General features: G+C 42.2%; 2 protein-coding genes across 2 annotated transcripts; one reads left to right on the plus strand and one right to left on the minus strand.

The window, feature by feature from the left end:
• Positions 1-2,599: 2,599 nt before the first annotated feature.
• On the plus strand, positions 2,600-6,403 carry LOC142212587 (forkhead box protein A4-like). The gene is made up of 2 exons (XM_075280550.1): positions 2,600-2,668; positions 5,270-6,403. The coding sequence occupies exons 1-2, from the start codon at positions 2,600-2,602 to the stop codon at positions 6,401-6,403; spliced, it is 1,203 nt and encodes a 400-aa protein (XP_075136651.1).
• A 20,778-nt stretch (positions 6,404-27,181) lies between these two features.
• On the minus strand, positions 27,182-57,656 carry LOC142214444 (uncharacterized). Its single transcript, XM_075283391.1, has 10 exons — positions 57,523-57,656; positions 47,754-47,982; positions 46,053-46,448; positions 43,836-45,405; positions 43,101-43,132; positions 42,009-42,066; positions 36,762-36,818; positions 35,919-36,035; positions 35,789-35,829; positions 27,182-27,339 (listed from the first exon to the last, which is right to left on the minus strand). Exons 1-10 carry the CDS (start codon positions 57,622-57,624, stop codon positions 27,248-27,250), a joined length of 2,694 nt encoding a protein of 897 aa, XP_075139492.1. The 5' UTR covers positions 57,625-57,656; the 3' UTR covers positions 27,182-27,247.
• Positions 57,657-65,678: the final 8,022 nt, after the last annotated feature.

Genomic DNA, 65,678 nt, shown 5'->3' on the forward strand with positions numbered 1-65,678 from the left:
GTCTTAGCTGCCGGGGCCTGCAGTATTGTCACGCTCCTGCCGCTGAAGAAAACCAGCGGTGGCAGTAGCGCGGCCATGCTGTAAATCCGCTCCTCCTCCCACATTCAGACTATAAGACGCACCCTCATTTTCCTCCGAAATTTGGGGGAAAAAAAGTGCGTCTTATAGTCCGAAAAATACGGTGTGTGTGTGTGTGTGTGTGTGTGTGTGTATATATATATATATATATATATATATATATATATATATATATATATATATAATAATTTTTTTAATTTTTATTACAACTTGTATAATTTATTAATCCTACTTGGGAACTTCAATATCAGATCACTTGTAGAATATACTGGAATATTTCTAAATTCATTCAGATTGACCATAAAAGTCAAGTCAATGGCCAACTTTACAACTGGATGAATATTTGCCTCCATGTAGTGGATGAGTTCAGATGCCCTTACACAGTCTTTTTTTGATCATGGTTTTGTTCTGGTTTTAGCTTCAAAACTGGATCACAAAAAAGCAAAGTATGCTGTGCCCATTAGACTTTCAGTGCCAGGATCTACTCCTGTTTTGTGCATTATAAATACATTAGAAAGCCAAAAAAAACCTGATCAAAAACAGGTTATGTAGAAACACACTTAGTACATCAGAGGATTTGCATCAACTATAGTAAAACTGTCCCACAACGGATGTTTTTGACCAAGGGGAAAAAAATAGATTTTCTGTCAAACTCCGTTTTAACTGGTGTCTGAACAGTTACGAGGTAGACCGTACAATAGACTTTTTCCCACTATAATGTCAATATTGAAACTGTAGGCTATGGTAGACAACTATCTAAATCTCCAGTTTTTGTATGTTAAAGGGGTGTTCCCACGTCGCATACTCACCAGTCTTCACTGCTGTAAAATCTTCTTTATAATGTCTATAGAAATAAAATGTATTATTATTATTTCTTCCTGTTTTCTTGTGTCATTTGGTCGGTTTCACATGCAACCTGCTGTTTAGCTCCGCCCCAAATTAGCATGTAGCTCCGCCTATGGGGCGGCTGAAGGGCCTGTGATGTCATCAAAGATCCTCAAACAACACTATATGCAAACTATTGGACTATGAAGTACAGGCAGGAGCAACTCCATTCTGTTACATACAAAGACTGCCTGTCTCTGCCATAATGAACACAATTGAATTAACTAGCCTGATAACTGGGAGAACAGAAGCTAGGTCATGTGGTGTAGACACAGGAATAGCTAGAAACACAGGCTGGCTCCCGTGCACTTAGCCCCTCCCCCCTGAGCAGGCAGATACATCACTTGACTTTTGAGCAGCTAAGTCAAGGGCTGTGTCAACAATGAATTGAATAAAGTAAGATAGTGGACAAACAAAGCAGTTTTGCTGAAGCAATGTATTTAGGAAAAGTCTTACATCCACATTAACAAGCAGTATGGATAGGATCCTTTTGATGGGACAACCCCTTTAACATACTTTAATAAATGGAACTGATAATTCAGTGTGGAAATAACTGAAAAATTTGGGAAACTGTTATATACAATGTGGTCACTCCTGTAAAGTGTGTGGTTTTTGAATTTACAGCTGAAATGTGTTAAACATTTTACTATTTTTTTATTTAAAATTACCAAAATCTGCACAAAATTTATAAGCAATTTTTACTGCACCATATGAATGCCCTCCACCCTATACATCCTATGCAACACATATTAAAATTGATCTTTTATCATTACCCACCACCATCAGTAGTAAATGCACCATTCTGATGGAGCTCTCCTCCACTTGTCTCCAACTTGATGCAGTAGGCCTACACCAAACCACCGAAATCACTTTGGTGGAGCAGGAAGCTAGAGGCGGCCATCTTCCCATTGGCTCCCTAGTTACGAATCACTGGTCTATAAATTTAAAGTAATGCACAAATGTTACTCAGTAGTGGAGGGATAATACTTTATACAGTATATCTGCAATGTTAGTTTGGTACAGTCAGATACCTCTCTTACGAATGCAACAAAATTCTACAAGGAGTTGACTGAGCCTCTATTGGAAGAAGGCATGTAGGACAGGGAGTTCCACTTCATTTTCACTTCATGGTGGTCAGGTGAAGTTTCTGTTAAATGAGAATTCCCACAATATAGATCTCCTGAAATTGAGACAGGAAGAGCTTTTTTGACAATGCATTTCTAGAAAGAAAATGCCACCCTGACCCTACAACTTTAAGGATGGAGAACTCCTTGATCCTATTAGCATTTTGATGAAACAGACTAGTGATTGAAAACGAGCTGGGTAGGAGGCGTGTGTGAATGAAAGGAGTCAGGGGGGTTCTTACGAACTTCCTTTGTCTTTAAGTGATTTAGCACTGCAGGTAGTCGGTGTAGAGGTCATAGGGAAATTGAGGAAAGAGGGAGGAGACTTCTAGTGGGAAAGGCCTATTTAAATGACCAGTTGGGCTTTTAGTTAAATTTCTCAAGGGATTGTTTTGCAGGGGCAAACATTTGGAGTCAAGACTAGAAGAAACTTCTCTAGCAATACCCTGGGTTTGGGGGAACACCAAACGTTTTCTAGAGAGGATACAAGTCAACAGGGCTGAAGTCAAACCATGCTGAATAGAGTCAAACTGGAGTTGAAGGATCCAATGGACTGGAACGCTGTTTACTCGGAGAATGAGGTAAGATGCTTCCTCTACGTCTTCAGAATTGGTGCAAATTGAAGTCTTAGCAACTATGGTTATCTATTGAGATCGTCTGTTCTGATGGCGTTAAATATTCATATAGGTTCATGAGTCACTGGATTTTCTTAAATTTTTTTAATCAGATAAAAGGTAGTGTGTGTGTGTGTGTGTGTGTGTGTGTGTGTGTATATATGTGTGTATAATATATATATATTTAAGTACACAACTATTCGAGGGGTCTTATACAATGGCTTGATACGTCAAATAAGTAGATTCCTAATACTGTCACTAAGTGAATTAAAAATACATATATAAGGCAACTTCAAGGAAGGCACTACTCGGCAAAGACCGAAGACTGTTCTAGTTGTATGCAGTTTCTCATTGCATTGACTTATAAGTTTGTAAATGATGTTTATGGCAAATTCACATAGCTCTCCAGCAGTGTATAAGGATAACTCTGCTCTGATACGAGTAATTCCATGAATAAAATATATTAGGGAACTGTTGTGTATACAGCTCCATAGACCTCAATGTAATGAATCTACAAACTAGACTCTTCTGGCATGGATACTTTATATAAGTCTTACATTGGTACTTCCTTTTCTGCTGTGAGGTTTCCTACATGGATACTACATTGCATTTGATAGACTGTCCATTTGCTCTAGGAAATTGTGTTAAGACAGCCTATAATAAGGAATACACAAGACGTGGCCTTTTATGTCTGTCTTGTGAAGGTAAAACATGGCATTTAGAAAGCAATTAAACCTTATTGTTATTCCAATACCTTTAGAAACTACAAGTTCACTTGGTAGGCCATTGAAAGAAAGAAGGAAGTGTGAAACTGCGGGGAGGGTAATCCTTTTATGCATATTAACCAGAAAAGCTCTAGCTACCATGGAAAATACCATTTATCTACAGTGACCCATCACCCAAGTTCAACATAAATGAAGACCTTTTCATAATTTGAAAATTGAAAACCTTGTATGACAAATTTTTATTTATATCCAGTTTAGGATAATCTAGGGCTATTGCTCCACAGTGATATAGTTACATTTGTAGAAATTTCCATTTAAATTACAAAATACCCCAAAGTTGTAAACTTTTATTTACTTTTCCAGAATTTTCATATTTTCTCTAACCATATTTGTGGCCATGGGAGGAATATGCAAATCTGTCTCCCAAGATGTAAACTGAGACAGTGCCTCTGTTATGCTGCCCTCTGTAGGAAGCACCCTGAACATCATGCCCGACTTTCCCAGAAGCCTTTACTGCATAATGTGGGGTTTTTACCAAGTTAGTTTCTCAGCTACGGACGGCACCGTTTCTGTCTGGTTGGACTTCATCAGCGCAGCCTAGAGAGGACTAAATTGGTAGAAGTGAGAGACCAGATTATGGGGATAACGTCACTCCTTAGGGAGAGACCACCTATTCATGTGTGTGGAGACTTATACAGCCATAGTCGCTCCACTGCAAGGGAGCATGGGAGGAATATGCAAATCTGTCTCCCAAGATGTAAACAGGCTGCGCTGATGAAGTCCAATCAGACAGAAACGGTGCCGTCCGTAGCTGAGAAACTAACTTGGTGAAAACCCCACATTATGCAGTAAAGGCTTCTGGGAAAGTCGGGCATGATGTTCAGGGTGCTTCTATGGCTGTATAAGTCTCCACACACCTGAATAGGTGGTCTCTCCCTAAGGATAGATGTTATCCCCCATATTTGTGGCATCAGACTTTTGTCTTCATCTGCTGCCAATGGCTATGACTGTCAATGCAGGGATTTTCTATAGCTTGACACGAGAAATGGGCAAACTGCTTCGTTCCAAGCCAGATTTGAACCAAATATTCCAAATTGTTTGTGTTTTAATGAAATGGAACAAATGGAGTTTCATCTCAGACAAACCAAAATGGCTACTGCGACATGCATTCAAGTAAATAATTATACTCTGGGATATCTGGAGACCCTCTGCTCTTCTTCCCTCATCTCTTTCGAGCCTCCTCGCAGTGTCTGGCTCTCTCCTGATGTCTTGTACCCTGGAGTCCTTGCTGAGGTCTATGATTGGGTCACCCCAGGGCGAATTAGGTCATTGGGTAGGCCGAGAGCGCGCCAGATGCCACAAAGATACTCAAAGAAGTGAGTGAAAGGGTGTATAAATGTGTTCCAGCATTCATGGTTGTAGCCATTGGTAATTGATAGAGATGAGTGAGTACTGTTCGGATCAGCCGATCCGAACAGCACGCTCACATAGAAATGAATGGACGTAGCCGGCACGCGGGGGGGGTTAAGTGGCCGGCCGCCGTCAAAGCGGAAGTACCAGGTGCATCCATTAATTTCTATGGAGCGTGCTGTTCGGATCGGCTGATCCAAACAGTACTCGCTCATCTCTAGTAATTAATCAAGACAAAAGACTCTTACTACTATATAGTTATAGAAAATTTGATAAAGCTCTGCAAAAGTTTGAACTTCTAATAATATACACATTTCAATTTGGTTCTGTTCCTAGCAGAAGCCCTTTAAATATATTTTTAGAATTTTCATCTCACATGAAATGACTTAAACAGAACTTCTCAGCTTACATGCGGTTGTCTTACTTCTTTTAGGTATACTCTGGATTACACCACACGAATACTGGCCTTCAACCCAACTCCTTTATGTCTAGCGATGTCTCCACAGTACCACAATCCATATCATACATGAACAATACTATGGCAAGGCCAGTCAATAACCTCCAAAACAACCTAAGTTCTCATAACTCTTTGGCACATAATATGGGAGGTCCAATGACCTCTCCAACAGCATCGCCTGCTTACCCGCTCAACTATTGCCAAGGAGAGGCTGAATACCAGAGAGATCCTCGAACCTACAGAAGGAATTACTCTCATGCCAAACCTCCTTACTCGTATATATCACTTATAACAATGGCTATTCAACAATCCCCAAATAAAATGATGACACTGAATGAGATTTACCAATGGATCATTGACCTCTTCCCTTATTATAGGCAGAACCAGCAACGTTGGCAGAACTCTATCCGTCACTCGTTGTCATTCAATGACTGCTTTGTGAAGGTTCCTCGCTCTCCAGAAAAACCAGGGAAAGGTTCTTACTGGACTCTTCACCCAGAGTCTGGAAATATGTTTGAAAATGGATGCTACTTGAGAAGACAAAAGAGGTTCAAGTGCGAAAGATCCAGAGCTGCGTCTTCGGACGTAGAAAAAAAAACTGATCAAGGTGCAGATGAAGTGGCTGTGGGTTTGAAGGAGTCTCCTGCTAACTATGATGAGAGCTCTTCATCCAGGTCCCCAAAAGCTGTGGCAAACAGTGGTGAGAGAGACTCTTTGTTTGCAAACCTTCCACAACCAACTGGAGCTTCTCCGGCATGCATAAGCCCTGATTCAGAGCAAGGAGGGTCAGCATCACAGGGCTTGTATCCCCTAAATTTACCTAATGATGGTTACCTTGGAATGATAGAAGATCCACAGCTGAAGCATGACCCTTTTCCTGGTAGACACCCATTTTCTATTAATCAACTGATGTCTCCTGAACAGGCCCAGGCCTACGCTGGCAAAATGGATATGTGTTCAACCGCTAATCCTCTTGTTCACTATCCTAACTATACTCCTGACTATCACAACATGACTCCAAAAAGTGGAGTGGACATGCCTACAACCACCAATGAAACCACCAATTATTATGCAAATATGTATTCCAGGCCTTTACTTAGCTCACTGTAATATAGAATTATTTTAATTTATGGCCTGTTTCACAGTTTTAACATTTTCTAGAAGCGAATCGGATAACTGGACATTGTATCTGCTCTTTTTATAAAGTTTTTATATTTAAGTGATAATTTTATGTAACTTGATAATATTATACATTAAAAAGGATGTTTCACTTGGTATAAGCTGTGACCAGTTTTTATTTTTTATTTTGATACATTTGTATTGTTGGAACCAGAGTGTGGAACTATTATATTTATAAACCGTCTGAAATTCTTTTTTTTAAATTTTTTTAATTTTTTTTTTTTATCGTTGTCCCTAAAATGTCTTCACTGTCCAAATGACAAAAATACTATTGCACTGAATGTTGATAGGCGTAAACTAGACTCAAGATCTTTTGGATCTCTGCAATACATTATCTTTTTTTATTTTTAATGTATATAAAATGTGATGTCTCGTCTGTGTGGATTTTTTTTTTTTTTTTTTTTTTTTTTTTGTATTTAACGTTGTAAAACACTTGTTTTCTAGGAGTATCTGACAATTTACATGCATCCTGTTTTCCAAATTGGTGTTTTTTAATATTAATATATTTAATTAAACTTATTGTGTATGTTCTTTAAATGAAGAATTCAGAAAAATATTTTAACTTGTTGATTAAGGAGTATATTCATCCCTCTTCACTTTCTACATTGTCTTCTAGGGGAGTTACAGAAAGTGTTGAGCTCTGCTTGCTAGAGATGAGCGAGTAGTACTTGATCGAGTAGGTATTCGATCAAATACTACGGTATTCGAAATACTCGTACTCGATCGAGTACCACTCGCTATTCAAATGTAAAAGTTCGATGCAGAACCAGCATTGATTGGCCGAATGCTATACAGTCGGCCAATCAACGCTGGTTCTTCTCCTACCTTTAGAAGTCTTCTCCGTGCAGCTTCCCTGCGGCGTCTTCCGGCTCTTCATTCACTCTGCCAGGCATTGGGCCGGGGCAGAGCCGACTGCGCATGTCCGCTTGTAGTGCGGGCATGCGCAGTCGGCTCTGCCCAGGCCCGATGCCTGGCAGAGTGAATTCAGAGCCAGAAGATGCCGCGAGGATGCTGCAAGGAGAAGACTTATCGGAGGATCCAGCCCGACCCTCACTCGTGGACTTGGTAAGTATAATTTGATCGCATGTTGCCTACCCCTGAAATGAGCATTTTCCCCCCCATAGACTATAATAGGGTTCGATATTCGATTAGAGTAGTCGAATATTGAGGGGCTACTCGAAACGAATATCGAACCTCGAACATTTTACTGTTCGCTCATCTCTACTGCTTGCATGGTTCTCTCCATTGACTTCAATAGAGAGAGCCAGACACAAGCACAGCCACCTCTTCATGTATTGATATATATTACGGTTATATATAGTTAGTTTCAGTAGGTGGGTAGGATGAAGAGTTTATATTTGCACTATATGGTCTTGTGTAGGCTGTATATGCAGTATTAAAGAGATTCTATCATTAGAATCCTCCTTTTTTCTTTAACGAAATACACAACTTTTTCTGATCCGCACAGCTGTTTCTGAAAAATGTATATCTTCCATATGTAAATGAGTTTTCATACTGCACAGGGGGCGTCCCCTGTGCTGTCTGAAAACTCTCCAGCAGTGCCTCCGTCTTCTACTAGCTGCCTCTTCACCGTGTCTTCAGTTGCATTTTCATCCAAAAGTGCCGACTGCACATGTCCGTCGGCCATTTTCCAGTGGCTGAACGAGAGCTCGTGTATGAGGCTACAGGAAAACTGCCAACGGACATGCGCAGTCAGCGCTTTTGGATGAAGACTTGACTGTGTGGTAGTCTGCCAACCACTCTCTGTGTCAGAGGCATCACTGGAGAATTTTCAGACAGCACAGGGGACGACCCCTATGCTGTTTGAAAACTCATTTACATATGGAAGAAATAAGAAACTTCTCAGGAACGGCAGCGTGCATCAGAAAAAGAAAGGTAAGTGGCATAGCCTTAAAGGCTATTCTTCTATGTGTACTTTGTTAAAGGGATTCTAATTAGAGATGAGCGCGTACTGTTCGGATCAGCCGATCCGAACAGCACGCACCATAGAAATGAATGGATGCACCTGGTACTTCCGCTTTGACGCCGGCCGCTTAACCCCCCGCGTGTCGGCTACGTCCATTCATTTCTATGTGAGCGTGCTGTTCGTATCGGCTGATCCGAACAGTACGCGCTCATCTCTAATTCTAATGATAGGTCCCTTTAAAGGGCTTCTATCTTTCAAACACTTTTTTTTTTTTTTCCAAAAAATGGCAGAATAGCCTTAAAGGCTAATCTTCTCCAACAACCGATCACCTAAAATCACGTTTTTTTGTCGGTACGCAAATGAGTTATCTCGCAGCACTGGGGGCATCCCCAATGCTGTGAGAGATCTTTATCCAGCCCCGCTTTAATCTTCATTAGCAACATCCTCTTCACCAATCTTCTTCCGGTGCAGATTTCAGACTTCTAGGCTTCGGTCCTCAGCAGAGCAGACTGCGCATGCCCACAGGCCACGAGAAAATGGCTGCTTACAATACTGTGTAAGCGGCCATTTTCTTGTGGCTGTGGGCATGCACAGTCTGCTCTGCCCGAGGCCTAGAAGTCTGAAACCTGCGCCAGAAGAAGAGGATGAAGAGGACGTTGCTGACGAAGATGGAGGCGGCGCTGGAGAGGGTTCTCTCGCAGCATTGGGGACGCCACCAGTGCTGCGAGAACTCATTTACATACCGAGAAAAAACCTGATTTTTAGGTGAACGGCGGGGAGTAGAACACAATGAAAGGTAGGAAAAGAATAGCCTTTCTTAAGGTTATTCCGACGCGTTAGTCAGGAAAAAAAAGTGTTTGAAAGATCCCTTTAAGGAGCCATGGTCTCAAAATATTTTCAAGACTTTCCTTAGCAGTAACAACTAGAAGCACAGATCCTCATCACACAAGAATTCAGTAAAACTTTACATTTAATCAGTGGTGTAACTAGGAATGGCGGGGCCCCGTGGCGAACTTTTGACATGGCCCTTTTCAGACCCCAGAGTATAATAATCGGAGACCCGGGGGAATAAAAACATAAAAAATTACTGTTTCTTACCTGTCCCCCAGCTCCTACGCTGTCTTCTCCGCTGCCATCCTTCTGAAATGACGCCAGACGTCACATGACCCAGGTTCATGTGATGTCAGGAAGGAGGCCTGGCAGGATCATGGAGAGGTAAGTAACAGTGTTTGTTACGTTCCCTTACCTCTCTTGGGCCTCCGATCATTATACTCGGGGGGTCTGCAAAGACCCCCGAGTATAATGATAGTATTTGTGAGGCCCGCGGTGTCACTTACTGATCCCGGCCCAGCCAGGATCGGCAACTGAATAGGGCCCGTAACAGCCTATTAAAAAAACGGAAAAAAAAACAACGCAGCAATAGCGGCGGTCACCGGGCCCCCTCTAATGGCCCGGGCCCTGTGGCAGCTGCCTCTACGGTAGTTATGCCCCTGCATTTAATCAAACAGTTAAAATATTGATCTAGTCCTAAAAACTATCATGAAAAATGTTGGAATAAATACGTTATTTGCCAGTTTACCAACGATTGTGAGACCATATAACTCTGGGATATAGAGGAAATAATGGGTTATAATAATTACCGTATTTTTCGGACTATAAGACGCACCTAGGTTTTAGAGGAGGAAAATAGGGGAAAAAAAATTCTGAAGCAAAAAATGGTAAAATATTTAATATATGGGAGTTGTAGTTTTGCAACAGCTGCAAGGCCACATTGACAGGTGACCCTGCAGCTGTACGGGGATGCATAGAGGTTTTTTTTTGCGGGGCCAGAAGTACTTTTTAGTTATACCATTTTGGGGAATATCTATTGCTTAGATCACCTTGTATTGAAAAAAAACCCGACGGTTTATGACATATGATTTTCTACTTTTATATATATATATTCTAGGGACAGGAGGTGATTTAGAACTTTGTCATATTTTTATTATATATTTTTAAAGCTCTTTTTTTTTTTTTTTTTTTACTATTTTATTCCCCCCCGGGGGCTTGAACCTGCGGTCACTTGATTGCAAGTCCCATAGACGGCAATACAACTGTATTGCCGTCTATGGGACATTCTGTCTATTAGTATTACGGCTGGTCATAGACCCAGCCGCAATACTAATATAGCCGTGACAGGCCTGGGAGCCTCATTAGGCTCCCGGCTGTCACCCGAACAGGTCGGCTCCTGCGATATCGCCGCGCAGGAGCCGGCCTGCAACTTCGCAGGTACGGGGCCAGTGGGGACCGGCCCCGGGGGAGAAGGGGCCACCGATACTGACCCGGCATCCGCTGTACTAGAGAGGCGGATGCCGGCAAGGGATAGACGCCAGCACAGGTGCCGGGGCCTGAGACATCGCTGCGCTCCTCTGCCCTGCATGAAGCCAGTGGTGGGGGGACGGAGGAGCGGAATAGCATCGCCCCTGCCGCTGCTGGCTTCATGCAGGGCAGAGGAGCGCAGCGATGTCTCAGGCCCCGGCGTCTATCCCTTGCCGGCTTCCGCCCCTCTATTACGGCGGGTGCCAGGCGCCACATTCAGACTATAAGACGCACCCTTCTTTTCCCCCCAAATTTTGGGGAAAAAAAGTGCGTCTTATAGTCCGAAAAAATTCCTAACACCCCAATGAAAAACTGCTCCCATTGCTAACTCTACAAATGCCCTAAATACATCTCCTTATGATGTGTTTTGCAGTCCTATTGCAGGCGCTCCTCAGTGGATAGTATGGAGATGGGGTTATAGTCTTTTGGACTCAATGGTTCCTGTATCAAGAGACTACAACTCCATCTCCATCACTATCCTCTGAGGAGCACCCGCAAAACGGCTGTGAAACACATCGGAAGGAGATGCATTTGGGGCAATTGTTGGGTTAGCAGTGGCACCACCCTTGTTAGGGCGGGAGTCTTTTTTTCTTTAGGGTGTTAGGGACCATTTACGGCCTTTTATGTGTGTTTTTTTTTTTTTTTTTCTAGATCAATATTTTACCAGTTTGAATAAAATATTTTACTGAATACATGTAGGATGAGGATCTATGCTTCTAGTCATTTCTGATTTGGAGATCCACGAGGAATTGCATTGGTCCCCTATTATTGTGCTTATAATAAGAATTCTTTGGCAGGATTAGGAACTTAAAGGAGTTTTACAGGACTTTTAAACTGATGACCTATCCTTAGGAGTGTTCATCAATTGAAGGTTCTCTAGGGTCTGACACCTGTGATCCACATGGATCAGCTGTTTAAAGCAGCTTTATTGGTCATGTGAAGTAAGGTTCATTGGTCATATGGCCTGATCGCAGCTCAATCCCCTTCTCGTGAATAGGTTGCAGTGTTTGTAGAGGTTGCAGCATTCAGGTGAGCACTGTAGCCTCTTCAGTATTTGGGTGTCAATCCCCTTCCAATCTTTAATTGATAACCGAAGTCCTTGAAAACCCCTAGTATAGTTTTTTTTCGGGGGGCATTACATGACAGAATTTTCTGATCAATTTTGGCAGTGTTATGTGGGCACTATATACAGGGGTGCACCTCTGAGGCAAAGTGAGACTGCTGCTCCAGGTGGCACTATCTGCCACAGCCAGGAGGAGAGGCATGGAGGGGTGCTGATCTGCATGCGTCCTGTCAGGTCACATGTCCCTTGTGCTTCAATGTCCTCCTACTGTCCAGTTCTGCTGTTCCGGTGTTTATTTCTATCAGGGACGTTACAGTGCTGTGGGGACTTCTGCTGGAAGAAGCCACTGGAGCAGCAGGACTGGGAAGTGCTGGAAAAAACCAGAACGCCTTTTCTGGCCTCATTAAAAAAGTGGTAATTCTGGACAACCCTTTTAAGGGGGCAATGGGGCTTTACAGAGATCAGTAGGCCCCCTCCCCGATCAGCAGTTTGAAGGGGCCATGGTGCCTGTTTATATCACCTGCTGTCTTTCTATAGTGACCGTGGGAGGTAATTACAGTCTTGTCAGATAGATGTGTATAAGACGAAGCTGTAGTTACATTACATTATTGGTATAAAGAGGCACTTGGGGGTATTATTCATTATGGGGGGGGGGGGGGGTCATATCATATATTTCATAATTGGGATAGCAACAGGATGGGGCTTTGTGTAGGTGAGGACAATGTATGTAAACTGTGCAACACAGACATATTTGGCTACTCATTTTTCAGAGACAAGTCACAGCTGGAAGAAGTGGTCGTGACGGTCCAAAAGGAAGACCTGGGAAATGTGAGTGATTAGTCAGAGACGTCACCTGTAAGTCACAAAATGGTACTGTACTGTATTCATCTAAATGATAGAGGATGCATACCTGATTGATGGGGGGTCTGTCTGCTGAGACCCCCAACTGGGCCTGAAAATTGTTCCTAACCACCCCTCCCCCCTTCCTTCCCTGGGAATTCAGGTTGACCACAGCCAGGCTGAATATAAGCGTGACGCTTAGTGGATGGACAATCCATGCTCTCATTTACTTCAATGGGCGTGCCAAAGATAGCCAAAGTCCAGTACTCAGCTATCTGCGGTGTTTATCCATCCACCGAGCAGAAGATGTGAAGTTATTCTCCTAGTTGGTTAGTTTTGGTAATGTTAGTGTGTTGATTTCTGATACCGAAGTAATACAGTAATAAGAATTCTTAAAACCTGTGTTATAACTATTGTGTGACAATGGCAGCGTGTCAAGTCTGCCTCAGGTAGCAAAGAGCCAATAGGCCGGTATTATATCTGTTACCTTCAAACCACCAATAGATACAGTTAGGGCTGAAAGGGAGGAAGTTGTATCTGGATCTTCATGTTTGATAGGTCCCCAGATTTTTATTTTACTAATTTTTGTTGAATATTTTTGTAAATTTTACAAATAAAACAAAAAGGAACCAAACAAGTACAAGTCAAAGTATGAGTCAATTGACAAGCAATATCGACTAAAAGGTGTGTGTGTGCGTGCGTGTGTGTGTGTGTGTGTGTGGCATTGGGAGGGAATATTAGGGTTGAGGAAATGGAGCAGTGTGGGGGTATGGTACCAGTGCACAAGTAGTTTTATACTGTGTCACACAAAACGTAACAAGTAGAGTACTTAATAAATAATTTGCTACTGTCTGGGTGAGATCTGCCTCGTACTTATGGGAGATAGGAGGGTACCCCTCAAGAGAGGAGAGAAGTCCATAAATAGTTATCAACCCAACCATAGAGGTACCCGCCCGACACCTTCTCGAAGGCAGTAGGTGGCAATACCCTCAAGGAGCTAAATTAAGACACCAAGTGGACAATCTGCTGGCCGTAGAACCACTCTGAGGAGGGCAAGCATAGCTTCGAGGTAAAGTAGTCAAAGGACCTGAGCTCCAAGGTCAGCGGGTCCACCAAATCAGCAACATGAAAGAGGCCCAGCTGACTCCAAGGTCGTATCATCGCTGCCATGAGACCCCCAGGGAAAAGAGGATTAAACCAAAAAAAGAAATCATGGAAGAACACGGGGATGCTAAAGGGAAGAGTTTAGAACAAGTGAGCCAGATAGCTCGCGTGAAGTGAATGGGTCCCAGGAGGGGTGCTGGGGGAAGGGGAACGGGACCACAGAAACACATTGGGGTGGATCGGAGCCAACCAAAGCTTCTCTATCTCGACCCACTTCGTATAGGCCTGCAAGGTAGCCCAGAATGGGATGCAGCGTAGGTGGGTGAAAACCTAAATCTCTTAAGAGTAGCAGTCATAAACAACCAGTTAAGGTGGTCAAAACCTTTTTCTGCATCTAGGCCCAAGAGGAGAGTAGGAATAGCAGAACGATTGGCCACATCTATCAAGTCCATATCTATCAAGTTCTAGTGTTCTCTCCTACCCGACGACAAGGAACAAAACCCACTTGGTCCTTGTGAACTAGAGATGAGAGCCACATGTTAAGCCTGTTAGCCAGAATCTTAGTAAAAAGCTTCAAGTCAGTGTTGAGGAGAGAGATGGGGTGGTAATTAGCGAACTCTTGGTGGTCCTTGTGAGGTTTCGGAACTAGCATAATGTGGGAGTGAAGCATAGATGGCGGAATAGGAGCGCTCTGAAGGAAAGAGTTAAATAGGTGACTCAGATGGGGAAGGAGATTAGGACAGAATGTTTTATAATAAAGATACGTAAACCCATAAGGGCCTGGGGCCCTTACCATTTGGCAAACTTTTGAGGGTGGTGGTAAGCTCGTCCTCTGTAATAGGGGCATTTAAAGATGAGACTGCAGAGGACGAGAGTTTAGGGATGGGTCCCCAGATATTATTTTAAAAGTGGCACATGGGTAGATGGTTCTGTAACAGATTTTGCACTGGGGTCTGGGAGATTCTAGTTGTACCTCTGATGTGTATGAACCTGATGAAGGGCTAGTTTAGCCTTAAAATATATTATATAGAACACAATAACATGGTCCATTAAATCATTACCTGATGTCTTACAAACACTACTTCCTGCATTTTCACCAATATTTTATATCACCTCTCTTTGTCAACTCAATTCTTATGGCAGCTGCCCCTATGCTACCAAATATTCACATTCGAAACCTGTTGTGCTGTTACTATACCTTTTAGTAATAGTTCAAGGATACATAAAGTGACGGAAAGCACATAATGTCCTCATTTGTTTTAAACCCCTTTACAAGGGACAAGGGGGATTCCTCTGTCATAATATTGGTGTCAGCCTTCACTAAATTGCCATGGCAGTCTGGGGGTCTGCCATCAGCTTTCACCTATACGGCCGTCACTCTGGTATTGCTCACTTACTTCTATTGGAGCATTTTAATAGGAGTTACTGAAATATTGTAACTACTATATAAATGAAATGTATTAATTATTATTACTACTATGCAGTAATATGTATGTACCATTTACTTCTATAGTTATGAAAAGCATAGCACAGCCTCAAGTGTTTGCGTAATTTAACCCACATCTGGCTGTGGCATACAGATGGGTATTCTCATCTTGGCTATAAATGGCTGAGTCGGGAATACCCCTGTAAGGTGTTAAAACGAAACCTTATTTACCCAGTTCACAGCTGCTTATACACTGAGGCTCTGTAGTGCAAATTTCCAAGTTCAAGTGACTGCAGTAGAGTAAAAGTCACATATAACTAAAGCCCCATCTATGGTTTTATTTTTTTGCAGATCCTTTTAAAGGATACTAACAGATTTTTATTTGATTTTTTTTTTTTATATATTGTCCTCTATGTAACAGATCCATTTAGTGTGCATTTTTTTCTTTTCTTTACATTGATCTCTATGTAAATAGTTGGTGATCCGTTAAACAGATGTGATTAAAACATGACCCCATAATTTGCAGGGCATATTCATTACTATGCAATAAGAATTAGAAAGTAACCATTTTTTTTGTCCTCCTATATGATTACATACTATGTTCTCACACTGAATTCAACACACTTTCTCTTGTCAGTGCTATTACTTTTGGCTATCCATATCATTGTGCTGTTGGGAAATGGTCTTTATAGCCCAGCATCATTGGCGTAGAATATGCTCCTGACAGTACACTTGTAATGTCTTGTAGTGTGAAAGGGAATTCTCCACCAGCGCCACTTTAACCATAGGGCCAATGGTGCACTTCCATCGGGCCCAAGGGTAGTGGGGGGCCCCCTTTGGACAGTGGGGCAGTCCTAAATTTGTGCTCCAGGCAGTGGCGTAGCTAGGAATGGCGAGGCCCCTGTGGCGAATTTTTGACATGCTGCCCGCCCCCCTCCCCCCAGACGGTTGCCGAAGACCCTGAACGACCCCCTCATTCCTGCACGGTCTATTACTCCCCATAGTAGCCCCTATACACAGTATTTTGCCCAATTGTGAATAGCCATGAACAATTATTATACTCTGGGTCTTTTCATGCCCCAGAGTATAATAATCGGAGACTGGTGGTGGGGTGGGAACCAACATTAAAAAAACACTGTCACTTATCTCTAGCTCCGCTGCACTCCTCAGTGGTGTTGGCCATCTTCAATGACGTCCGGGATCTCACATGACCTGGGATGCAGGTTCCAGTCATAGACGTCACACAACTAGGCCCGAAGCCTGCCCGTAGAGGTAAGTGACAGGTTTTTTTTTTAATGTTCTTTTACCTCTCCCAGGCCTCCAATCATTATATTTGGGGGGAAAAGACCCTCACAGTATAATAATAGTGTTTGTGGGGCACGCGCTGTCACTTACTGATCCCGGCCCCTGCCAGGATCGGTAAGTAAATAGGACCCGTTACCGGCTGGAGTAACTCCAGTCAATAACAGCCTATTAAAAAAAAAACAAAAAAAAACGCAGAGGCTGTCGCCTAGCCCCTAATGTCCTGGGCCCTGCGGCAGCCGCTAGCCCTGCTACCCCGGTAGTTACACAGAATTCAGCTTGAAAACATTTTAACAGTATAGAAATACCACTGTATTAAAGGAAATAAACTTCTCTTCAGCAAAATACCCAGTTTATTATCGGCTCCCCAGTTTTTGTATATATAATGTTAGATGCTGAGTCAGGACCGACCAGTATTCTTCCCTCCTACGTCCGGCCTTCTCGACACTGCTGGGGCCACAATTTATAATCCTCTATACTGCCGTCTGAGACCTGCAGCTACAGTATATCAGCCCTATCCAGGGCTCACTAACAGGGCGCCCAATACAGAAACTGCCCAAAGATAAGATGAGGTAGCAAGCTACTATTAAGAAAAAAAAAAGTATGCTGTTGCCATTTATAGGAATTTGCACGTGTCAGCAGACTATTGTACCGATACATACAAATATTTCCTAAAATTAATTTTAATACTGCTAGTGTAAACCTAGTCTCCTGGTCTCTGTGATACTTGATATAGTAGTCACAGTTCTGTTTTGGGTAGAGGTTGTGTTGGCCTCTTAAAGGATACCCAACTCTGGCCATTGTTTGCTCCATGTCTTACTGTTTCACTTGATATTTACTATTCAAGAAGCGAGACCTTAGCAACTTCTCTCCTGATGCCTTGTACTACACAAGCTGGCTCTGCGCTGTCACCCTCATGTTAGATTTTATACAGGGGGACAATCATCCTTAGCAAACAAATCGTTTAAACAGGTGCCTCTATGTGTACAGGGGGCGGCGGACCTTAAAGGACAAGACTTTGGAGGCTATATACAAAATAGCTATAAATTTAAAGCCCTTTTTTTGTCACAGGAAGCCATTTGTAGTTTGGCGTTTTTTTAAAAAAAGAAAAAAAAAATATTATTTGCAGATTAAGAGTAAAGCACCGACGATATATTTAAGCTCTTGGAATGATATAATGATGATTTTATTTCTATTGAAAACTGCAGAAGGTTTTAATCATGAAAGTTGTCAAAAAAAGGGGACACAAGTGTTGCCCTTATATAAAGTACAACACCTAGGAGCAACTACAGCTCTGCCTTACACAATGCACATACCGGAAAAAGACAGGAGCTGACACCTTGACTGATGAGATGGTATACAGTATAATACAGTCATGTAAATGCAGTGAGATGAGCATAATACCAAATGGACACCTTAAAATACCGCTATGGATTGCTTGCTTAGGCTAAGTTCACAAATACGCCAGAGACTCTGACACAGCGACTGCCAGAAACCGACAGAAGGAAAGGCTCTCCATCTCTCGGCCAGTTTCGGTATAAAAATGGTGGACCTCATAATAGTCTATGGGGGCTGGCTCTCCCCCGACATACCTGAACCAGGGCTGCTTTAACCATAGCTGCATCAGTGTATCCACACCAGGGCCTAGTTTTGCGGGGGCCCCCTGAGCTGTCCCTGATTGAGCGGGACGGTCCCATATTTTTGGTGATGTCCTGCCCTTCCAGGCGGCAGGCAGTGATTTCACCTCTGTCCTTAAACACAGATAGAGGTTGAATATTACAGTGGAACATGGAGCTATTAGCCTTTGGGTGATGATGTCTGCAGCAGAGAAGCGCAATGAAGGCCGTGCCACAGACCAATTTAACATTGATGGTAGAGAGAGGCAGGAGAAATGTTACAGGGGGGATTGGGGGGTCCCCCAATACATTAAAACGGCACTGACCCCGATGGATCTGTGCCCAGATAAAAACGTAGCCTTACCCCACTTGGGCAGAAACACTTCAGCAGCGCCACCTACAGTCACAACTTAAAGTTTTCCAGCCTAAGAAGGTTAACCTTCAACTCTATACCATTATAGAGCACACAACTCAGTGTTTCACATTGGCCAGATGACTAGATAAATAGAGATTTACATAGCATGATCACTGGAAACTTCTGCTTCTAAAAATCATGTGAATCCACTTAGTACTGGTGAGTGCCTTACAAAGATCATTAGGTGACTACAGGGGGTGAACAAAGTGTTAATATGGCCAGCAAAGTATCGTGTGTACTCACCATGAGGAAACCATTAATGGCTATAATGGCATGGGATATAATATAAAATATCTATGGTTGGTTGGCTTCATTTTTTGGTATTGACTACTTTTTGCGATTTATAAAAATGGAGGACCCAATTCAGTCTTCACTCCCCCTTCACGTGGAGGGGCTTTTAGATGAAACTTAAATTTACCCCAACCCCCTGTACTACCGCCAGCTTGTCACAGGCTTTCACTTTCAGCAGATCTCTATTTGAGAACCAAAACAATGCAATGGTACTTATCCTAACAACAAAGGCAGCACTTGTAGAAAAAGCGAGACCTTTATCATCGCCATTCCGAGTGATTTGCTCAGTATAATTCAACAACATGGTGAATAGACTCACATAAGGGAGAGAAAAACAGTCCAAACTGCCCCCAATTACCCCCCTCCCCAATCTTAGTCCCCTATCTATAGCATGACCAAGCAATCGATAAGGATTTTTTTGCTTTTTCCCCACAATTATGGTGTGTTTGGCTTTTTTGTGCCTTTTTTTTAATTGTTGCAAGAAATTTATTAAGTGCGTGTGTAAATCTTTTTAATGATTTGAAACTAATGTGCCTTTTTTCAAAAGTGGGGATGGTTCAGACAGTGCATAGTCGTACACCTATTATATGCCACTTTTTAAAAAGTTGCAAAATTTTTGTGCCAGCACATTAACTTTGATTTAAACAGACAACAATGACCTTTAGCGAATTCTAGTGCCTTTCACATAGAGACCTGCAACAAATTTATGAACCAGCATGAGATATTTTGATAAATGTAATCACAAAAAAACCCCACTCAGTAAAAAAAAAAAAATTAAAATAAGCAAAGTCATAAATGTGGTGTAAAAAATCCCCTTGTTATAAATTGGCCTCAATATGTTTCAAACGGCGTAGTAGGGTCATGACCAGTCTTAGCTATTTGCGACATATGCACTCAATAGGATGCAAAAGAGGCGGCCAACACATCTTACCCAACGCTCCTCCCCCACCCTCAAAGTGTTAGGGGCATTTTAGGTGACTCTCTCACAAATAATACAATTAATCAAATATATAATACAAAGTTTATTTTTGTAAAAAAAATAAATTAGGATTATGATGCACTACTTTTCTACCCAAGTCACAATGAGAACAACCTGGAGCAACTCCTCATATCTCCAAAGTGCTCATTTGCATATTGATAAAAGCAGCAATATCTCAGTGATGCTAGATTCACACCTGCAATCGGGTTTCCATTCGTGGGGTCCACTTGGGGACTCCATGAACGGAAACCTAATCTGCTTAAAAACAAACAAACAAGAGGTTACCTGTGGACCGCATAGACAGTGGTGTAACTAGGAAAGGCACGGACCCAAGGCGAACATTTGACATGGGGCCCCCATTGATTGTCCCAACCCCTGCAAGTGCACATGCACAAACCGCAATTTCTGCACACACTATTTTGCCCCATAGTGGTCCCTGCACACAGTATTATACATGATAGTGGCCCCTTCACACAGTATTATGCCCCATTGTGGAGCACCCGTGAACAATTACTATACTCTGGGGTCTTTTCAGTGATGGACCAGAGCCGGGCCTGTGTTGCGATGCATTATGACGCAGGCTGGGATGTCATCAAATAGGCCTGAAGCCTTCCAGAGCCCAGGAGAGGTAAGTAACTGTTTTTTTTTTTTTTTTTTTTTTTTTTAATGTTCCTTCACCTCTCCTAGCTCTCCAATCATTATAATCTGGGGTCTGATGATAGTGGTGCTTGTGGGCCTTCCGGGCCCGCAGTCTCAGTTACTGATCCCAGCTCCTGATCACAGCCTTCTCCGCGTAATGGGAAGCACAGGTGGCTGTGAGCAGGAGCGGGGATCGGTAAGTAAATAGGGTCCATCATCTGCTGGAGTAACTCCAGCAGGTAGTGGCCTATTAAAAAAATAAATAAAAAAACAGGGGCCTGCTGGGCCCCCTAATGTCCTGGGCCCTGTGGCAGCTGCTACCACTGCCACCGTGTTAGTTATGCCTGTTCTCATAGACTATAATGGGGTCTGCCAGCTTTCCACCCTAAAAATGCTGAGCGAGAAGTCCTGCATTGCGTTTTTAAAGCGTAATCCCTGAATGGAGATCAGGAACTGATTCACAAGGGAAAAACACAGTGTTGACTCAGGTGACCCTACGTTATCTATCTATGGGGTGGGATTGATATGCTGGGTTCTTCACCAAAGATGCACCACATTGTTCTGCATCTCACTCATCACTTCTTCTAGCAGTGGTTGGAGCGGAGTGGAACAGCAGACCAGTCTTAATAAATTCCCCCCAAAGTGTTCACATATGTGTTTAGCTATTCTATCCGACATTTATGATGAAAGTTACTAACAGATCCTCCAATGCAGATGTGAACACAACCTCAAGTGACATTGGTGGGAACTGAATTTTTTAGAATAGTAGTTTGTCACGGTGGGGGGGAATTACATGTGCCTTTCTTTCTAAAAGGTCAGTAAAACAGAAATCCACAATAATAACAATTAGCCATTGATACAGATAGAGGGAAATGTCTTGCTGCTAAAGGATTCATCACAATAGATAGGCAGGGAAAGAGGGAGGAGGTTAGAAGGCCTACAGATCTGCTTACAATAGCTGCGGCTAATCTTTCCTTTTGTAAGGTAATTAGCTCAGCTCATTCTCAGAAATAATCACAGTGTAAATGTCTATTGTAACTCATTATCCTGTCTGATTTATAAGGTCACAATAGGGCAGGGAAGCCAGGATGGCAGAAGTACCAGACACCCCAAAAAATAAGTTAGAACACTTATCCTGGTAAAGAGTCTATAGAAAAAAATGAATACTTTCCCTCCCAACTTGTAGAAATATTTGCTAATAATTTCCTTTGCACTTTCTAATTCGACTGCTTCAAAAACATTTGTAATATCTTTTCCTATCTTATTACGACTCATTTACTCTATCTATCTATCTATCTATCTATCTATCTATCTATCTATCTATCTATATATATTATAGAAAAACAATTGCAGCAGCACCAGCAAATCTGGGGATCATCCCACAAATTGCACGGCAGAAACTCCTCTCCAGGCAAAAGGGTTTGCAATAGAAAAAACAATCCGGTCTGACAGCAACTTTTTGCGAAAGGTCCCAGTGTGGACCGATACGTGGTGTACTGCTTTTTCCAATAAAATGACAGTTTCCATCTATACAAGTTATTGACAGGCTGGATCGTTTTTTCTATAATATATATATTAGCTTTTACCCGCGACTTCGTCCACTGACCTCTGACCCCATGCGGGACCCACCTGGAGCGGTGTGCAGGCTTGTTCCTTTGCCTTGTGTCTGCAGCGGGCCCTTCCTACACCTGTGGGTCCATGGATCCTTGGGGCCCACCCTGCGGCCCGTTAGAACAGTTTACCTCCTCTCCCTCCTGGCGCCCGCCAGCCCCTTTTCTCCCTACCCGCTTCCCCATGTGGTCACTCCTTCCTCCTACCCCGTGCCCCTTTGCCACCCAAGAACGTGCCCCCTTCCCCCCCTAACCCCATGCCCCCTTCTCCCGTGTTACCTATTCCGTGCCCCCTTTTTCCCCCTACCCCATGCCCCCTTCCCCCGTCTTACCTACCCCGTGCCCCCCCCCCACCCTGCAGCCAGCTGGAACTCTTTAACTGGTCTCTCTCCTGGCGCCCGCCACCCCCCTTTGTCCCTACCTGCTTCCCCATGTGGTTCCTCCTACCCCATGCCCCCTTCCCCCATCTTACCTACCCCGTGCCCCCTTTTCCCCCGCCAGACCCTGCCAACCGTGTGTCCCCTTTCCCCCTACCAACCTGAGGTCCTGTCCCCACCACACCCTGGGCTTCCCGTGCACCAATGTTCCGACTTGTAGTGTCCAGAGACGGCAGACTCTGCGGGACAGTTGGCCGAACCGGCGTTCCAGAGCGCAGCACAGGCGACCCCCCTGTCCGGCCGCGGCAGAGTACTGCAGACCCATAGTGAGGCCACACAGGTGGGGCAGCGTATGGACTTGTCGCTGGCCCAGAGTAGAGGCCCTTGTGCAGGATGCTCCGGACCTCTCAGACGCCATATTGGTGTGAACGGCGGCCGGACCCAATCAGGTGAGCTGCTGAAAGGACTGGGATGACGTCATCCCAGGTCCTACAGCGTGCAAAGTCCTGCAGCGAATTGAACAGTGAGAAGCACCGGACACGGGAGTGAATTGCGGTGGTGTATGGGAATTCCATGTGGCCTATTGTTCAATCCAGGACCCAAGGTATGTGTGTGTGCGCATTTTCAGACAAATCCATTCGCCCGTGTAGGTGTGATTGAGGAACAAACATCCAAACACACATACTTTCACCTTTATAATATTAGTAGGATATATATTCACATTTAAAATTTGGCATTTTTTTTGTACGGCACAAACATGTTACCCTTAAGGTGGTGCCTAATTTATATACTGGATGTTTTGGGTGAAAAGTTAATTGTTTTTGCATCACCATATTCTGAAAACCATCATTTTCTCAACTTTTTTTTCTTTTTTGATGAGCTGTACTTTTTCTCAGTACCATTCTGGATTGCAGATGACTTTTTGATCACTTTGTATAGCAATGTATTGCAGTTTGTAGATAGCGTTCTATTAGGCGAACGTTATCAAGACTCAAGCTGCCATGACAGCAGAAACAGATCAGCAATCCCAAACTGTACTGAGGGGGCTATAAAGGAGTTTATAGCATTGTTATATACCTTTTAGATATCACAGTCGGGATCTGAGTTCTCGATTTTAGGTGTTGCAAGATTATGTCAACTGTACAGTGCAACTGACTAAAGGTCGAATCGCCTCCTGAGCCTTCACTCTCACTGTAATATACATATACTCTCCTACCAGTGTTTTTTGTACTATTGCACATTAGTATCAGTTTTCATATACAGAATTCACAGTATACACATGTATCATGTATATCATAGTTTATTCTAGCTAACACAGATATTGGGGGTAGATATATTCCTGAAACACAGACACTGGGGCACCATACCTTTCAACCCCTTGTAATAAATAGACAATGGTTCATCTTCTGAAGGTGACATTGTGTTGACCCTTATCTATGTACCATTGTATATCTGTCTCTCCTTCCACCTGTGTCTCTGTCCCCTCCCCTTCATTCATTCTCTAGTCCCAAAATCTTGAGTGACAGGGCAACTACCCCCATTACCTATTGTCTTCTAGGATGAGTCATTGTCATATGAAGAATACCCTGTCCCTGGGATATCACACCTGATATGGAGACTATTTTCCATCAGTATTGCATTGTTCCCCTTAATTCACCTTTATCTCTGGATTCTCACATCAAATTCTTGTACAAAGTAGCTTTCACCATTTGATGATGTTTGTCTAATAACAAGCTGGACAGCTGGAACTGGAAGGAGTGCTATATATTTTTCTTATTTACTTTTAGCTCTATAGATCTTGGCATATACAGTATACAGTACAATAATGTACATTTAATACACACTATATACTTATACTCAGGTTCAAGAGAGAAAAATTAGCAGCAAGTTACATTTGTCTCCTGTTTAGACGTGCCATGAACTATAAAACCACAATAAAAAATAACCAACAACTCACAGTAAAAGCATATACTGAGCCACCAAACCACTGAAGTGCCATTGTTATTTATAGCGTGCCTCATTATACCAACCAATAGGTGTGTATTCAGGGTTATTATTGCACTGACCTTTATAGACAATTTACAGTATAACCATTTATTCAGGAACTAACCTAGTTAGCGATCCTGCTACTTCTCATTCCTCTGATGGGTCACACATGATAAGTATTCTATATGACTATAAAGAGGGGCACAATTGGAGGTAGTTACCGAGTCCCCGAGGATATGCTCCAGCCAGTAACGTACCTCCTCGCTACACTTTGACAGGCCTACCCACTCAGTGCAGCGTCATTCGTAGCTTCGGAGTTTAATTCCGCTTCCAATGTATTTCGGAAGCTGCTCATCATTTGTCAGAGGTAGAGAAGTATTTGATATTCCACTATATAGAGAGGCCCAGGCTGTCCAGTGCATAGAGAACTACATTGTATACGGCTGACAATCCTCATTTCAGCTGACCGAATGGTTTAACTCGGTATTGCCCTCAGACATATTATTCTCATTCCCCCCCCCCCAAAAAAAATAAAAAAAAAATAAAAAATATATATATATATATATATATATATACTTATATACACACACACACACACACACACACACACACACACACACACACACACACACACACACACACTCTCTCTCTCTCTGGATGCAGAACGTATATATATGTACCATTTGAAGGCGAAAAGTTATATTTCACCGTTCAAACCATTTAGGATAATCATGTCCATGTGAAAAATCCATCTACATTCAGCTTGAGACATTTGGTATATAAAATCGCCTCTGCTCCGATGTGGTTTTATTAACTCTATAGCACAAAAGGACAAACTTCCAAAAATACCTCCATGTTTTTGTACAGTGAGGGGATAATGGATGGCCTTCAAATTGTGTGTCAATATTGTATGCACGTTCTCTTAGGCGTATATGTAACACCTTTTTGTTCTGTCAGTCTTTAACATGGGCATTTAATATAATAAGTAACTCCTAATAGTCCAACTAGATTGCTTTAATGGGGCTCATTTTTTCTTTTACAACATCTCAGTTTTGTTAAGGGCTAGTTCACACGTGAGTATAAGGGGAGGTTTTTGACAGCGGATTTCGCGTCCAAAACCTCCCCTTATAATGGTGGTCTATGGAGACCGCCGGGCTTCTTTTCTCCACTAGCGGCGGGCTGCCGCTAGCGGAGAAAAGAAAGGACATGTCCTTTCTTCAGGCGGAAGCCGCGCAGGCTCAGCCGCGTGGCTTCCGCCCCCGGCAGCTCCCTCCTATGTCGGCTCATTCATTTGAGCCGACAGCAGAAGGTTAAGCCGCGACAGCGATGGTCGCGGCGGGCGGGTTTTGACAAGAGAGAGACGCGGCTCGCCGCGTCTCTCTCTGTGTCAAAACCCGCGCGGGCAGTTCACGTGTGAACTAGCCCTAATTGTCCCCTTCCTTACCCACATTTTTAGTACATTTACTGAGTAATAAATGGTACCTGAAATGATTCCAAATGGTTAGATCCTTCAGGAGTTCCATTCTTGATAGGGACTAAGGCGATAGTAAAAACCTATCATGTCCCTTCTGTTCAAATTTACTCTAAAGCGCCTCAGCCTCCATTTTCATCAGCAAGATGGTTAGCTCTTCCCAACATATAAATTCACATAGCTGGGCGTGAATCTGGTTCCCATTGGGGTACCCCACGTCTGAGAGTAGAACTGCCCATACATAAAAATATTATGTTTAATTATGAATATATACACCTGAGAGAACATATATACAATATTGAAAGACACTTTTGAGGCCATCCACTAAGAACACCTGATCAGTGGGGGATTCAGCTGTCAGACTCCCACGGATTGTATATTGATGACCTATCTTAAGGATACAGCATCAATATCCAGGCTTATATATAATTATATCCTGTATACATCCTCTAATATTGGTCAATTATGATGTGGCTCACTAAGGAATACTTATGTTAGCATGATGAACGAGACCAAAAAAATGTTAAATCAATGATCATTTGTCGGTGGCAAACAATGGTTCTATATACAGGGTTAGATCAGATTATTGTTAGGTTAATTATGTACTGTATATGAATGCTTAATATACTACTTCTGTCCGTGTAACTCTCCTGATCCTTTATTCTTTTGGAAGATAAGCAACTGGCAGGAATATCCAAGAACACTTATCTATTGTTTCCCACAGCAATAAACATGTATATGTAACCACTGGAATTCTTCTAGGGTAGATCTGGTCGTATTTGCACATTCTCCATCCCTATAATCCTGTCCTGTTGGTTAAAATAGACAAACTAGATGGACTTTTTTTTTTTTTTTTTTAATTTAAAAGGGGTTTTCCAGTTTTTTTAAAATTTGATGACGAATCCTTAGAACCAACCACCACAGGCATAACTCAATAGTTCCAAACCCCCCACCAAAGATCACCATCGGCCGCCATTTGACTGTCACTTATATTAGTTAATGGAGTTGCACGCCACCGCATTACAGAGCACATTACAGTATACGGGTGCATTCACACTAAGTATACGCTGAGCTGATTATGAGCGTAAAGAACGTTCAGAATCAGCGCGTACAAAGCAGATCCCATTCATTTCAATGGGAGCCAGCATACGTGCGCTCCCCATTGAAATGAATGGGCTGCTTTTTTCCCTATTGGTTTCAAGGTGATACGCGCGTATCACATTTTGAAGAGGTGGCAGACTCCCTTTAAAAATAATTTGTCACTGACTTTTATTTCAACACCTGGTGTCCTACAGGTCAGAATTCTACTATTGGGTATTAATACATATGACATTGTAGTGCTATATTTCATAAGAACACTGGTTCTTCAGGTCAGTCATAGAAAGAATCATCTTCTGAGTCGCTCCAGCCCTGATTTGGGTTTTCAGATGGCTTTTCCTTGCCAAATAATTCTTCACTTGAGTCTAGAAGAGAGAGTAGAAACATCAAAGATGATGTAGCATTAATGTTATGGGGTGCATGAATTTATTACAAAAATGATACAAGATACTCCACATTTATCATTTATTAAAATAGTGCACCTGGCATTGGTCACAGCTTTCATGATGTCATATAGCCACTTCCCTTTATAAAATACTTTTCAAAACGGGTAGCAGTAACGCTAGGTTCACACCTGCGTTCAGGTCTCCGTTCTGTGGTTTTCGTCTTCGGCATGCAAGAAGACGGAAGCCACAGACCGGGTCTGGCCGTGAGCAGCAATGAGCATTTTATGCTCTTCGCCGTGAAACCGTTTTTTTTAAAACCGGACACGGAGTACTGCATGTGCGACTCTGTGTCCGGATTTAAAAAAATGGTTTCGCAGCGGAGAGCATAAAACGCTCACCGGCGCTCACGGCCGGACATTTTTCAATCCCATTCAAATTAATGGGCATGAAAGAGTCCTGCAGGTTTCCGTATCCTGCCTCTGTTTTGTGCAGGAAACGGAAACCTGCAGAACGGAGACCGGGCGCAGATGTGAACGAGCCCTGAACACACAAAATACATTTGTGCACAATATTGATTCCAATTATTTGGTGCAATAAGACATTACAGTTGGAAATGTAGCATATCACAGACATTCAGATGAATAGCCATTGTACTTCTATTTTGGTCCATAGAAGTAGTCTAGAACAGGGGCTGAATTATATACAGTATATCAATACTACCATTTGATTATTATTTTCCACTAAGTGAGTTAAAAGGAATATATCATTAGAAACTACCTATTTATAAAGAATTTTTAATAACTTTCCAATAGCTATATTTATAAAGAAATCCTAAAATCCTACAGTTTTCATTCTGACCACAAAGCCCAATAACAGACTGACTTTTCCTGTTCTGTAGAAGATTTCTTTGCTGCAGTCACATCATTATTCGCATAGATAGTATTACAATAACAGGTATCATCTATATATAGATTACATTTGTCCCATCATTCACAATAGGTAATGTCACAATTTATCTATTCCCCCTACACGGTGACCTTTGTACAGGTCTCTTTCTAGAAAACTTTAATAGACCTCAATGAACATGTCCAATCTATTGTTTCTATGGTCTATACCCATTTTGACAAAACTATGGTATGCGTGCCAAAAGGGGCCCTCACAGCCCTCTCTGTTGGCATGCGCGCTGTTGCCCTGATCGCTCACTAACGGGCAAACCGGTACAGGATTCCCCATTAGTGAATGATCGCTTCTTTCACCTGTATATACGGTACAAATGCACATGCAGGTGAAAGCTGTAAGTGAAAGCCCCCTGGTCTGCGGCATACATTAACTGCAGAGAGCGACCTCTGCCCCAACACAGGCACGATGACATAAGTCATCAGTGCCTGCAATCAGAAGAAGGACGAAGACCAGTTGCTCTTTATGGGACTTCAGGTAAGTAGAATATAATATTATGTGGGAGCCCACTGTGGAACTTATAATAGTGTATTGGGGCCCACTGTGGAGCATATAATACTGTGTGGGGGCCCACTGTGGAGCATATAATGTGTGGGGGGCCCACTTTTGGAGCATGTAATACTGATTGGGGGCTATTGCTGAGTATATAATACTGGGTGGGTGCCCACTGTGTAGCACAGCACATAATACTGTGTTTGGCCCACTGTGGAACATATAATACTGTGTGTGGGCCACTGTGGAGCATATAATGTGTGGGGGGGACCACTTTTGGAGTATATAATACTGATTGGGGGCCATTGATGAGTATATAAAACTGGGTGGGTGCCCACTGTGGAGCACATAATAATACTGTGTTTGGCCCACTCTGGAGCATATATTACTGTGTGGGGGCCCACTGTGGAGCATACTTTCGACCATCTTCAATGTTGGACCAGATTTCACTGAGTCAGGTCAGTGTAGCAATGGATAATGACATCGGTCTGGCTCACGTGATGTCTGGGACGTCACTGAACAGGCCTGCAGACTGCCGGAGTGAAGAAGAGGTAAGTAACAGTGTTTTTTATGTTCCCTCACCTCCCCTGAGTCTTCAATCATTATAAACCAGGGTCTGAATAGACACCAAAGTAGAATGATAGCAGAATGTGTTGGGGTTCGTCGGCCCGCGGCCTTACTTACCGATCCGCACTCCTATTCACAGCCACGTCCGCTTCTGCCACCAAGGGGGCCCCAGCCACATGATATGGGACGCAGAAGGGAAGGCAGCTATGATCAGGAGCAAGGATCGGTAAATAAATAGGGCCCATTAGGGTTACTCCAGCAGGTATCGGCCTATAAATGAAAACAAAACATCAGGACGCCCCCCTAATGTCCCGGGCCCTCTGGCAGCTGCTACCGCTGCTATTCCAGTATTTACGCCAGTGATTGTGCGGGGGCCAATGGGGAGCGTATAATACTGTGCAATGTCACTGTGGCATATAATATTGTGTGGGGGCCACGTTGGAGCATATAACACTGTATGGGCGCCACTGTGGAGCATATAATACAGCCTGGGGGCTACTGTGGAGCACATTGTACTGTCTGGGAGCCACTGTAGAACACCTTGTACTGTCTTGGGACCCACTGTGGTGCACATTGTTCTGTCTGGGGGTCACTGATCACGGGAGCCTACCTGTTCCCATGGCAGCTACAAGTCTTATGAAGACCTTCAGGCCTGCCATAGGAATATTACTATTGAGGCTGGTCTATGACCATAGACCATAGACGTCAGAACATTTTTTTTTTTGCAAAGTTTTATATTTCTGTCAATGGGCTAAAATGTAAATAAAACTATATACATTTGGTATCCCTGGAATTGTACCAAAACATAGAATACAGGTGACTTGTCATTTTGGCTGCCCCGTGAACACTGTAAAAACAAAGCCCGTAAGAAAGTCAAACAAATGCACTTTTTCTCCAATTCCACCCCATTATGATTTTTTTTTTTCCAGCTTCCCATTACATTGTACAGAATAATAAATGGCACCATTATGAGGAACAATCTGTCTTGCAAACATTAAGACCTCATATGGTTCTATGAACAGAAAAAAATAACTGGAAGGTGAGGAGTGAAACTCGAAAATCAAAAATTACCATTGACAAGAAAGGGTTGCATTTGTGGACAATTAGAAGTTAAACAGTCTTAAACATTTTAGTAGTAACAATCAGTTGCCATGAATGTATAAACTTTCTTCAGTTTGGCCTTTGTCAGAAACCAAGCAATGATTTCTTTATTGCAGCTGGATTATCTTCTCATACATGTAGTGTCCCTGCCCGATAACCTGCCTACAATAAGGAAATCATTGACCATAGAAAGATCATAAAAGTTGCCTCCATTCATGGTCGTATCCATTGTCAACTGATCAAGACAAAAGAAAGTCAATATTAAGATGGTTAGAGAAAATCTTTAAAATTCTGCAAACATTTATTTATTTATTTATTTTTACTTCTATTACTAATCTTTGTCTACAAAAATGTGTAGACAATTCAGATTTAATTGACTACAAATTTAAATATGGTTCTTTTCATGGGAATTAGGTCTACATATTGTGAGAAGGTGACAGGAGTCACGGTATATATCCCCCAGATTTCTGACATACATGTGGTCCAGGGGAAATCTTGAATTGGCTTCAGCCCCAGTCATGGGTCCTGGGCTCATTACTGGGCCGTAAAAGGCAGCAGAGCCTGCACCTCAGGGCAGATCCTGGGAGCGAGAGGAGGTGCCTGGGTCTGTCCCGCTATACTGAGCCTGGTGAGACCTAACTGTGTGGTTTCATTTGTCCATGTGGCTGGAAGAAAGCCACACATATGGTTAGCGTCGTTCTGTACTAGTTAGAGTTCGGACAAGCAGGAGTTTTGTAGTTAACGCTGTATTTTATTTTGCTTATTTTTGTGCCTGAAGTAAAAGTTTATTTATTTTGCTGTTTTTTTTTGTTTCTTTTTTCTAAATAAACCTGTTTGCACCAGATTTTGTGTCCCTGTCAGGTTCAGTTCACACCTTTGGTACTGCCGAGCTATTTTCCCCACAATATACTTCATGGGAATATGGTCTACATATAGTTCATGGGATTACGGTCTACATACACTTTGTCAATGTTTGGAATATCTGTTTTCAGTTTTATTACAGATATTACAATTGAAAGACTACAATTGATTGCAGTTTTCAAATTGGCCACTAGATGACAATACAGTCTGTAAATAAACATAAGTGCTTGCAGAAAGAATACTGAAAATACTGTATGTATAAACATCATATATACTGAGATGTTACCTATATGATAGTATCAAAGAAAGATCTAGTGAATAAATTACCAGTTGTGACTAGGACTATACACAACCAAAAACTACCATAATAGTAAAAACCCTCAGACACCCCCAGCTATGACTACAATTGATAATAACCTTACGGAATTTCATACCTCCCAACTGTCCCGATTTCCGCGGGACATTCACGATTTCGGTGACGTGTCCCGCAGTCCTGGTTAGAGGGAGGTATGTCCCGATTTCAATTCAGATCTGCGTCCAGAGGACGCAGATCTGAGTTGAAACATATGCAGCTAAAGCAAGGAGCTGTCACTGCTCAGCTCCTTGCTTCGCCGCTGCATTCCGGCTACTGGCTGTGTAGACGCGATGTGATGATGTCACATCATGCCTACAACTGTGTGCGAGAGAGAGAGAGAGGCGCAGAGAGAGCGGCGGGGGAGCGAGGAGAAGGTACGTTTAATGTGTACACTGAGGTGGAACGTGAAACTGGGGGCAGATGAAGGAGGGGACGGCATGACACTGGGGGCAGAGATGGAGGGACATAAATCTGGGGGCAGAGATGGAGGGGACTTGAATCTGGGGGCAGAGATGGGGGACATGAATCTGGGGCAGAGATGGAGGGGACTTGAATCTGGGGGCAGAGATGGAAAGGACATGAATCTGGGGGCAGAGATGGAAAGGACATGAATCTGGGGGCAGAGATGGAGGGGACATGAATCTGGGGGCAGAGATGGAGGGGACATGAATCTGGGGGCAGAGATGGGGGGACCTGATTCTGGGGGCAGAGATGGAAGGGACATGAATCTGGGGGCAGAGATGGGGGGACATGAATCTGGGGGCAGAGATGGGGGGACATGAATCTGGGGGTAGAGATGGAGGGGACATGAAACTGTGGGCAGAAATGGGGGACATGAATCTGGAGACAGAGATGGAGGGGACATGAAACTGGGGGCAGAGATGGAGGGGGGACATGAAACGGGGGGCAGATGAAGGGTGTATATGAAACTGGGGGAGAGATAGAGGGGGGGACATATAATTTACGGGTGACTGTAGGAGGATTATACTGTGTGTGGGCACATGAAAAAATTAATGAGAGTGGGCGGAGTCAACATAAAAGTGGGCGTGGCTAAATTTGTGCCGCAAATTTTGTCCCTCTTTCGCTTCTTCAAAAGTTGGGAGGTATGGAATTGATATATGTAGTAACTGCTTCTTCTTCCTCACAGATGTAGTTTGTTGCGATTGTTGTTGCACATGGTTGCAGACAGACATTTAGAGATGAGCAAACTTTTCAGATTTAGTTCAGGTTTGGTTGGTTCAAGCTAGAGATGGGCGATCCTCTCAGGATTAATTGAATTTCAGGTTTGGGTGGCTTGGGGTCAAGATTTGTTTTGGGTTGAACAAGTTTGGTACAAACCACACATTGAAATGGCTTAAAACATAGTGTAGAACACCCTCAGGGTTACTAGAAACCTGTCTATGCAATTTCTAGCTCTCTATTGTAAACATCAAGCTAATGTGACCCCGGAGTATAATAGGTGTAGGCCCAGGGTTGGTGGAAAAAAAAAAAATCGTCCTCGCCTTCTGTTAACTCATTTGGGCTTCCTCGAGGTGTCCAGCACTTTGTCTCCACCTCTTTTTGACATGTGACGTAACGCGCCCAAGGTCACCACTGAGGCCTGCTATGGGCCTCAATGGTGACATGGGCACACCAAATGTCATGACACTTGGTGTGCCCATTTGACCGCTGGTGTGCCAAACACAAGTCTCAGTGAGCGCAAAACGCTGTGAAGAATTCAACAAGAGGTAACAGTAAGAGTATTTTTTTTTTTTTAATTTAATTTCTAGTACAAACCAAAAGTTTGCTTATGTCTGAACTGGTTTACCCCAAGATGGAAGTCCAAATTAAAATTTTAAAAGTTGTGTATATATTTATTTACACATTGTTCCCCCATATGGTCATAAAAAACCTTTAAGGAGCATTGAGCTCAATACATATAGTGATCAGGTCTTTGGGTCCTCTTCTGGCCTACTCTTAGTTTGTCTGTACTTGCTGGCTCCCTTCTCCTCTTTTACATTCACCTTTTAAAATGGGGGTGCAGAGTATTTGCTGACCCATCGGACAATAAGAGCCCTCAGGCAGTCAGTGGCCTGGCTAGTTGCAAATGGTGACAAGAGAATACTGTAAATTGTAAAACTTCTTGGTTGCATTGGAGACTATTTTGGTTGCAATTGGGAGCCCTGTTACGTAAAAGATCTTACATTTTCATATAACTTAATTTTGAATATTAAAATCACCAAAAAGATTTTTTTTATGCTGAATTGAGTAGTGAAACTGATAGGTTTCCCATTTACCCGAACAATGGTTACAGCCGATCACACACAACCTCTAAATGTATCAATTTTAGAATGGTAGTCACAGAATTGATTAGGGAAATACAATTATGATGGCACCCAACATCTTTCTTCCTAATCTACATTTTGGCCCAAGCAATCCAATATCTGTTTGAGAGGTCGGGGCCTAGTGGATACCCAACTATATATACAGTAGTCATACCAGATTTTTCAAAATTTAGGAAAACTTGTTTGAAACCCACCCTGCCACAGACGTTACTCATTCTGAATCCTTCCACAAGCCATAACTTGTTGTTGTTGTTTTTTTGTTACTTAGCCATATGAGACTTTGCTTATTGCGGGACTAATTGTAATTCCCGGCACCTTATTAAATGCAGCATTTACTATTCTGTGCAATAAACTGGGTAACTGAAAAAAATGAAAGTTGAATGGAATTCCATCATAGTCCGCATTAACCGTTTCAGTAATTTGTAATATAAATTTTCTGTCAGACCAGACCTTTTTCTTCTTCTTCACATGCATCTTACTGATTTGAAATTTGCCTAGTAGTGCCATAGGCACCCAGAGACATTTTAATAGGTTAGGGCGCCCTGTTTAAACTTTTCACAAGTGGTCCCCCTTCACACACATAAGTCCCCCTGTCCCCAATATTACATAAAAATAAAAAATACTCACCTAACCCTATTCTCATGGACCTGCTGGCTAAGGCTGCAATGATATCCAATGCAATGATGATGCAGACATCACCAACCAACGACTGAATAATGGAGCTGACAGCTCTATACTTCACCACTGTATTCAACTCTGTGTCCTATGGATAGAGATAGAGTGGAAATCGCTACCTGCCACCCAGAACATTGAGATGGCACCCAAAATGCAGGAGTGTCCCACTCAGTCCAGGCCAGCTGAGAGGACTCCCAATACCATAAGGGCCCATTTCGGATGTACTGTTTGTTCTATGGTCAAAGAGGCCCTGGGGGCACTCATGATCTTGCCACTGATTCACCGGCGATCCTACATTGGACCATTTTTGGTCATTATTAGAGATGAGCGAACACTAAAATGTTCGAGGTTCGAAATCCGATTCGAACAGCCGCTCACTGTTCGACTGTTCGAACGGGTTTTGAACCCCATTATAGTCTATGGGGGGAAATGCTCGTTTCAGGGGTACGCAACATTCGATCAAATTCTACTTACTAAGTCCATGAGTGAGGGTCAGGCTGGATTCTTCTCCCTGCGCAGCGTCCCCGCGTCCTCTTCCAACCTTGAATTCACTCTGCTAGGCATCGGGCCTAGGCAGAGCCGACTGCGCATGCGCGGGCATGCGCAGTCGGCTCTGCCCAGGCCCGATGCCTAAGCAGAGTGAATTTAGAGCTGGAAGAGGACGCGGGAACGCTGCGCAGGGAGAAGACTTCTAAAGGTAAGAGAAGAACCAGCGTTGATTGGCAATGTACAGCATTCTGCCAATCAACGCTGGTTCTGCATCGAATCCTAACTTTGAACAGCTAGTAGTGTTCGATCGAGTATGAGTATTTCGAATACCGTAGTATTCGATCGAATACCTACTCAATCGAGTACTACTCGCTCATCTCTAGTCATTATTAACCACTATATACAGAGAACTCCACATTTTGGCCTTTGCCATTCAGATCATTACATTTACCCATTTTTCCAGCGTCGATCACATTAACTTTAAGAAATGAATTACTAAATGTCCATCCCCTCTCCTTGCCATGGTCATGAGATGTGAATGACATGAATTATTCATGGTTTTGTTATAGCTGATTGGTGTCTACTGTATATCTATATAGTTTCCTACCTTCTGAAGGTGCCTTATGAACAGATGCTACTTCAGTATTTCTGCTGGGAAGAAAAGCACGCTGTCAGATGTTTATGGAGCTAATCCACTATAATCTGCAGATTACTGTAGGCGCCTTAGTTTATGTTACCTGAAAGTGGGGCTTGAATGCAATGCTTGGTCTGGAAATGAGGACCCAGATTCAACAGGATTCAGTTGAAGTAGATCCATGGATCCATCCTCACTGCATCTTTTCTGATTTTCGCTACTGAAAAAACATAAAATTCAAAGGAGGGATTAACTATTATCTACATCAGTATTGTGGTGTAGTAAAGTCGCAAATTTTTGTGTAAGAAAGTAATAGATCAGCACACTTCTCCATCGCAACCTACACATAAATATACCCAAAACACCAGCTTTACTGGCAAAGACACCCCTACATCAATTCCCCAACAGTTGGCTCTCCATTTGGCTCTATAACATAAGCGTTCCTCACAGCTGAGCGTTATGGCTGGGTCTCTCTGACAGTATATAGCTACAGACAGTACTGTCTTAACAGCCCAGCTTGACTGTTAGGAACACCCTTCTGACAGTGATAAGCTATTGGTAACGGCACCAATGGCTCTTGCCCCAGGCACATAACGGGAAAGCTGACAATGCGCTGAATTCAGCGCACTGTCGGCTGTCTAGCGGTATATGAAACTACATGTGCCCGAGGACATGAAAGGTGTTCTTTAAGGATAGGGGAAAAGTGTCTGATCACTGGGAATCTTAGCACTTGGAGCACCAGGTATCACAAGAACTGGGAACCACCTTGTGTGACTGGACCACCTGTAGTTCCCCTGAGTGCTCCATGTGCATGGAGTGGCAGTGTGCACGTGTGGCCACCAATGCCACCTCCTCTATTTAATAAAAAAAAAACCTTCTTCCATTGACTGATTCTTCAATTGACATTCAGAGACATACATTTATAAATTAACAGACAAATACTGACCTTTTGTTAGAAGACTTTGATAGAGAACATGATTTCAGGCAGCACAACCAGAGATGCCTAAGAATGAAAGAGATGGAAGAAGGGGTTAATATTCCGAGACTGGGAAAAAGTTAAATGATGGAATACACAATATCCCTTAGTGGTCCTCCACACAGTATAATATTAAAGAAAAGAAAATTTACCGAGCAACCCGCTCACAATGCCTTTGGTTGAATGGTCATCGGCGATGGTCAGTCCTACATGTTTGGATACGCCAACCGGAGGGATTCAGCAGCAGTGGAAACATCCAACACCCCGATGGGGTGGAGTAATATGGGGAAAGACCAGAGGATGAAAGAAAAACTGTGCTACTCTGTATGTCTTCAAACAATCAGGCACTTTATTTAAGATTTCAAATACACGACGCCTAGGACAGCATTTCGGGGGAATACCCCTTTCTCAAGTGTATAGCAAATACACACGAGTATCACCATCCTTGGGAGTGGCCCAACACCAAACTGGTTAGGTGCACATTGAGTCCAGAATCCACACAAGGGCTGTACACTTGAGAAAGGGGTATTCCCCCGAAACGCTGTCCTAATCGTCGTGTATTTGAAATCTTAAATAAAGTGAGTGATTGTTTGAAGACATACGGAGTAGCGCAGTTTTTCTTTCATCCTCTGGTCTTTCCCCACACAGTATAATGTCCCAAAATGGTCCCTCCACAGTATAATGTCCCATAGTGGCCTCTTCCCACAGTGTAATGTCCCATAGTGGTCCCTACGATCAGGGCCGCCGATAGGGCAGTACTACTGGTACTGGCGTCAGGGGCCCGGCCAAATTGAAAAATGGGGGGGGCCCGGTTTTGGCCCGCCACCGTGTGCCGGCCCCCTGGTGCCCGTAGCAGTCATTGTATGCCCTATTTCAACTCAGATCTGCATCCAGAGGACGCAGATCTGAGTTGAAGACATACGAGGCTGAAGCAAGGAGCTGACACAGGTCAGCTTCTCGCTTCGCTGCTGCGCGCCTCTCTCCCTGACACATATGCAGCTGAAGCGAGGAGCTGACATGTGTCAGCAGGGGCGGATCCAGGGCCGGGCGAGCCGGGCGAGCCGGGCAACCGCCCGGGGCCCCGCGGCCCGGCCCTAACAAAATGGTCCCGGTCAGCCTCGGCATAGTCGGGCAAGTGCCGGGGCCCACAGAGCCTCTGGGGGCCCCCCGGCACTTGCCTGTCACGATTCCAGCTCATCGGCGTCCGTCCGCCGATGAGCTGGAATACATACAGGATTAAAGCAGGAGCTGTGAGCTCAGCTCCTGCGTTAAAGCTCCGGCCCGGCTTGCGTATGTAGGCGCGATGACGTCATCACGTCATGCTTACACACGCAAGCCGGGCCGGAGCTAAGAGGGAGCTGAGGTCACAGCTCCTGCATCGCGTATGTGACTGGAGAGAGGAGCGTCGGGGGAACGATGGAAGGTGAGTGATGGAAGGTGAGTGTAAGTGTTTGTTTGTATTAAATATTAAGGTGGAACATAATGAAGGGGGCCCATGAAACTGGGGGGCAAATGAAGGGGAGGGGGGGAACGGCATGACACTGGGGCAAATGAAGGGGAGGGGGGGAACGGCATGACACTGGGGAAGATGAAGGGGGTGGGGAGAGAACGGCATGAAACTGGGGACAGAGATGGAGGGGGCCCAAAGAAACTGGGGGGCAAATGAAGGGGAGGGGGGAACAGCATGACACTGGGGCAGGTGGAGGGGGGGAGAACAGCATGACACTGGGGAAGATGAAGGGGCAAAAATGGCATGACACTGGGGCAGATGAAAGGGGGGGAGAACGGCATGACACTGGGGCAGATGGAGGGGGGAGAACGGCATGACACTGGGGCAGATGGAGGGGGGAGAACGGCATGACACTGGGGCAGATGAAAGGGGGGAGAACGGCATGACACTGGGGCAGATGGAGGGGGGAGAACGGCATGACACTGGGGCAGATGGAGGGGGAGAATGGCATGAAACTGAGGACAGAGATAGAGGGGGGGACATGAAACTAGGGGTAGATGAAGGGTGTATATGAAAATGGGGAGAAATGGAGGGGGGACATAATTTACGGGTGACTGTAGGAGGATTATACTGTGTGGAATCACATGAAAAATTGATGGGAATGGGCGGAGTCAACATAAAAGTGGGCGGGGCCTAATGTGCTGCGGCGCGCTGCGCGTAGGGCCCCGCCAAAGTCAATTGCCCAGGGCCCCGCAAACCCTGGATCCGCTCTGTGTGTCAGCTCCTCGCTTCGCCGCCGCCGCTGCTACTGGCTTGTAGACGCGATGTGATCACATCGCGTCTAAAAGCCAGTAGCCGGCGGTAGCGGCGAAGCGAGGAGCTGACACAGGTCAGCTCCTCGCTTCAGCCATCGCGTCTACAAGCCAGTAGCCGGCGGCGAAGCGAGGAGCTGACACAGATCAGCTCCTTGCTTCGCCCCTGTGCGCCTCTCTCGCTGTCACATATGCGGCTGAAGCGAGGAGCTGACCTGTGTCAGCTCCTCGCTTCGCCGCCTCCGCTACTGGCTTGTAGACGCGATGTGATGACGTCACATCGCGTCTATAACTGTGCGCCAGTGAGAGAGAGGCGCGCAGAGACCTGCGAGGGAACGAAGGAGAAGGTAAGTCAGTCAGTGTAATGTGGAACGTGAAACTGGGGGCAGAGAGAGGATGGCATGACACTGGGGGCAGAGATGGAGAGGACATGAATATGGGGGCAGAGATGGAGAGGACGACATGACAATGGGGGCAGAGATGGAGGGGACGACATGACAATGGGGGCAGAGATAGAGGGGACATGAATATGGGTGCAGAGATGGAGGGGACATGAATATGGGGGCAGAGATGGAGGGGACATGAATATGGGGGCAGAGATGGAGGGGACATGAATATGGGGGCAGAGATGGAGGGGACATGAATATGGGAGCAGAGATGGAGGGGACATGAATATGGGGGCAGAGATGGAGGGCATGAATTTTGGGGTAGAGATGGAGGGGACATGAAACTGGGGGCAGAGATGGAGGGGGGGAACATGAAACTGGGGGCAGAAATGGATGGGCGGACATGAATCTGGGGGCAGAGATTGGGTGGGGGACATGAAACTGGGTGCAGATGAAGGGTGTATATGAAGCTGGGGGAGAGATAGAGGGGGGACATATAATTTACGGGTGACTGTAGGAGGATTATACTGTGTGCGGGCACATGAAAAATTAATGAGAATGGGTGGAGTCAACATAACGGTGGGTGGGGCTAAATTTGCCAAGGCGCAATAATATATAATATATAAGTTTTTAGCTGGAGAACTACAAAGCACACAATGTTAGGAGTATTTTGTGTCGTGGGTATTGGTGCACACCTTCTGACTTGCTCGCACGCACTGTTGGTAGGCAGCTTGATTTCCTGGTTAATTAGTCTGTCCTCCCATTTGCACCTGGGAGGAGTGGTCTCTACTCTGTATTTAAACCCATGCCTCCCATGGTTCTGTGCTGAGTGTCGCTTTTACAGAGCTAGGCCTTAGCAGGAGGAGTAGGTGGTTATCTTGGATAGAGGAAGTTCCGTGGTTGGTTTTTGGGAGGTTTTGGGTGAACAAGTTGGTGTGTGTGTTTTCCCTTCTGTGTTCACCAATCCTCCCTCTGTGTATATTTGACTGTGTGAGTGAATTGCCTTATCCTTTGATTTCTACTCAGTTTCCCTGTGTTTGTTTCCTAGTGTATGGTTCCTTCCCATATTGGTTTGGGGAATTCTTTCCTACATGTTTCCTGTGTGCTGCTTGTGTTGTTAGTCAGCGCACACCCTTGTCAGTCCCTGTCAGTAGCAGCTTCACTTGTTCGTTAGGGGTGACCCCCTTTAGTCTCCAGTCCCTAGAGATCTTATAGGGCATTCCTTCTCCCCCTTCCCTCTAGGCCTACGGTGTCAGTGAGAGAGGAGCTGTCGGGGTCAGGCTTAGCCTGAGTACAGCCGACCCACACCCGTGAGGCAGGGACCGGGATAGCTAGTGGGAGTAGTGCAGGGCGAGATTCCCTACTGCTATCCCTTAGCCCCAGTTGCAGCTACCTGGACTGACATAACACACAAGACCTCCAAAGGTATGTGTGCTTTGTATTAATAATGATGTAGGCGGCTATACTACTAGCATAGCAGCCTGTTTGGGGGGTGGGACTTTCACTTTAAAGGAGTGTTCACGTTGCGTTTTTGGCCTCCCTTGCCGGGATACGTTGGTAACCAGTCACAATCCGCTCCCCACTTATCCCTGCACGGAGAACTGCAGGCCCCCCTTTTTTTTTAATGGCCAGTTCTTCGTGCAGGGATAAGTTGACAGCTGATTCTGACTGGTTACCAACGTATCCCGGCAAGGGAGGCCAAAAACGCAATGTGAATAAGCCCTGAGGATGTATTAGGAGGGCTCTTATAGATGGTGTTGGCTCTCTATAGGCGCTGTCACACGGAGCAGATTATACCTGCAAATAGAATCTGATTAAGCCTTGTAATGCTGCTAAATAAAGGGAAATGTAATACAGAATTGGTATGTCGCAAAATAAAGTAGTTTTAAAATGGCGGCAGCCGGGGGGGGGGGGGGGCAGAACCCTTAGGCTGTATGGGGCCCCAAAATTCCTGATGGCGGCCCTGCCTACGATATTCCTTGCAAAAATTGTGGGTTTGCTTCACCACCCACAGACTATTCAGAACCCAGATTATAATAAATAGAGGCCCAGGGAAGGTGAGTAAAAATAAAAACCAGTGTTACTTACCTCTCCTGGGCTCTGGCAGGGTCTTGGAGCCTCATCAAAGATGTCACAATGGACCCATTGAATCTATTGGTTGAATGTGTCCGTCAAAAAAAATCAACATGCGAATACACTCATTCCCTGTCATTGTTTAAGAAATGATCATCACATGGCTGTTTATCGCTGTTGTGTGAATAAGGCCTTATAATCAAAATAATAGCAACCAGCCAGAGAATGTATATTACAAAAACATCTCAATAGGGTTGTTTCTTCATTCATATACATGAAATAGAGAATTTCGCAAAAAAATCTGCCATCTGTGACAACCATAAATAATGCCGGACATCAACTAAAAATTTCATCATACAGTTCCCAAATAATAATCCAATATAGTACCCAAATAAAGCCACAACAATACAACCACATTGTGACTGCAGCATGATTCACACTATTATATCTATCGTGCTCATTGACATGCGAACAAAACAAAAAGTTTTCTGCATACCTTGGATTTTCTGTGTATGTCTGATCATCTTCCTTCAGATCCTCATAGCTTACCGTAGCTTTATTAGGTATCGGAAAACCACATGTACATTTTCAGATAGGACATAGAAGAATGGGAAATAAAAGGGTTGTAAGTAAAACAGAAGCGATAAGAGATCAGTTAAGGGAATGTGTCACCAAAAATGGCCTATTTTTTTTTAAACCAAGTTTTTATCAGAGACCTATTTTTTAAGAATTTTTGATGCTGTAACAGCTTAACTACTCCCCTCGCTGTCTAGAAAACTCTCCCAAAGATCTCAAGGAGTCAGCTCCAGCCTATTGCAGCCGATGGCCATGACTAGTATATTTCTTGATGCTGTTAAATGCAGCGGAGAAACTCCGCCAAAATGGCAGCCACCATACTCACATAGAAAATATAAAATAAAAATGTACAGAAATCGGATTACCCCTTTAATATGAAACCATTACAGTAAACACAATCTATTATAGTTACCTTTTCTTTCTAGTTGACCTTCTTTATGACACTAAATTGCCCTGTCCTGTGGTTTATGGCAGGGTTTGGTTGTTATGGTCATAACAGGTTTCAACTGCAGCCTTGTAGAGGGCAGAGGGGAATCTGTGAAATGGGGATAAATGAGGGCCCTTGTATGGCCTACAAGCGAGTTCATGGCAATGTCAAAAAGATAGATGCAGAACAAGAGCTATTTCATGTGTATGGCCAGATGTTCGTAATCCTAGGCAGAACTCCGACTATCTAAATGTTAGCAGGATGCCTTATCACAGTGGTTCACCTCCTCGCCACCATACGTAGTTATTAGACTCATAGAAAAATGATGAACAACAGATGTTGATATGGCGTATGATACTTAATATATGTCCTAAATAAAAAAATTAGTCTAGGTTCACACTTGTGCTGGACCCTCCATAGTTTGGTTTATATATTATAGATATAATAGGGTCCACTGGATATCTGCCTTCTTTATAATAAAACAGTCGGAGAGAAAAGACCCCTTAAACATGGATCAACGGTTAACTGTATGACATGATGTCACTGGCCAGTTATAAACCCAAGTTATAAAAAAGAAATAGTCACCTTGATCTCCCAGATAAGCAGATTCTTCTTTCCTAGAATAAAAATGAAATTGAATTACTGCAAACTTCCTTTGTGTTTTCCATATAGTTATAACTAAAGCACAAAGTTTGCAGAAGAAAACTCTCAGGACTTTCCGTGAGAAGCTCTGCAAGAAAAACCGTGATGTGTTTCCGCAGCATTGTTTCGCTGCGTACATGGGTTCTTAGCCTCAAGCTGCCACAGATCATATTAGTTTAGAACTAGTCTATCAATACTGCAGAGAAGAAAATAGCATTATTGGCGTTTGTGTATATCATTGTCGCAAAAATTTTATATGATCCTACTGCAGCTTCTGAGTGTAAGAGGGGGACTTTATTTAATTAAAGGGATCCTATCATTTAGAAAAAATACCTTCTAAATGATAGGATCCCTTTAAGTAAATAAGATTACTTTCTGTATGTTGCCTATTGCAGACATTAACCCAAATGCTGTGGCCTCTTCAAACTCTTATTGGCTTCACAATTTTAATTCCACTATACAGCAATGTCTGAAATGAAAATTCAGATTGAAATTGGTGAACCTCGCAGCCTAAATGAATTACATGGAGTCGGGCAAATACTCAAAATTAGACCTTCCTCCATGTTCACTCAAGTTACATAGATATCAAAACTGGTACAACATTACATTCATTTTCTGGACAGACTACAAATGAACACAACCTGTATATTCATCTTAGATATTGAAAGAAGAATATACCTTGTTGGAGTTTGCGTCTTAGGGCCTTCTTCCTTGGTAATGCTCTTTAGGCTTACATTCTTACTTATTTCGTCAAGTTCTAATTCTTTACTTTTAGAATTGCGTGACCTTAAGCCAATATTTTCCTCTTCCTCTGACAAATCACTGTCCTCTAATTCATCCTGGTCTTTACACAAGGATTTCTCTTCTTCTGATGAATTATTTTCACTTTCCTCCTCTCCTCCACTGACTGCTTCATTTTTATAAGACTCAATGCTACAATTCTCCTCTTGGATAACTCCCTGCTGGACTTTGTCACCTGTTCTTTCATCTTCTTCTTCAGATTCTTCTGTTCCATCTTTTTCGTTATCCTCCTCATCATTATCATCCTCCTCCTCCTCATTATTCTCCTCCTCCTCATTATCCTCCTCATCTTCATTTTTTTCATCTTCATCCTCATCTTGCTCCTCTTCATCATCATCACTATCTATAATGTAACCATCCTGAACCCTGTCCTTGGTATCTTCAGTCTCCTTTTCCTTTACAGAAACAATGGAGTCCATTTTATATCCAGGATATTTTTCAATCGTGCCTTCTTGGTTGACTTCTTCTTCTGTATTACTACTTATATCTGTATCTTCTTGATATATTGTACATGTTTTAGTCTCTGTGGTTTTCAATATTCCACTGTCTGTCAACCCAAGTTTTCCTTGTCTCATTTCCAAAACCTCACTATCTTCTTCTGGTTCTTCATTTTGACTTCCATCCCCTTCACTAATTTCTCTTTCTTCTTCATCATCCTTTGTGACAAAATTACCTTTATAAAGTGTATATGAGTCACACTTAGCATTCCCCTTACAAGGTCGATCTTTCTCTTCTAGACCTGAGTCAGATCTTGACCATTTCCTGCTACTTTCTGGACTACTTTTGTCCTCAGAAGAATCTGACCGGCCACTTGCATTCTGGCAGCTTTCGAATGACTTTTGTCTGCTTAACATATCTTTTATTATGTTAGGATTTTTTGCTTCTTCTTTCGAACATTCACCATCTTGAAAGTCAATGATTTCTTCATATAAACCACTTAAAATGACGTTGCTACATTTATTAGGCAGTATTGGATTACTTGAATGCCTTCTGATGGGTAGACTTGGTGTTTGTACATCTCGGTACTCTGTTTCTGAAGTAGGTATTATTCTTTTATTGTAGGATTTATGTGATACTTCAGCTGTTTGGCCATTTTCATTCACCAGTAATTTGCAATTGACTTTATTATTTTGTGTTATTTCAACTTCATATCCTTTTTCTTCAGAGTCATCCAAATGAATGTTCTCCAAACTACGCTGTGCTTTATTGCTTTCTGTACTGCAGTTTGCATTTTGTACAGCAGTTTGTAGCTCAGAAGACTGTCTGCTTTCACATATCTTAGTGCAAAGTTTTCTCCCATCTTTATTTACATCTTCTGTTCTATTTTTTTCATCATATTGTTTTTGACAGATCAAGTCTGTTGGAAGGTGTTGCAAGTTATAGACTGATCTTGATGAGCCTTTATGTTCTTCAGCAGTGGAGTTTAGGGGATCGTGTTGTTGTAAAGCTGACAAATACAAAACCAGTAACAATAATGAAATCTAAATACAGTCTCCAACATCACATGTAAATTCCATTCTGGATCTATGAATGAATTTAAACTAAATAAAAAGCATTTCTGCCCAAATATTACCAAATTGCAAATTACAGAAATAGCTAATGTATTACTTATGGTTTTAGCTTAAAGGGGTTGTCCAGGATAAACTAAGAATAAACCCCTAAACCAAACACCCCCCTCCTGCATAACTTTTAATTTACTTGTATTAAAAACTTTTTGGAGCAATTCACTGTTGAAATGCTGCTGGGAATTGAGATCTGCAGTTGGATCTCAATGCCAAATAGCATTTTCAACAGAAAAATCACTCCAAAACTGTAAGTTGTATCATCAAGTTCTTGGTATCACTTTAAAGATGAGATTCTCCTCTTTAAAATGCATTTTAAAGCATCAAGATATGTTGATGCAGTCCAGAGATATCGGCATTAGTTGGGAGGACGTAGTAGCTACGTGCTTGGCAGTGAAAGGGTTAACCTTATGCTTCCAACCTTGCGCCACTTATCTCAGGATATCTTGAACCAAGAGATAAGGTCAGCCACATCTTTTCCTGACAATAGCACTACCTCTATATTTATTCTGATTATGTTGTGGTCGCCTACCTGATATTTCTCCGAGATTGTCTTCTGAAGGTTTTCCCACAGCAGCTCTAAACTTGTCCTCCACGACCATTTTGTGTGCCTCAATTAAAAACTTTTCTCTTGAATCCCTCTGCATATCTTTATTCCATACATGCTGAATACGATCTTGTTCTGGAGGTATGATTCTATCTCTGCTGGTGGTTTTCATTACATTCATGAATTCTGGATCCTGCTGAGTTGTGGCAGCTTTCTTATTAGAGCGGTCATCTCTCTGGTATAATAAATCATTTCTAGAACGCCTGTTCTTTTGTGATTCATTGACCCGCATAGAATCTGACAACTTACACCTATATGGCAAAAAACCTCCATCACAATAGGAATTCATACAACGACAAAATGCACAATGGTTGCAGCAACCTATAGAGAAACAAAAAGACTTAAAATAAAATATCTGACCAACCAAATATGGATTTCAGGCTTTACCAATATATTTGAAAAATATGGAGTCTGACGTATATAAGGCATATCGAAAATAGTAAATTTTGGTGCATGGACCTAGTCTGTCACTTTTCCCCTTGTTAGTGGCAAAATACTTTTTGGTGCATTTCACTCCAACAGTCACATTAAAATTACAAAAACCCTCCCGAAAAATGTATTTTTTTTTTTCTTCAGATTTTTAAAATAAATATTGCTGACACATAACTCCGCTGCCCTATGTGCATTTTAACCCTTTAGAATACTAACACATGTTAACCCTAAACTAGTAACCTTTTATCCCTCTCTGCATTCCCACCTTCATTTCATAACATTCAATGTCATTTTACGAGACCTTGCTTTTTGTGGGTACATAAGCGTTTTTCATCCATTTTAATTACTTTTTGTTTTTTAGGGTTATATGATCAGAAAACATCAATTATAGCATTCGAATTTTATAACATTTATATTTATAATGTACAAATTTTATGTTAGGGGTTGTCGCAGATGTTGTAATACCAATATTGTGTGTTTTTAATTTTACTTTTTTTCTTTAAAGCGATTTAGGTGCTTTAGTCAGGATTAACCGCAGCAAATAAGGAGTTAAATGACAAGCATGCTTTGTGATTGATAATGGGGGTGGGGGTGATATCAAACTAAAGACCATAGTACCCCCTTCCTCATTCCTTCCTTATTTGACATGATGGGGACAGGAGAATAAAAAATCATTTTCTCCTCTTCCTGCACTGTAAGGATTTATGTTGTCCTGCACACTGGTTAAAGTAAAAGTTGGAGGTACATGCACCTTCGCTTTAACCAATCTCAAAATCTAGGCAGACTACAGACATGATCTTTGTCTCTCACCAAGATCATGACTGCTCTGGGTGAACTGTAGTGCATTTAGCTCAAACCCAGATTAAGATTATAATTCACTATTAGGTGTTGTATCTGAGTATGCCCTTTGTTTTGAGGGCACTGTGTGACATCTATGTAATAGGGAGCACAATCTATGTAATAGATGGCATTTTGGGGTGAGTGAGACACTTTTAAAGTAGCCAATTTTTCCTTCCTGGCCAATATGTAGGTGTGTGTCAAATTTCTATGAAATCCATTCAGCCGTTCCAGCGTGATTGAGGAACAAACATCCAAACATCCAAACACACAAACCCACAAACATCCAAACTTTCACATTTATAATATTAATAGGATAGAGGAAAGAGTTCCCAGTAGATTGTTTCGAATCATTACCTTGTATCCCAACCAGGCGATTCGGCATTAGTCTGTAATTCATAGTTGCATGGCTGAAATGGTCCTGGGTATCAGTGACATGGCAAGGCTTACCAAAGTTATGACAGTCTGCAGGCATTTTTTCGAGGTCTGAATGACAGGTTTGCTTTACGGGAGTTATAGTATGACTGGATGCAAGATATTTATAATGCATAGGCAATATGGTTTGCAATTGTTTCACACAGATCTCCTATAAAAAAGAGAAAATATAAAGACAGTACTGTATAAATGTGTCCTGCAGCAATTTGTTTAAAGGAGTTTTCCTTAATCTATATATAATATATAGCCCTGTCCTTTCCTAATAAGGTCTATACTTCAGTACCATCAAGTTCTTTGCTTCCTGTCAATGATCAATTTCACGTAAATTCACGAGTGTGGTGCTACAATGTTTGGGTGCATTCACACAGAGGAAAATGGTGAGGAATTTGGTGTGGAATTTCAGCTCTGAAAAAAAAAAGCCTCCCATTGACTTGAATGGGTTCCTTTTGAAGTCAATGGGAGGCTTTTTTTTCAGCGCTGAAATTCCACACCAAATTGCTCACCATTTTCCTCTGTGTGAATGGACCCTTTAGCTTTCAAAGAATGGCAGCTAGTAACACATTCTTAGATGTTCTAAGCACTAAGCCTTTATAATTTTTCACTTTAAGGGTCAGGCCAAAAGTGTTGACCACTTTCTGATTAACCCCTTAACGCTAAATCACGTACCTGTACGTCAGGGAATGTGGTTAGTTCCCGCATTCCCAAGTGCATGTACGTGATGGAGATCTGACGGGCTCAGAAGCAGAGCCTGTGCGATCTCCATGGGAGGCCGGCTGTATCTGACAGCCAGGCTTCCCCTGTAGCAGCAGGGACAGTGATTGCATGGACCCCCCCCCTGTTTAACCCTTAAGGTGCCATGATCCATAGTGATCATGGCACCCTAGGGGTTTGGCCGGCTATAAGGCATGCTGCCGGCTGCATAAGGAGTCTGTGTTAGCTGTAATTTACAGCTACACGTTGCTCCTTAATCCCTCCCCCCATAGGAGCCGGGACGAGAGGAAGCTAGTCTATGCATCTGCATAGCTAGCTTCCTCTATAGACTGCAATACACGTGTATTGCAAGTCTATAGTTAGTATAGAACCAGTGATCCTCTCTGATCGCTGGTTCTAGTGTGCTTACAGCACAGATATAAAAAAGGTTTTTTTTAAAAAAAAAAAAAAATAATAGTGTGTAAAACAAACAAACAAAACAAACATAGTTACATTTCTTATAAATCTGGAAAATCGCTGTTACACTTGTAAGCCTTGTAACGTCCAAAATAAATTAAAATACAATCAAAAGATGATGCCGATATAAAGCAGAGATATGGTAGATAATATTTATTCATGTATTTGGGTGATATGGTTATCTGCCTGAAAAGCAGAGAATTTCACATTTTGAAAATTGCAATTTTTTCCAAATTTCCATCAAATTTCCTATTTTTTAATAAGTAAATACAAAAATATTGATTAGTGTTTACCACTAACATGAAGTATAATGTGTTACGAGAAAACAATCTCAAAATCACTTGTGTAAGTTAAAGCGTCTCAAAGTTATTGCCATTTAAAGTGACACATGTCAATTTTGAAAAAATAGGCCTGGTCCTTAACATACTTTTGGGCTGTGTCCTTAAGGGGTTAATAATAAGAAAAAAAAACAAAACTGTTGAGTTTATTGAACTGTTTTATACTCATTCTTATTCACACGTGTGCGGTTCAGCAATAGCTTGTCCTTTTTGGATATACCCACAATATGGGTTAGTAATCCGGTGACAATGATATCTGGGGTTTGATAATGGATAGCGTGGATGATAGATATACCTTAGATCTTTGTGCACGCTGTATAATACTTACCTGGAGCCGTTTACAACATCGGGACTGCTAGGAATTCAATTCCCGTATATCTATCCAATCAGGGGATGGGGGCGTGGATCTGCTGCCACGCCTGCACTCTCAGGGAGAGGGATTGGTTTACAGCGGACGTCCCATACATATATATAGAGCTTCTGAGCAGGTGCTCACGGGCTAAACATCATAAGTATCGGCGTCCACCACTAGGGCACCAAGAACTGTGGTTTTCACCGCATTTACCAACCGTGGGGTCTTTTAATCTAATCTAATCACCTAAAAGGCTAAACTCTCCTGATGAACCCAGCATAATGTGTAATGCTGGGGGAAACACGTAGAGGGTCAGGTTACTTACTATCAGGGATTGCAGCCAGGAGCCATAGAGAAGAAGGCTGTAACAGCAGTAGCCGATGCATAATATGGGGCTGTGCAATTCTGACAGGTGTATGTAGGAATAGAGACTAACCAACATCGTAATATCATCTCTACTTAACCCCTATGTGTGTGTATCACACTGCGTCTTAGCAATAGTGGCCATACATGTATCGTTGAAGCTACTATACTAGTGGTAAGGAGATGTAATAGTGTAAGGTGGACACAAGATACAATGTTACTCTTCATTTGAAGAAAATAACAATAACTATTTACAAGTTGACGTATAATTGGGAACTATGAGTCTCCCTTAGAACAAATATAGCCAGATGAAATATAGTAATATAATAATAGAGTATAATAATTGTTTATGGGTGTCCACCATGGGCTATAATACTGTGTGCAGGGGCCACTATGGGGGATAATACTGTGTGTAGGGGCCACTGTGGGGGATAATACTGTGTGTAGGGGCCACTGTGGGGGATAATACTGTGTGCAGGGGCCACTATTGGGGATAATACTGTGTGCAGGGGACACTATGGGGGATAATACTGTGTGCAGGGGACACTATGGGACATAATACTGTGTGCAGGGGCCACTATTGGGGATAATACTGTGTGCAGGGGACACTATGGGGGATAATACTGTGTGCAGGGGCCACTATTGGGGATAATACTGTGTGCAGGGGACACTATGGGGGATAATACTGTGTGCAGGGGCCACTATGGGGGATAATACTGTGTACAGGGGACACTATGGGCTATAATACTGTGTGCAGGGGCCACTATGGGACATAATACTGTGTGCAGGGCTTACTAAGGGACATAATACTGTGTGAAGGGCTTACTAAAGGACATAATAGAGTGCGGAGGAGGGGGTTGGTCGAGGTTTTCGGCGTCTGTGTCAGTTGGGGGGGAGGGCCATGTCAAAAGTTCGCCATGGGCCCCGCCATTCCTAGTTACGCCACTGATCGTATTGGTATATACTTATTGTCCAATATATACCACTATATTATGCATCCGAAAATGACGTACTGAAATTAAAACTATATATAAATAATCAGATTTCAAAGACTATCACAGAGAGTAAATATAAAATATGTTATAGACCAAAATGGAACCTGACCTCAACATGTGTTTCATACAGGCTTCTTTCAAGGGAACTCTACATGTAATCTGGAACCTTTTTTCTTTGATGGTATAATACTGGTTATATTAAGATGGTCTTTTAGTATGATAAAGATGTTTGATAAGCTTTTATAGGTTTGTCCCTGTGTATTGTTTTTCTTTGAGGCCCAGTTAAGCCTAGTTTGCATCTGCGTTTGGTATTCCGTTTGGGGAGTACACTTGGAGATTGACAATAAGTGAGCAATGAAAGCACATGGACCCCATAAACTATAATGGGGTCCTTGTGTTTTCAGTGCGGTCTCCGTACAAGTCTTTTGGAGAGGAAAGTAGTTCATGAAGTACTTTTCTCATCACATATTCTGTGCGGACATCACGTGGAAAACACACGGACCCCATTATAATCTATGGGGTCTGTGTGCTTTCATAAGCTCACCGCTTGTCAATGCGTTCGGTATTCCATTCGGGGGTCCCTAAGCGTACTCTCTGAATGGAATACCGAATGCAGATGTGAACTAGGCCTTACTTGATTTGGTATATCACTTTATGAATAATCTTAATAATTCTCCACTATACAAGCAGTAAATCCAAGATGCAAGACGCAGAGCACAACCACCAGGACGTTAAAAGTGAAGAAATCCAGATCATAAAATGCAGATTGACCTTGAATCGAGTTCTACAGTAAAGTACAACTCGATTCAAGGTCAACCTGACCTCTTTCTCAGGTATGTCTCCTACATATTCTTAAAACTGATTTATGAATAAATCCAGTTGGAAGTTTGTTTTGGCCATAAATCAGCTTAGAAGATTCTGCAGGAGCAGTATAAGGGAACGGTGGAGAATAAACCATTAGATAGTCAGTCTGAAAGATTTGCTTCAAAAACACATTCTGCAGCTGGCTGTGTAGTGAAAAATAGTGTAACGGCAGACATTAAGTCAAAACTGATGCTAAGCATATTATAATATTTTCTTAACCTAAAATATATGTATATCAATAATAATGGACTTCAAAAAGTGTACCAGTATATTCAGAGGAAACCCACAATGACTCCATGCCATGCTGCCCACTGAATAATGTGCCATTTGTGAAGAACAGGGTCATGACGATTGTGGTCACAGGGGTGTGGCCGGGTCCAGAAGGTTACAGGGCCTATGGTACTATGATATTGGTCAGGGAAAACCTGGTTCCCCAATCGCTATACATCTAGTTAATGGAATGGGCCTGGCGTTATGAGATGTCTATACATGCCTCTGGGTCCCTTTCCAGTAGAGGCCTGCCCTGGACAGAAACTGATTTTTTTTAAAAAAAATTTTTTTATCAATTCAGGACCAAGAAATGTTTGCTGGTTCAGGATCAGGCACATTTTTGGGTTTATTTGTAAATGCTGTTTTTGACAGCTAACACATTTTTTTGTACTGCTGTGTAGTCAAATCATTTTTGAATTTTTTCTGTGATAAACAGGGCTGGAAGATAGGGGGGAGTATGAGCTACCCTGCAATTCATATGAATTGCCAGGCAACTCCCACATTCACAGCAGGGCACTGTCTGGCAACTCATTTGAACTAACAGGTAGTTTCAGAACTAAGGGGAGAGTGATCCAAGCTCATAATCTCATGCCTGCATCATTCCACATCTGTAGCGATGTATGAAAGAAAAATGGGCCATACAGCGCACACGGATGGTATCCCTTTTTTCACAGACCCATAGACATGAATGGCTAAGAGAAATAGAGAAATGTGAAAAAGTACTGCATGCCACTTTATTCAAAGTCTCTAAGTCTGTGAAAAACAATGATTTTGTGAAAGGCTGCATTGAGTATAATGGGTCCATGTGTATCTGATTTTTTCACAGATAGAAAAATTGTCTTGGCTTACAAATCACATATGAACATGTGAATGAAGCCCAAAACGCTTCAGAACTAAGAAACAGTACAAGAGATCAAAGAGACTTTAAATATCCCGCATCAGTATGGCAATACAGTAATATAATAGTGGACTATATCCCATTACAAAACTCAATGAGTGACAAAGTGTATTTTTGCTCACATCTACGAAACTCTAACCTGATTTATTCTGTAACTGTCTGTCTTTGCAGCTAAAAGTGCCAGTTCCTGTTCAATCCTCTTGAAATCCCTGAGCAAATTCTGGTTTCTTCTATGCGCCTCCCTTTGTCTCTGGCATGTAGCTTCCAGCTGATCGCAGAGCTGCATTTCTCTCTTCCTGCACATACATAGATATAACATATTAATATATGGACAAACACACAACATGGCTGAGCCAAAAAATATCTAAGGTCTTGGAGAGGAATTAGAGATGGTCTTCTACCTCAGATTCCTCTTCAATTTCTGGCCATGTGTAGGGAAGCCAAAGAAAGGTTTACTCGCCGAATAGTCTCAGACACAATGGAGGGAATTCATCGATCCTTCTATGTCAGTTTATTTTGCCCCATTCTATTAAAGATAAAGAATATCAATGCTTTCTGCTATTAGCAAAAAGTACAAGGATGATCCTTAAACCGCTGGAGGCAACAGGCTTTGTCTGGCATAAAGAAGTTGTAAGGTCAAACCTGGTAATGGAGGAAGTGCAAGATTTTATGAAAGCCTTAATGTTAAGGATTTTTCATGTTCTATTTGACAAGCATTTTTGGTGTGAGTTTTTTTTTTTTTTTAGTATGTTCTTTCTTGCATTTTTCATGTTCTAGTCAAAGACTAAAATGTGAAAAAAAACCCACAAAAATGCATGTGAAAACAAGAGCAAAATGCTGTGTTTAACTTAAAGGGGTATTCCCACGTCGCATACTCACCAGTCTTCACTGCTGTAAAATCTTCTTTCTTCCTGGTTTCTTGCATCTTTTGGTGGGCGGGGTTTCACATGCAACCTGCCGTTAGCTCCACCCACAAATTAGCGTGAAGCTCCGCTCACCGCATAGGCTGAAGGGCCTGTGATGTCAAAGGTCCTCAAACAATACTATATGCACAATATTGGACTATGAAGTACAGACAGGAGCAACTCCATTCTGTGTTACATACAGAGACTGCCTGTCTCTGCCATAATGAACACAATTGAATTAGCTAGCCTGATAACTGTGAGAACAGAAGACGTTCAGAAATGAAAGCAGCTCCTCTCCCCTATATGAGAGCAGGACCTAGGTCACGTGGTGTAGACACAGGAATAGCTAGATACACAGGCTCGCTCCCGTGCACTTAGCCCCTCCTCCCTCCCCCCTGAGAGCAGGCTGATACATCACTTGACTCATGAGCAGATAAGTCAGGGCTGTGGCCACAAAGAATTGAATAAAGTAAGATAGTGGACAAACAAAGCAGTTTTGCTGCAGCAATGTATTTAGGAAAAGTCTTACATCCACATTAACAAGCAGTATAGATAGGATCCTTGTGATGGGACAACCCTTTAAACCTTGACATGCACTTGTCTGAGGCCCTAATTCACAGCTGCATTCGGGTTTCCATTTGGGGAATTGCTTTGGAACCCCCAAAAGGAAACCTATACACATTAAAAATCAGTTACCTGGGAAACCCACGAACCTCATAAATTGTAATGGGTCTGTGTGGTTTCCGCACAAAACATGCGGAGAGAAAAGTCCTGCAAGCAGCACCTTTCTTTCTGCATGTTTTAAGCAGAAACCACACAGACCCCATTACAGTCTATTATAGGGTCCACAGGTTTTTTGAATGTAACTGCTTTTTAATGCATATAGATTTCCATTTAGGGGGTCCCCAAGCAGACTCCCCAAATGGAAACCAGAACGCAGATGTGAACTGGGCCCGAGTTGGATATGATCATCATGGTAAACCTGGGGTCAAATTGGTCTTCTGAATGCACAACAAATCCAGGCATACTTGCAAATGTGTGTCAAAGTGCTTAAAGGGATCCTATCTTTCAAACCCTCTTTTTTTTTTTTTTTTCTAACACGTCGGAATAGCCTTAAGAAAGGCTATTCTTCTCCTACCTTTCGTTGTCTTCTTCGCGCTGCAGTTCACTTAAAATCTCGTTTTTTGTCGGTATGTAAATTAGTTCTTTTGCAGCACTGGGGACAGGCCCCAGCGCTCAAACAGCTCGGGGGGCGGCCCCAATGTTGCGAGAAAACTCTCCAGCGCCGCCTCCATCTTCGTCTGGAATGAGGTCTTCACCGCGTCTTCTTCCAGCGGTGTCTTCTAACTTCTAGGCCTAGGGCAAGCCGACTGCGCATGCCTGCCGGCCACGAGAATATGGCCGATTAAAATACTATGTAGGCGGCCATTTTTCTTGTGGCTGCGAGCATGTTCAATCTGCTTTGCCCTAGGCTCAAGGCCTAGAAGTTAGAAGACACCACCGTAAGAAGACGTGGTGAAGACTTCGTTCCAGACGAAGATGGAGGCAGCGCTGGAGAGTTTTATCGCTGCATTGGGCCAGCCCCCAGTGCTGTGAAATAACTCATTTACATACTGACAAAAACTGGGCTTTTAGGTGAACGACCGCGCAGAGAAGACAACGAAAGGTAGGAGAAGAATAGCCTTTCTTAAGGCTATTCCGACATGTTAGTTAGAAAAAAAAAAAGGGTTTGAAAGATAGGATCCCTTTAAGGACAACAAAGTAAAGATAATGGAGTGACCATCACAAATCCCTGAACCCAATCTCATAGAAAATCTATAGGCAGAAATGAAAAAAATCACGTGTGAGCAAGTGGGCCTACAAACCTGACTTAGTTACAAGATTTCTTTCAAAATTTCACCCAAAATGTTTGACCCAGGGTAGACAAAGTAAATTCGGCGCTACCAAATACGAACCATCTGTACGTAAATTTTTGAGTCTTTGGAATATGGTGGAAGAAATAAAAGTTGAAATAAACCATTGCCTGTAGTATTATTACGATATTTTACATTAGGATATAGTCTATTAGGCAATTTTGTAAATTGTTGCTAAAACAGCCCGGCTTAGCAATGCTTTGTATTAGGGAAGAACTTTTGTATTCGGCTGACTGATGACAGACCTGACATGTCCTGGAAGCTAGTGTGTGCTAGGGAAACGGACAAGAGCCAGGCCGACAGTGATCAAATGCCGACAGAGTGAGGAAGAGAGAACCATTGGTTAAATTACATAGACACAAATGTGGTTATACAGAGCTGTGAAAAAATATTTATTTTGTTTTTGTATATTTGTACATCTGGCATAAGACTAAAGCACCATGGAATTAATGGTGCTATATAAATAAACAATAATAATAATAATAATAATAATAATAATAATAAGACTAACACAGCTTTTCACAAAATGAACATCACATAAAATTGCCTTTTCACAAAATGGAGGCCTCATGCCTTGTCACGCAAATAAGGAATAAGCTGAAAACACGTGGATGCCTTTATATGAATTCCTGTCAACTATGAAAAGGGTTATCAAACCTTCTAAATAATTTGAGGGCTGATCTATAAGGGAATAAATAATATATAGCCCCCTTAAAGTTCCTTCAGAACTGAATATGTGCCAAAAAAATAAAAAAAAACATCTTGAAAATTTTAAAAACTGCCACTAAACTTATGAGACCTTTGAGGTTATAAAATAGAAATCGACAAGAAATAACAAATAATAATAATAATAATAATAATAATAATAATAATAATGTCCAATATTTAGCACTATTACGGCACCAATAAATTGCAGGGTGTCATAAAAAGTAGACGAATTATTTGGAAACCAATTCTAAAAATTACTACTACATAAATTGGCACAAGATAAAAAAAATGGAATTGGAAAGGATCTACAAGTTTTGGGTCGCCATTAATGGCCTACAAGTTTTTAGGTTAAAAAAATATTTAGCAAGAATTTTTTTTCCCTGTCACTATCTATACAGTCCTTTTAAAGGGGTTCATTATAAATGTATTTTTGGATACCAAGTTTACTTCTGTTAAATAGAATTGTAATAGATAGGATTTGTTATATACTGCTTGTGCGCCTAGAGATTTCCAACTCCCTATACTGTAGCTCCATCTAGTGTTACAAGTGTGTATAACTAACCTTTTAGACTCATCTGTATTTTTCCAGAGAAAGCAGCGATTGCATTCTGTCGAGTAGTGCACTAGTTGCATATATATATATATATATATATATATATATATATATATATATATTTATTTATTTATAATTGCCGTATAATTTATAGCATATTACTAATATCTGTTGTCAATTTTTCATCATTACTGATACCAATTACCGAAACTCATCAATGCCCCTAAATTTGACGCTGTTAGTTTGCATCATGAGATAAGTCCTGAAGATTTTATTATTTTCATGGTTATTTGAAGTTGTAATAGGATGCCAGAACTAATGGTGGCCTTATACTGGATTTGTTAGTGCCCGGTGCAGTATCTTACCTGATCTCTTCTAGTTTCCTTAAAGGCCTCTGTAGTTTTTGCAGATTTATCTCTGCCTGCGACATTGGCAGAAATGAGAAATATCTTCCGTTCTCCATTCATCTGCGTAGCTTGCCTTTACTACCTTGAGAAGAAGTGTTGTCGGGTTTTCTTCTCTCTTTTACCAGTCGCTGTATAGTAACTCTTAAAAGCTGCTTCTTAGCTCCAGGAAGATTAAGAGACTTGTAAGTCTTGTCACCTTCTTTCTAGTCCTGTCACTCTAAGTACGTACAAGTAAGAATATTAACTCCTTAACTTCCCATCTTAGCAACACCTTTTGCTTTAAAATAAACCTAAATATTTCATACAGTGCCTTAAACATATATATATATTTTTTTTTTTAAATCTGAGTGGGTATTAGCCATTAAATTAGAATTTTCAAAACTTGGGATTTATGTTTATTTTACACTTTGGCCATCTTTGTGGCTGCATTTTTATTCTTTTTGCAAAATTGACAGCATATTGGCCAGTCATAGAAATTGTAGATTCACACTGAAGGCATCAAAACAATGAATTATCATATGTGGAATTATATATTTAACAAAAAAGTGTGAAACAACTGAAAATACGTCTTATATTCTAGGTTCTTCAAAGTAGCCACCTTTTGCTTTGATTCCTGCTTTGCACAGTCTTGTCATTCTCTTGATGAGCTTCAAGAGGTAGTCACCTGAAATGGTCTTCCAACAGTCTTGAAGGAGTTCCCAGAGATGCTTAGCACTTGTTGGCCCTTTTGCCTTTACTCTGCGGTCCAGCTCACCCCAAACTGTCTCGATTGGGTTCAGGTCTGGTGACTGTGGAGGCCAGGTTATCTGGTGTAGCGCCCCATCACTCTCCTTCTTGGTCAAATAGCCCTTACACAGCCTGGAGGTGTTTGGAGTCATTGTCCTGTTGAAAAATAAATGATGGTCCAACTAAACGCAAACCGGATGGAATAGCAGGCCGCTGCAAGATGCTGTGGTAGCCATGCTGGTTCAGTATGCCTTCAATTTTGAATAAATCCTCAACAGTGTCACCAGCAGAGACATATTTTCAGTTGTTTCACACTTTTTTGTTAAGTATATAATTCCACATGTGTTACTTCATCGTTTTGATGCCTTCAGTGCGAATCTACAATTTTCATAGTCATGAAAATACAGAAAACTCTTCGAATGAGAAGGTGTGCCCAAACTTTTGGTCTATACTGTAATATATATGAAGAGCTCAACGGAAAAATGGCCTAAGTCCACATTTTGTCATATTTCAAATTATTACCTAGAAAGCTTCTTTGTACCTCGTTCTATGCATTGGGTTTACAAGGTACCTAGGATTAATGACCTAAGTCCATATATTTCAATGCAGAAGAATTTACATTCAATGGAATAATGGCCTAAGTCCAATACAAACTTACTTACTTCACTCTCGTTGGTCATTTTTTAATTGAAATCGTGACTTCCGGTCTGTTGTTTATATTAGTGTAAAAACTTTGTCTTATTGTTTAAAAGGCTCTAAATCGACTTTTGCACATATTTAGCGCCGAAAAGGGAGGCAGGTAATTATTATTCTTCATCGTTTAATAATAGTAGTAATTAATTAATAATATTAAATAAATAATATTTATACATGAAGCTGCAATTTTTTTAATAAATAATACAATTTATGATTAGGATTAACGGTGTTCATTAGCTGATTACATTGGATAGATATATTCCACAATAATGCCCGTTTGCTTTAGGCTAAAACTTTAAATTTCGTTTTTTTCACAATATTGATTTTTGGACTTAGGCCATTTTTCCGTTGAGCTCTTCATATATATATATATCAGTATCGGGACTTCGTCATAAATTAAATGGGGGCTTTCTGGCCTCAAACCGATTTTTCATACCGATATACTATCTGCAGGATAGGATACCATTACGTGATCTAACGTGATTCAGTGATTTGATCCGCTGTATGAAGGCGCTATAGCACCTGTTTATAGTGACCATGTGATGTAATTCCAGCCTTGTCACATAGACATGTATAGGACATTACATGGCTATTAGAAGATGAATGACACTTTGTTAACAGAAAAGCGGCCATGGCACTTACACAGGTACCACAGTCAATTCAAACAGCTGATCCCGGGGGCCCCGGGTATTGGAGCCCCAATATTTTTTTTTTTTACTTTTTAATTAGGAGGCACCTGGGGCATTATTAATATGAGGCACTAGTTAAAGGGGTACACAGGAAAGTTATCAGTTCAAAGATGCACTTGGGTGTATTATTCATTATGGAGGGTTATAGCATATATTTTATAATTGGGGGTATCAGCAGGGTGGGTGTGCAGGTAAAGACAATGTAGGTCAGGTGCCTGGAAAAGTGAGGCGCTAAAGAAGTCTATGCTGCAAACTTTACAGAGATTGAAAAAAGTATTCATGGCGGTTCAGAATGAAGAAAAATGGAATGGAAAATGTGAATGATTAGTCAGAGACATCAACTGTAAGGGCTAGTTCACACCTGCACAGAGGGGGCGGATTCGATGTCATAATCCGCCCCCTCACAATGGTGGTCTATGGAGACCGCTAGTGTTCTTTTTTCCGCTAGCGGCATGTTGCCACTAGCGTAAAAAAGAAGCGAGCTGCCCTCTCTTCAGGCGGATTCCTCACGGCAGCAATCTCCGGGGGTCGGCCCATTCATTTGAGCCTACTCCGGAGGGGGAAGCCACGACTGTCAGAAGCCGTGACAGTCATGTCAGGCGTATTTTGGCCCGAGAGTGATGCAGCTCCCCATGTCACTCACGGTGCCCAAATCCTCCCTTCCACTTCCCATGTGAATGGGGCCTAAGTCACTAAATGTCACTGCACTGCACTCTATTCACCTAAAACATCTGCAGAGCCCTGTGTATAGCTGATATATACCACTATATGGATACCGTATAGTGATAATAAGTATACCTAAGTTTGGGGCCCACTTTAACATGTTCACCACCCTATGCTCAAACCCAAGCTACACCTCTGCCTCTACGCCATAGTGCTTGGCATACCTCACAACTTTCAAAGGACAGAAGAGGAACAGAACGTGTGGCACACCGCAGCAAATTTAGCTCCACCCAGTTATATGTTGACTCCACCCACTCTGATCCATTTTCTATGTGCCCCCACAAAGTATAGTGTGCAGTAATGCTACTACAGTCACTCATTATATGCCCCCACATTATAAGGTTCATCCCAATTACCCCACAGTATGAAGTCCCTCTTCTGGTGCCCCAGTTTAAACTGGGGGAAACTAAAGGGGGACATTAAAAAGGGGCAGCTGGAGGGTGACATTAAACCATGGGGGTAGTTGGAGGGTGATATTAAACTGGGGGCAACTAAACATGTTCCCCTTCAGCTACCCCCACGGTTTAATATTCCCTTCCAGCTTGCCCCGAGTTCAATGCCATGGTCTATGTTCCCCCTCCATTTACCCCATAGTTTAACATATTAAAATAGTGATACTTACCTCTCCTCACTCCCCTGCTGCTCCGTCTGAGGTCTGCCTCTATGGACTGTCGAGGGAGCTACAGGCGAGATGTGAGTGACGTCATCACCTCGTGCCTACAGCTCCCAGGGCCGATGCATACAGGATCACAGGAATGAAGCAAAGGCTGTCCATGGACATCTCTTCTTTCTTTGCTGTATTCAACTCATCTGTGTCCTCTGTTTCTTTTTCTGTATCTATTTCATTTACTTCACTTTTAAATTAAAAGGGACATCTTTGGCTGCAGTTAGGAGCAGTTATTTAGAGCAGAGAGCAGAGTCCCAGCATAGGTTCTTTAAGTAATCTTGTATCTTCAAAAAGTAGGATCTTTTTGATATCCCAACCACTGTAGCATCCATCCTAGGTGTTTTATCCCAAGACTCAGATCTATCTCAGTAAACATATACATCCTGAATTTGGGACTCTTCTCTCAGGTTCCTCCCATGCTTTAGAAGAACCACCATCTTCTTTTCCCCAGGACTTGAAACATCTGTTCATGGACTGAGAGTGGTTCCTTTACATTTACAATATTCATAGTATGGCAAATAGTTTTAAGGAGGGACTCCATATCTGACGGATAGAGGAGGGCTTCCTGAGGATTCAAAAGAAAAAATCCAAATTGGAATTAGAATCTTGCCTTCATCCGACTCCAAAGATACTAGAGAGGAGGTGGTAAGGAATGGAGAAGCTGTACGCTCCTCTGAGGTGGATGGTTTAAAGACAGATTCTAAAAGTATGTTGAAAGCCAATTTGTCATAATCTTTCACTATCTTCTTCAAGTTATCAAGAAGAGAAAGTGTATTATCCACCATAACTATTTCAATGCTTTTAGCGCAGACTAAGTCAAGAGCCTGACAGGGAGCCTTCTGGAGAAGAGACTTACCAGACCAGGGGCTGCAGAGAGATCCATAGACCTGTGGGTTTCACACACCGGAAGTGGAAGGGAAGCATACTCCAGGCTTCCTTGTCTGCAGCCACACATTTAACTGGCAGATCCCACACCAGGGTGCAAGGACAATGAAAGCCCCTCCATGGGGACTTAAGCTAAAGTACGAGAGGGAGAGGCTGGTCCAAGCCCCTGCAATCTACCACAGTCCTACAGAACCCTCAAGACAGGACCAGGATCCCAAGGTTAAAGGCTGGGCAATAGGAAGAGGGGTCCTAGGATGGATTCCACACATCCCTCAAGGGACAGGAAACAATTTGAGGAGAGGCTATTTAAATATATACATATATATATACATATATATATATATATATATATATATATATATATATATATATATGGTATTTCCAGTGGCTATAGCAGGTGGAGAATCCTTCTGATTAGTGCCAGTATGCAGGCATTAAGAAAACTAGAAAATAAAACGAAATATAAACTTTGAATGTCCCACAAAAATCTTTTATGACCACAGGGGGAAATATTGTACATAAAACTAAGAAAAAAAAAAAACAATAGGAAAATTAAATAAAACACAGTCCAGACCAAAACAAGTCGTCACCATAGTTGCCATGTCCATCCACATTTCCACAATTATCTGTATCTATATCAGGAAGACCAAAATAAAATTTTGCACCAATTCTAATACCTGCACACAGACCTTGATAAAGGGCAGAAGAAAGGTTGTCTTAATACAGTATCAGCAGGGATCGACAATCACCCTTGGTCCCAGCACAGAAGTTGTGTAGGCAGCAAGGACAATTAGAGACACAGCTTCTACACAACTTTGGCTGCATCTTGCATTACGCAAAGGTCGCCGGGTCAACCATCGACTTCTTTTCTAATATTGCATTGGATGTCACAACTTTAGGTCAAACACTGCTTAATATTTTGTCACTAGATGTCGTCGTTGCAGCACAGAAGGACTCGCAATGAAACTCCATTCACAAACATTAGTGAAGGAATTGCAGGGCAACGCTATATCATGAGAAAACTTGCAGATAAATGGGGTGCAACTTCTTAGACCAACAATGCTTGGGAACAGGGGAGACTTTTCTGAATGAAGAGATGGTCAGGCTGGCCCACCATTTCAAGGGAAGCACCAGCTATAGCCCTATGAATAGTGATTGACTTGGTAAAATGGGAATAGACCTTTAAATCTAGATTTTCTTTCTGCTGCATGAGAATGGGGTTTCTGTACGCTCTCACAAATTATGCTGTTACAAAAGGGTTATTGTACTAGCAGGAAGCAACTTCCTAAACCACAGTATGGGGGCGCTATAGTGAGTATTCCTTACATAATTGATCAAGAAATTAACTACAACTGTATTTGTATGATTTGAGTAAATGTTCAGCTATAGAACTCAAAGTGTATGACAGTACTGCAACATTCATGGCAGATTCAAGAATTTTACAAAGCCCCAGTGACATACGTTGGAACAAATACACACATCTTTGAGAGTATGCTGCAAGTTTTCCATCTACACATGTATTTTTTTTTATATTGATAGTGAAAAGTGATGATTAAAACTGTCAATATGTGCATATAAAACAACCTGTCTTACATTTGCTTTCTTGTTTTGCAGTGGAAGCTTCTGCTGTGAAGAAAAGTGTCATACATAAAAACTGCAGATAACTGTCTTCATGCCACAGTAAGGGCGGGTTCACACCTGCATCTGGTCTCCACTTTAGCCAATTCGGCTGGTTTCCGTCTTCAGCCCCGAGAAACTGAACAGGAGATGGAAACCCAGTGATCAGTTTTCAAACGGACATGCAGGACACAAAGTCCTGCATTTCCGACTAAAAAATATGGTTTAGTCACGTACAGGCAGAAGACGCACATGGGCGGTCACTTTGCAAACCCATTCAAGTGAATGGGTTTGAAAACTGACCACCAGGTTTCCATCCCCTGTCCAGTTTCTCGGGCCAGAAGACAGAAACCTGCCGGATTGGCTAACGTGGACACTAGGAGTAGCTGTGAACCCACCCTAATAAGCTACACCTCATATCTTCAGTGGGTCTCAATGTGGAGTCCTAAGAATGCACCTGTTGTTGAACTACAAATTTGAGAAAAGTTTCACAAAGCAAGATCTATATTCTAAAAAACGGTCAAGAAATAGAGCTTGCTAATACATAAAAATAACAATAGGAGTAACATTTTTCCTGAAATGTTTTCTCAAGACAATAAACACCTTTGTCTTGGAAGTAAAAGAGCCCCTGGATGAATCGCCGTAATGCATTATGCGTGATTAAAATATTTTATTTTTGCTGGTTCAGTTTGGTTAGATAATATTCTCCACCAAAGATAGGCTGCTGCAGAACTCCCTAGAAGCTGAAATCCTAGTGATATCAACTCAAAATGATGTGCTGGCCAGTCAAACATAGTCATTCATTTGTATAATGCGGTTTACATAATAATAATAATAATAATAATAATAATAATAATAGGAAGAGGAAGAAGAGGAGGAGGAGGAGGAGGAGGAGCAGCAAGAGGAGGAGGAGCAAGAGGAGGAAGAAGAAAAAATTTGATTTGTAGATTAAACAAAAAAAAAAAAAAAAAACTAACCCAAAACCCCCAAAAAACCCAAACACATAACCACAACCCCTCCCACCCAAAACATTAAACGCATGTTTGATGTCAGACTCTACAATGTGACAATAAGACTTCCAAATTTCGCATAATTAACAGTGAAAACAAAAAAAGAAAATGTAAATTTGGCAAAACTGTAGTAAATCTACTTACAACTAATTTTTTGTTTTTAGTTTATTCTTATATATATATTTTTTTTTTTACAAAAAAAACAAAGCCATTCCATATTTACCTGCAAACCTTCTAATGCATAAAATATTTTTAAAAGTAAAAAATGTTTTGGCCTGTCTAAAATAAGCAGCTCATTTTTTTGTTATGTACCTGCATAACTTCTAATTTATAAGCAGGAAACCAAAACTGTCACTGCTAATAATTCAGCAAGTTGGAAGCTTTAGGTTTCAGGAAAAAAAAAACAACAAAACTAAAATTACCAGTCATGTGAAAAGAGACAGCTCATGCGAAGTTTAATTTTAAAATATGGACATAAAGAAATAGTTGGTCAAACAGTAGATATATTGATAGAGGTGATGTAATTGAGCAAAATGCGTTAGCTCAACTATCGGGTAGCTACAATAATAGTAGAGACAAGCGCACAGATAGATTACCAAACCTGACTAGAGAAGTATTAACAAGAACATACAAGAATTGGTTCAACAGAAACTTGCTGACAGTTGTAAAGACACTTGCTGAAGGTTGCTCCTAACAAAGGTCCAAAATTGGAAGAAAAGGGCACCTCTAAGATTATTTGATACTAACTAGAGATGAGCGAGTAGTGTTCGATCGAGTAGGTGTTCGATCGAATACTATGTTATTCAAAATACTCGTACTCGATCGAACACTACTAGCTGTTCGAAGTTTAAGGTTCGATGCAGAGCCGGCGTTGATTGGCAGAATGCTATACATTCTGCCAATCAACGCTGGTTCTTCTCTTACATTTAGAAGTCTTCTCCGTGCAGTGTCTCCGCGGCGTCTTCCGGCTGGAATTCACTCTGCCTAGGCATCCGGCCTAGGCAGAGCCGACTGCGCATGCGCGGACATGCGCTGTCGGCTCTGCCCGCTGTCAGCTCAGGCGTCGGGCCGGGCAGAGCTGACAGCGCATGTCCGCGCATG

This window comes from Leptodactylus fuscus, chromosome 7 (genome assembly GCF_031893055.1).
Source record: "Leptodactylus fuscus isolate aLepFus1 chromosome 7, aLepFus1.hap2, whole genome shotgun sequence".
Lineage (NCBI taxonomy): Eukaryota > Metazoa > Chordata > Amphibia > Anura > Leptodactylidae > Leptodactylus > Leptodactylus fuscus.

What these genes read in the sequence shown, in the direction of transcription:
- LOC142214444 (XM_075283391.1), bottom strand. Translation starts at nt 57,624, where the DNA reads ATGAATGGAGAACGGAAGATATTTCTCATTTCTGCCAATGTCGCAGGC. An exon ending in TCGCCTGGTTGGGATACAAG is followed by an intron (nt 46,449 to 47,753) that starts GTAATGATTCGA and finishes GTTTCTCTATAG; the next exon opens with GTTGCTGCAACCATTGTGCA. An exon ending in ACATACACAGAAAATCCAAG is followed by an intron (nt 36,819 to 42,008) that starts GTATGCAGAAAA and finishes TTTCATTCTTAG; the next exon opens with GCATCTCTGGTTGTGCTGCC.
- LOC142212587 (XM_075280550.1), top strand. Translation starts at nt 2,600, where the DNA reads ATGCTGAATAGAGTCAAACTGGAGTTGAAGGATCCAATGGACTGGAAC. An exon ending in CTGTTTACTCGGAGAATGAG is followed by an intron (nt 2,669 to 5,269) that starts GTAAGATGCTTC and finishes TACTTCTTTTAG; the next exon opens with GTATACTCTGGATTACACCA.